Raw genomic sequence first — 72089 nt, 5'->3', positions numbered from 1 at the left:
AGTATATACGGTTCACCATACCATGTTGTACATTCTTCTATCTTCTGGTGGCCGTTAGGCATTCCTGGTCTGGTTGCACTTAACTCTGATCTCTGCATCTTTACATTGTTGTCTTCTGCCTATGAGTTTCTCTACTCTTCTTATAAAGACACTAGCTGTATTGGATTAGGGCCTATCCTAATTGAGTTTGACATATCTTAAAGTACTATGATCTGCAACCATCCCATTACCAATAAGGTCACATTCACAGGTACTGGGGTACGCAATTCAATCCATAATCCAGGTACATATGGACTTTATGTAGAATTTTATAACAGTCTATTGAAATGTATTAAGAGAGATCTTCAAAGCAAAGAAATATACCAGTCATGGGTAACAGACTATAATATTAAAATGATGTAACTCAATCTCATGAAGTAATTGATTCAATGCAATTCCTATCAATCAAGGATTTTGTTTTGTTTTGTTTTTGTTTAGTGAAACTCAATAGACTGTTTCTAAACTGTGTTTGAAAGAATTAACAGCCAAGAATGGTCAACACAGTTCTAAGGAAACAATGAAGAATGGGAATCTGCTCTACCAGATATCAATACTGATTATCTTATTTCATCAAATCTAAAATGATATAGTTGGAAGGGGCACCACTATTTACATGCCATTGAGAAAGAAAAAGCATGGCCACTCTAAGGTAAGAAACGATATCTTAATGATAATCTACATAATGGATTAATTAGTCATATCAGTCACTCATTGAATTTCTTTCATCTAGTTTGAAATTAGACCATTTTTCTTGCCTTCAGATGAATTGCTTTGTTTGTGATTAGAAAACATTTGCATTTATCTCAATACATAAATGAAAAATAGTATCATATGTGACTATCTTAATTTATTAGGCCTTTTTAAACTTTTGGTGTTATGCTTTTTAAAAAATATGAAATTATGGTAATTTCTCCAATCCAACAATATTTCTTCATTAATACCAACTTTATGCCCAACTGCTGTTTTCAGAATGTTATGCATACACAATGAATTTTCCTTTCAATGACAAATAATAGTGAACATTTTTTAAACAAAACACTTCAGTGGCAATTGTATACATGTATTAGTAGTAATGCTCATAACTCAATATAAGTGACTACAATATAAATGTCTATGATAAAATTTGTATCAGCTCAGAAAAAGTAAATTACATCACGACCATCACCTGACCAACTGTGATTATAAGTTATGATTCATCATCATATAAATTAAAATAAAATAAATGTGCCTCTTAGGATTTATTAAATGTAGTATAAAGCTCTAGTAATTAAGATAGCATGAGCTCTTTGGATCCATATTGACACAGTGCACTATTAAAGATGATATATAGGTAAGTACAAAAAAATGCACAAAATAGTAATTTAGCATTTATATAAATGGGGAAGGGGAAATATATGTATTTATTTATGGGTATATAATCTATCTCTGGAAGTGTATTTTTAAAATGACAGCACTGTTGCTCCCAAGAGAGGGGGATTGAGAGGCTAAAGGATAGAAGGGGGAGAAAATCTTTCACTTTGGAGTCACATCTAGCTTGATAAGTTCATGGTAACAACAACAACAAAAAATGTTTATGTCCATAGATAACTAAAGTTTAAAAGTATTTTTGAAGTTTTCAGTGTTTATTATATTATGTACGTGGAGATAACAAGAAATATGTGTCTTGTAGAGATCAAGGTTGGAGATAAAATCATGTGGAGGATAAGAACTGATATTTATTGCAGAGTGGAACAGCCATTCTGGAAAACTGTTTCTTATAAGTTAAATATACATTTACATATGACCCAACAATTCCATTACTGGATATTTACAGAAATGAAAACTTAAAGCCTGTACATGAATAGATATAGCAGTTGGATTCATAATTGCCCCAAACTGAAAACAACCAAGATGACTTTTAAAAAGTGAATAGATAAATTAACTGTGGCCCATCCATACAATGAAATACTACGCAGTAATAAAAAGGAACAAACTACTGATTCGTGCCACAACATAAATAAATCTTAAATTCAGTTTGCAAAGTGAAAGAAGCAAGATACTTTTTTGATGATTTCATGAATTTGATGTTCAGGAAAAAGGCCAAACTATAGCAGTGGAAAACAGACCAGTGGTTGCCAGGGTTTGGGGGAGGGTGAAATATTTGACTACAAAGGACCTTCATCAGAGAATTTTCTCGGTGATGAAACTGCTCTGCATGGTGGAGGACATTTCCCAAATTTGTTAAAGCTCACAAAATAATACAACACAGAGTGAACTTTATTCTATTCACATTTAAGAAAAAAGTCAACCAGGATTTAAAAACAAAAGGAAAACGTCACAGAGGAATTCCGATTTACAGTCTTCTGGGATAACAGGTATCAGACCTACTTTCTTATCATAAGCAAAAGTGGACAAAACTGGACAAAAATGTATGAAGCAACTATTTCCATATATTGGATACAGACAGTGACCCTGTGATCCTGGAGAGAATGGAAATACACAATTTGAGCTCCACGTTTACCCCGGCTTTCTGCTCAAAGGGCATTTTCTCTTTTCTTTTCTTTTCTTTTCTTTTCTTTTCTTTTCTTTTCTTTTCTTTTCTTTTCTTTTTTTCTTTTTTCTTTTCTTTCTTTTCTTTTCTTTTTTCTTTTCTTTTCTTTCTTTTCTTTTCTTTGTTTTCTTTCTTTTCTTTTCTTTTCTTTCTTTTCTTTTCTTTTCTTTTTTCTTTCTTTTCTTTTCTTTTCTTTTCTTTTTTTTCTTCCTTTCCTTTCCTTTCTTTTTTTCTTTCTTTTTTTTCTTTTATTTCTTCTTCTTTTCAGATTTTATGTATTTATTCATAAAAGATGCACAGAGAGAGGCACAGACATAGGCACAGGGAAAAGCAGACTCCAATGCAGGGAGCCCGATGCAGGACTAGATCCCAGGACCCCAGGATCACACCCTGGGCCAAAGGCAGATGCTCAACCGCTGAGCCACCCAAGTGTCCCTCAAAGAGCATTTTCTAAACTGCAGTTGAGAAAAGCAGAATCAAAGCAGAATAGTGATTGTGCTCAGGGAAAGAGAGTGCCAGATGTCTTCAGAGGCTGAAATTTGCAGGTCAGGGTACCCAAGAGGTACTTGAGCAAAGAAGGAGCTCCAAGAATCTGCAAAGGACTCTCCTTGAGTTGTTAGACTTGAAGTTGAGCCTACACAAGGCACGGTGTAGGACTGACAGAGGAGCCAGCGAGGAGCTGTGATCCGTACAGCTGTTGGGATGCTCACACAGTGCTGGGGTTATAGGAGTTCTGAACACCCCCCACATCCCAGCAGAACGTGTGAGATATCTGGTTGAGACCCAGAAGGGTTATGACTGAGGAATATGCCTAATCTAGCTCAGAAGGGCTACAATTTGTCAGGCCCTAACAGAGCTTTAACCTAGCCTGAGCAAAAGAAAGTCTATCTGCCAGCAAATTAGCTGCCTGCCAGTAAAATCTCAATGCTCTTAAAAAGAAGATAACATAACTCAGACTATCAAAAATGCAGCATTCACCATGATAAGTAAACATCGTGGGAAAATAGCTGTAAATTAATGATATGCAGAAAAAAAAGAGGCAATTTATATACAGGAGAACAAAGATAAGATTGACTTCTGGCATCTTATAAGAGGTAATTCAAACCAAAACACAAGGCACAAACCATTTCAATCTCAAGTTCTTTTTCCAGAAAAAATGTCCATCAAAAGTAAAAGCAAAATAAAGACATTTTAAGAGAAAAGCTGACAGACTTACTACTAGCAAATATCCACTAAAAGTAATGCAAATGAAAATTCTTCAGATAACTCATCTAAATAAAGGCATGAAGAGCACCGGAAATGATAAATATATGAGCAAATATAAACGTGAATGGAGGAGAACGCATACCAACCCTAATTATAAGGAAACTGGAGTGGATGTAAAATAAAGCATATTTCAAGACAAAAAAGAATCACTGGAAATAAAGAGGGACATTTTATAATAATAAATGTTCAACTTTTCAAGAAGACATAACAATCCTAAATGTATGTATATCTAATAATAAAGATTCAAATAAGTAAAACAGAAGATACAGAACAAAAAGTAGACAAATAGCATTTGAGGTTTTATGGTTCATCACTGAGTAATTAGAATAAGCAGAAAAAACTGTAAAAGTATGGGAGCTACAGACCCCATCATCAAGCAGCCTAACGCACTTACCACTTGTGGAACAGAAAACCTGAAAGCCATTCTTTTCAAGTGCACAGAGAATATCTACTGGATAAATCATGTGCTGGGCTGAAACAAAATTTTTAATAAATTTCAAATGATTGATAAGTATAAAGTATGTTCACTAACCACAAAGGGATTAATTTAGAAATAGGTAACAATCAGATCTTTAGGAAACCTCTAAACATTTGGAAATCAAGCAATAAACCTCTAAATGAGACCTGGATCAAAGAAGAAAACAGAAGTGAAATTAGAAAATGCTTTGCTCTGAATGTATCAAAATGTGATGCCATGAAAGCACTGCTTAGAAAGAAAGCTATAACTTAAAATATTTATTTAGGAAAAAAAGAAAGATATACTCAATGATCTACCTTTCTACCCTAAACAACTAGAAACAGAAGAACGAATTTAACCTGAAGGAGGAGGAAGGAATAGAATGAAAAGTATAAATCAATGGAATAGAAAACAAACACTCGAGAAAATCAAGGAAACCTAAAGCTAGCTCTTTGAAAAGATTTTTTGAAAAAGGGCACACATCTCACTCTGCAAATCCAGAAAAAGATTAGGGAACCATAGTGATCAATATTGGAAATGAAAGAGAAACCATTAGATACCCATAATACCAAATAAATATTAGAAACAACCTTATGCCAATAAAGTCAAGAACTTATATGAAGTGGGCAAGCCCTTTTAAATCAAAACTTAACTCTTTCAGGAACCTCCACACAGTTTTCCAGAGTGGCTGCACCAGTTCACATTCCCACCAACAGTGCAGGAGGTTTCCCCTTCTCCACATCCTCTCCAACATTTGTGGTTTCCTGCCTTGTTAATTTTCCCCATTCTCACTGGTGTGAGGTGGGATCTCATTGTGGTTTTGATTTGTATTTCCCTGATGGCAAGTGATGCAGAGCATTTTCTCATGTGCGTGTTGGCCATGTCTATGTCTTCCTCTGTGAGATTTCTGTTCATGTCTTTTGCCCATTTCATGATTGGATGGTTTGTTTCATTGGTGTTGAGTTTAATAAGTTCTTTATGGATCTTGGAAACTAGCCCTTTATCTGATACATCATTTGCAAATATCTTCTCCCATTCTGTAGGTTGTCTTTTAGTTTTGATGACTGTATCTTTTGCTGTGCAGAAGCTTCTTATCTTGATGAAGTCCCAATAGTTCATTTTTGCTTTTGTTTCCTTTGCCTTCGTGTATGTACCTTGCAAGAAGTTACTGTGGCCGAGTTCAAAAAGGGTGTTGCCTGTGTTCTCCTCTAGGATTTTGATGGAATCTTGTCTCACATTTAGATCTTTCATCCATTTTGAGTTTATCTTTGTGTATGGTGCAAGAGAGTGGTCTAGTTTCATTCTTCTGCATGTGGGTGTCCAATTTTCCCAGCACCATTTATTGAAGAGGCTCTTTCTTCCAGTGGATAGTCTTTCCTCCTTTGTCGAATATTTGTTGACCATAAAGTTGAGGGTCCACTTCTGGATTCTCTATTCTGTTCCATTGATCTATGTGTCTGTTTTTGTGCCTGCCCTACGACCCAGCAATTGCACTGCTGGGGATTTACCCCAAAGATACAGATGCAATGAAACACCGGGACATTTGCACCCCGATGTTTATAGTAGCAATGTCCACAATAGCCAAACTGTGGAAGGAGCCTCGATGTCCATCGAAAGATGATGAATAAAGAAGATGTGGTTTATGTATACAATGGAATATTACTCAGCCATTAGAAATGACAAATGCCCACCATTTGCTTCGACGTGAATGGAAGTGGAGGGTATTATACTGAGTGAAATAAGTCAATTGGAAAAGGACAAACGTTATATGGTCTCATTCATTTGGGGAATATAAATAATAGTGAAAGGGAATAGAAGGGAAGGGAGAAGAAATGGGTAGGAAATATCAGAAAGGGAGACAGAACATGGAAGTCTCCTAACTCTGGGAAACGAACTAGGGGTGGTGGAAGGGGAGGAGGGCAGGGGGTGGGGGTGACTGGGTGGCGGGCACTGAGGGGGGCACTTGACAGGATGAACACTGGGTGTTATTCTGTATGTTGGCAAATTAAACACCAATAAAAATAAATTTATTATTAAAAAAATATAATAAAAAAGAACTTATGAAACTCATCAGCAAATAAACAATCCAATCATGAGATGGGCAAAAGACATGAACAGAAATCTCACAGAGGAAGACACAGACATGGCCAACAAGCACATGAGAAGATGCTCCATATGACTGGTCATCAAGGAAATACATATCGAAACCATAATGAGGTACCACCTCACACCAGTGAGAATGGGGAAAATTAACAAGGCAGGAAACAAGAAATGTTGGAGAGGATGTGGAGAAAAGGGAACCCTCCTGCACTGTTGGTGGGAATGTGAACTGGTGCAGCCACTCTGGAAAACTGTGTGGAGGTTCCTCAAGAAGTTAAAAATAGATCTGCCTGACGACCCAACAATTGCACTGTTGGGGATTTACCCCAAAGATGCTGATGCAGTGAAACGCCAGGACTCCTCACCCAGGTGTTTATAGCAGCAATGTCCACAATGGCCAAACTGTGGAAGGAGCCTCGGTGTCCACCGAAAGATGAATGAACAAAGAAGATTTTTTCTATGTATACAATGGAATATTCCTCAGCCATTAGAAACCTCAAATACCCACCATTTGCTTCAATATGGATGGACCTGGAGGGTATTATGCTGAGTGAAATAAGTCAATCAGAGAAGGACAAACAGTGTATGGTCTCATTCATTTGGGGAATATAAAGAATGGTGAATGGGAATAGAGGGGTAAGGAGAAAAAAATGAGTGGGAAATATCAGAAAGGGAGACAGAACATGAGAGACTCCTAACTCTGGGAAGCGAACAAGAGGTGTTGGAAAGGGAGGTGGGCAGGGGGTGGGGGTGACTGGGTGACGGGCATTGATAGGGGCGCTGATGGGATGAGCACTGGGTGTTATGCTGTATGTTGGCAAATTTAACTCCAATAAAAAAGAATAAAAATCTTATTTAAAAAATTAAAAATAAATAAAAAATAAATCAAAACTTAATAAAACTGGTATAAGAGAAAATAGAAAAGGTAAAGAACACTCTTTTTCACGGCTCCTCAAAATGGTGGGCTGCTTTGGGATGAAGCTGAGCATCTGTTTCCCAGCCATGGGCTGTCAGGAACTCACTGAAGTGGATGATATTTGCAAACTTCTTATCTTTTATGAGGAGCAAAAGTGGCTCCTGATGCTCTGGGTGAAGAATGGAAGGGTTATGTGGTGTGAATTCCTGGTGGGAATGACAAGCAAGGTTTCCCCATGAAGCAGGGTGTCTCCACCCACGGCTGTGTCCATCTGCTACTGAGTGATGGGCATTCCTGTTACCGACCAAGGAGGACTGGAGAACGAACGCACACATCTGTGGATGCCCATCTGAGGGTTCTCAATTTGGTCCTTGTAAAAACAAGGAGGGGAAGGATATTCCTGGACTCACTGATAGGATTGCACCTCGTAATCTGGGACCCAGAAATGCTCGCAGAATGCACAGACCAGTCTCTCTAAAGAAGATGCTGCCCCCCAGTATGTTGTGAGAAAGCCACAAAGCAAGGAAGATAGGACACCTAGGACCAATCAGCCCAGGTTCTGCATCTTGTTACTCGGCTCTTCCTGCCACACAAACGTGGGTGTATTGCTCCAAACAGTGTACTAAGAAAAATAAAAGGCTAAATAAAAAGATAAAAGGCTAAATAAAAAAATAAAATAAAAGGTTAAATAAAAAAATAAAATAAAAGGATAAATAAAAGAAAAATAAAGGTTATGCTAAACTTTTGACCAAGAGAATGAACGGGGCAAAGAAAAATGCCAGCAACAGATTGCCAAGAGACAGAGCTTGTCCTCTCTGAGGGCTTCCACCTCTGAGTCTGAGGTAAAAAAAAAGGGGGGGTGTTCAAGAGTAACAAATAAATAAGCTCAACCATCAAAACAACAAAAACAAACAAGAAGGAAGGAAAGAAAGAGAAAAAAAGAGAAAAAGGAAAAAGGAAAGAAAAAAGGCAAAGAAAAAAAAGAAAATGTCAATAGCCTTACATATGTCAAAAAAGACTTCAGCCCCAGATGATCTCACTATTATTGAGTTCCATCAACATTTGAGAAGAGATAATACTAATCTCATGAAAACTCATTTAGATGATAAAGGATGATAAAACTTCCACCTGATGTATGAGGCCAGAATAACCCTAATCCCCACACCATATAAGGATATTGTGAAAAAAGAAAATTATAGAATATCCTCATGAAAATGGTTATGAAAATCCTTAATAAAATAGTAGCAATTCAGAAATAGTGACATGTATGTTTTTTCAAAGATTCATTTATTTATTTGAAAGAGAGAGGAAGGGAGCTTGTGGTCAGGAAGGGGCAGAGGGACAGAGAATCCCAAGCGGACTCCCTGCTGAGCGTGGAGCCCACACAGGACTCCATGTTATGACCCTGAGATAGGACCTAAGCCAAAAGCAAGAGTCAATTTCTCAACCAACTGAGCCATCCAGGTGCCCCCCAAATAGTGATATATTAAATGGGTACTACATTTGGACTAGGTGGAGCTTTTGCCAGAAATACAAGATTGGTTGAGGATTTCCAACTTAACATAACTCATGATATTAACAGAATAAAGAAAAACTCACGCTCAACTGCTGAACCACCCAGGTGCCCCGCAATGCAACTTTTTAATTTTCTCCCCCCTCTCACTGTCTCATCATTTAGTAAGACGTGCTAATGGTGATTAACTTGTGTCTCATTATTTAAGTTGTGGGATATTAAAGGGGATACATCAATCAGCTAGGATAGGAATGGATATCACTCAAAGACCAAAAGGAACTTGGTGTCCTCTTCCAGCAAAAGGGTGGCCATTGAGGGATGCTCCTGTAATTTTAGGCAGAAGCATGACTGCGTTATTGTCTGTGTTAGGAGAATAAATATGGTTTAAGGAAATGTGTACGGGGGTCACGCTGACAAGGGGGTGATATGTGGTGGTTTTGCACTGTGCCACCTTGGTCAGGGTGAACTGTGTTTCTCAGAATTCCCTTCTCTGTGTGCTTCTAGTGAGGACAGGCTGCAAGGGAGGTGCGGTGCCAGGTAGATAGAGCGCAGGGGCTCTAGCACTCTTGCTCACCTACACGGCTGTGTATCTGCCGGCTGCTTCCTTTGGCTGAAGCAGCAGCTGAGCTTGCAATTGCTATGCCATCCCCTCATGACAGATGAAATAAAATGGAGTCACTTATGCCAAGGGGTTTTAAAAAGGAGTTGAGAGGCCATTAAGGAGGGATATGTCCTTACCTGATGGAACGATGAACTTTTGAACTGGGCCAACCTGCAACTATTCCAAAGATGCTGCTGGAACAACTGCAGGTTACTACAGTAACCATCTTTTGCTTGATGGGAGGCCTAACGATCAGTTATGTTTAGCCATGATTAGTTTTCTACCACCAATACCAATCAAAATTATTTGTAAACGACATACACAAGCTTTCTCCTTTGTCTTAAAACAAAACAAGACAAAACACAAAAAACTGGCTTTTGTTCCCTAGGGGGCATGATTTGGGTTGCTGCCCAAATCTGTGTTTCCCAAATCATAATTCTGAGACTCTCAAATTAATGCTTTGATTTAAGTTCTCCCTCTCTACTGGGTGGGCCCTGGGTCCTCCCTCTCTCCCTCTTTCTACCTGCTAAGTCAGGTCCTGGCTTCTGCAGGACACCTGCACCCACAGGATCAGAAGCACTGACTTCAGTCTTTCCCTGTGGACTTCTGCTCAAGCACTGTGAGCAGCTTGATTGTGCTCTCCCCCGTCTAACATCCACGTCTATTTCCTGTCAACAATAACCAAACCCCAAACTCTATTCTTTTCTCTTTTTTTAAGATTTTATTTATTTATTTATTCTTTAGAGACATAGGCAGAGGGAGAAGAAGGCTCCTCACAGGGAACCCGATGTGGGACTTGATCGCAGCACCCCAGTATCATATCCTATGCTGAAGGCAGACACTCAACCACTGAGCCACCCAGGCATCCCCCAAAACTCTGTTCTGAACCATATATCTTATCCCATTATAATTAAAAACAAAAAAATCCTAATGGACTCTGTCACCTGAGGTGCTAATTTCAGGAAATGGCTGATATAACCTTATTCCTCAATTACAGGAGCATTTTAATTCCCAATAGGAATTTTTGTATAATAGGATTCCCCATACCCAATGAAGTGCTTTGAATTTCAAGCGCAACTTAGGGAACATTTTTGCCATAAAATTAGCAGAAAAAAAAAATCAGCAGACAGTCACAGAAACCCTGGAGCCAATTGTCTAGGAGTGGCAAGTTGCTGATTATTACCTTTTCAAAGTACATAAAAAGTAGTAAAAAATGTTTTTAAACCTTCCTTTAGGTGTGACCTTGTAGATAGAACTGGGAGGCCTCAGAGTGTTTGGATCAGTTTCCAGTTGGTCTGTACCAGGGAAATCCTTCTCCTCAAGGGCTATTTCTTGACAACCTAGAATTGGGAGCAGTGTGTGGCTGCTGAATGTTTGTGATTAATGAACACAAAATTCAATGTTCTAGAGGGAGGAGATTGCAAATAATGAAATCCTGGAACTCAGCTTGATTTTTGGCATTGACATGACATGACTAAGCTTAAGTCCACTCTGCATCTGGACATGTGGGAGGGTCAGAAAAGGCATCTGAAGAGGTGGTGCTTTGAGGAGGGGACATAGAAGTGTCCACATCTTGGAATCATGACATGTATATCTGTCCTTTTCTTGTGAGACCCCTGAAAATGGGGATAAGTATATCCCCATGCTTTTCCTGCCTCACCAAGTTGCAATGAAAATCAAGTGAGTTTCATCTTTGTCATTCATTCATTCATTCATTCATTCATTCATTCATTTCACAAATGTCTTTTCAGAATACAGTTATCACAGGCACTATCCTGTCCCACATCCTTGGGTTACACAACTAAATAAAACACGGATTGATACTCTAGATGGATACAACACACACTGCAACCCTGGGCAAGTTACTAAGCCTCATTTCTCATTTTCCAAATAAGACTGCTAACAAGTACCTCGTGTTTGTTTCTTGGGTTACTATGAAAATGGATAGAAATTATGTGACAAATGTATAGGATGTAGTACAAATGATTATTGTATTATTCTTATGTCATTATTATTTTAGAGAGCAAGTACAAAGCAAAAGAATCGATCTTACTCTGGAGGGAGTATGGTCAGATTATCTCCATTAATAAGTGACCCTCCAGCTAAGTCATTTTTTAATTAATTGTTTGAAAGAACAAGCAAGGCAAGTGGCAGAGGGGGAAGGAGAAGCAGACTCCCCGCTGAGCAGAGAGCCAGATGAGGTGCTGGTCCCAGGACTCCAGGATCATGACCTGAGCTGAAGACAAATGCTTAAGCCTCTAGCTAAGCCTTAAAGAAAGGCTCACTTGGGTAAGAATGAGACAAGATTCTGCAGATAAGAAGTGGGAGCACTTGGCAGTGAGGAGGATGGGTGTGGGGGTCTGCAGTGCAGCTTCTGCTTGGTGCACTCATTCAGGTAGAAGATAAAGGGTAGAAGTGGTATAAGTACATGATCAGACAAGATTCTGCAGATAAGAAGTGGGAGCACTTGGCAGTGAGGAGGATGGGTGTGGGGGTCTGCAGTGCAGCTTCTGCTTGGTGCACTCATTCAGGTAGAAGATAAAGGGTAGAGTGGTATAAGTACATGATCAGATGTTCCCACTGAGCTGAACCACACAGAGCGGGCTCCTTCACAGACTCCACATTCACAGTCGCTAGCATGCCACTTACCACCTTCTTTTGGAAGCCCGTTTATGTAACATATCCCCCCAACTAGATCGCAAGTCCTTTGGAGAACAGGGACTCGGTTTAATTCACGTTCACATCCCTAACCAGCATAGTCACACACAGAACACAGTGAATATATGTATCTTGAACAGCTGTGACAAGTGCTAGAATCAAGTTCAGAACAAAGTGTTATGGGCAGGGGAGCGGGGACCCCCTGACTTCGCTGGAAGTGCAGCCAAAGACTTCATAAGCAGTAATGTTTGTCCAGATCAAGTTAGGATCTTTGTGTTAATCCCTTTAGACCACCACTTTTTTTTTTTTTAAGATTTTACTTATTAATTCACGAGAGACACACAGAGAGAGAGAGGCAGAGACTCAGGCAGAGGGAGAAGCCTCCATGCGGGAAGCCTGATGCGGGACTCGATCATGGGCCTCCGGGATCACCCTGGGCTGAAGGCAGATGCTTAACCATTGAGCCACCCAGGCAACCCATAGATCACCACTTTCTAAGAGAAAGCGTCTTAGGCGCTATGTGACTTGTTCCAGTGATCCTTCAGGATCTAGAAAAGTCAGCTGTTTGTCCTTTGACCCTTAGGAATGAATGTTTCTACAGCTCCTGATGTATTAACATTATTAGGGCTATACATACCTGGTCTGTCTGGGCTGAATTACAGCTTAGCTGGAGTACATATATTTTCTAAACCCCAAACCAGAACACATGACCTGACAAGTGTAGTTTTGAGGAAAGACGAAATAGGGTATTTGGAATGGCAGCTGTCTTAGAAAATCTCTGTAACCTCTGGTTGCTATTAGTATAGCCCCTTACTTCCTTGTGCTTAAACAAATATGAATTCTTCCAGGACCCCAAGGTGATGGACTGTGGCTGGTAAGAGCCAATTGGGTTTGGGTAGGATTCAGTGAGATTACACAGAGGTCTGGAATATCGGCATAGACTGAATGTGCTGGGGGAAGGGACATGGAAGATACACTCTGCACATGCAATTACATGCCTTCGAAGAAGTAAAAAAAAAAACAAACAAAAAAAACAGGTCTTATTTAGGGTAAAACAACCCAGACTGAAGTTAAAAGCAGAAGAAAGAAAATTAAAGGAGGAAAGGAAAAGGAAAACACATGGTTCAGTATCCATAGCTACCCATATCCTTTCTAGCTGCGTGACCTTCAGCTCATCACTGATTCTCTTTGAATGTTAGTTCTTCATAACAACAAAATGGATTAAAAATTGCTGTATCATAAAATCATGTGTTTATCCACCAAGAACGGAAGCAAATTAAATCTAGGGTAAGAAGGAAGCTGTATTATAAAAATTAGAAAGAAGTAGTAGAAGAGTCAAAGGAGAGAGAAAAGGAAGAATTTCAGAAAAAAATAAGACAGGAAGGAATAAATCCAAGAATGAATGATAAAATTGAATCCCAAAATAGCATAGTGCAACACCAGAGACAGAGTAGCTAAAAAGACTCTGAGGGAAAAGAAACTAGAAGTGAAAAGCTAATGCAATCACATATGTGCAAATGATTTGAAAGTTTAAAGGAAACTTGCAGATGTGAGAAGTCACTAAACACGAAAGCAACAGAACTGTGAGCAGAATGAGCCACTATCAGGCTTTCACAGGGGACATGAAAGTATCACCTCTGATGTCAGTCAAGAATTCTAGGTTTGGGGAAAGGTACCAGATGGCCCAGCTGGCTGTAATCGGAGATCAAACACCGGTTTAAACAAAGGAACCAGGCAGAGGCTTTGTAAATAAGCCAGAAGACTAAAGGAAAATCTTCATGTATGCACTCCTGCATCCTTCTCTTTTTCTTACCCACTTAGGTAAACTGTGACTTTATTAATATTCATAAAGAAAAGGATTTAAAAGGAAAGATCACATTTTTCTGCATATACCTACACATTCATCCATGAATCGTCAATAAAGAGCACACTAGACATTATGCAAGGTCACTCACTCTTTTACCCAACCCTAAAAAGATGCTTCAGTGCTGAGTTAGCAGTATACTGGTATTAAAAAAAAAAAAAAAAAAAAAAAAGGAGTTCCAGAACCAGAACCAGAACCAGAGCCAGAAGACCTATGGTCTAGGTTCAGCTCTGCTGGAGTTAACTGTGTGACCTTGCCATGTCCTTTAGATTCCACGAGGCTCAGACTAAATCATATGTGAAATGAACATTTTAATCCTACCTGCTTTAACCACCTCATGGAGTTATGATGACAATCAGGTGAAATAAGGTAAGAAAAAGCTAAGCAAACATTAGTTATTATTAGGTCATCGAGAAGATGGTGGTACTGAAAGAACCAAAATAGCTCAAGTAGATAACTGGTAGACCAGCTAACCAATCCTCATTCTGACAGTTGGTTAAATTACATTCTGGACTCTCAGGACATAAGGACATCAAGGAACAAAAAAATGGTCCCAGTTTTTTTCCATATCACAGTTAGGAATTGGCTGGGGGAAGGGGCAATGGGGTAGAATAAAGGGCATATTGCTGTCTCTCTTGGTCATACTTCAAGAAGTGCCTACTTTCTCTGATCAAGCTTCTGATGACTCACATCAGCAAGGTATAACAGGAAGCAAATTGCCCCAAATGGGGATCTGAGACTTTATTTTACAGGTTACCAGCTTATTTCATGCATATGATTTCATTCACTCCTCATCACATTTCCGTGATGGAAAATCTAGGCAGCCCCATTTTTGCAGATGAGCAAACAGAGGCTCAGGGAATTACTTATATGCTCAAGATGGAATAGAGGAAGAATCTAGCCGACAGCTCAAATTTTATGACTCTAAGCCACATATGCTGAGCCAACTAGAGAGAAATGATGATTATAACTAGAAAAGCCATTTTTTTCCAGCTCTAAAGCCTAATATTATCTACACATGATTTTCTGAAGTCTGCACTTACAGTTCAAAGAGGCATTGATTTAGTTTTTACCAAAATATGCCATCTGTATCTTTGAAATCTCTTATAACCCTGTTGCCTATTGAGGAGCTAAGATCTGAATAAATGCTTTCATTTGGATTTCAAATGCCTTTATCTTCATGATGCAGACACTATATAGACAGCTGATAAATAAAATAGAAGGTCCCTCACACAAGCTAAAAATATACCCTCTTTTTCTTCTTTTATCTGTTCTTAGTAATTTTGGAAGGAGTTGGTTGGGAAGAATTTGTCAAGATGAGAGACATACAATCCCCAAATGTCATTAAACCTTTTTACAGGAATAAAGTGCAGCTTCAAAGGGATAAGATTAGACCCCAATACCTGCCTACCTCCTAGAGCGAAGCAGAAATGATATTAAAATTAAATGATAGTATGATGAAAAGTCACAAGAGCTACCTGTCATAAAATAAGAATAGCTCACTTCTTTTCACTATTTTTAATGTTTAGCAAGCTGGGGGTGTGCAGGGATTAAAGAACATGAGAGTTCTGACCTACCTGTACAGAAAAGGAGCAAAGCCACAGAGCCAAGAAGTTCAATGAATATTATTTCCTGAGGACGCAGTTATAAGCCACAAGAATTTAAACCTCCTTAAACCTGGGACTATTCTAGGAGCTTGGGAGGAGAGGGGTGTCTGGAAGTTTTCATGTCAAGACTTTTTCAGAAATGAAAATACAAGGTCTTTTTTGCTTTTCTAACACTGTTTAAAGAAAAGAATTCCCTAGCAATGCCACACAATTACCCTATCCAATTGGTAGGCACATGTCTTTAGTGAAGCATGCCAGACTAGAGGAATGTGGAATCTGATGGGAATGAAGTCTCCCTGGGGAAGATGGTATCTGTGCTCTAATTCTTTAAAAATGCATTGGTGTTAGCTTGGTGAGAGAGGGAAGATAGTAAAAGGAACTATCTCACTGAGGCCTAGAGCATGAGACAGCAGGGTGCATTTGGAGTTCTGCAACATGTCATGGAAGGCTGACTGGCTTAAGACCTTTCTGTATTGGGCTGAGGATCTAAGATGCTATTCTTTAGGATCATGGCAATCAGAATCTTAGAGTTAAAACAAACTTCTAAGATTAAGAGTAATTTTTTTAGGGCATCCATATAAGAGTAGCGGTATCATAATCTTCTAATTTAAAATATTTGAAATGACAAGCTAATAGAAATTCAGGAATTTTCTTAAGTATAGTTTGCATTTTGCTTTTTAAAACTGGAACATTTGAATAATACCTGGAAATGCGAGGTGTTAACCAATGGATAGCAAAGGATACTCATAATCTTTACAAACTCTGCTCCTGGGTCTGGAGCCTCTAGGACGCTCAAGAGCATGAAGAGCCATTGAAAGGTTTTAAACAGAGGAATAGCGTGATGAGATAAATCATAGGAGGAGTGACATGATCAGAGAAGCTCTGTTCTCCCTTGTCATTAAAGATTTTCTGTGTGATTCCCCTCAGGAGAATTTGCATTTAAATGGGAGGGACTTAAAATTAAAAGGGAGAACGCTTAAATGATGGGCAATGCTTAACAAAATGGAATACACTGAAAATGGTAGTTGAAAAATTTATCACGACTGCTTTGCTGGTTCTTGAAATCCCACTAAACAGTAAAACAATGCACAGTAGTTGCAAGAATCTTATATAGGATGAAAGACTGTTCTGTGTCTGTAAATCTTTACTTGTTACCTGATGCATCAGGAATAGGGCCATGTTGACCATAGAGGGATGACCAGATTTCAGAAAATAAGATTGTAATACTTATTGAATGGAAACCCTCAGAAACTCATCCCAGATAGATAGATATATAGACATAGATATATAGATTTTTTTTTGAGCAGTCTTCAGGCTCAACATATAGCCCAATGTGGGGTTTGAACTCTCAACTCTGAGATCAAGACCTTAGCTGAGATCAGGAGTTGGATGCTCAACCAACTAAGCCACCCAGGCACTCCTCATCCAAGATAATTAAAGAGGAGAGTAAGTGGCATTGAAATGATTTTGGGCCATTTCATCTACGTTAAATATAGTTAGGCTCCACAGGGACTTGGAATGAGATCTAAGAAACTGTCGCAGACCTGGACAGATATTCTCTTCAAATTTCTCTGCTGATCCTTCTCTCCCTCCCCCACCCCCAACATTTTTCATTATTATTCCTCCCTGCAAATCTGCTTCCATTTATGTTTCTTTCTATACCCAAACTTTCCCCTATCTCCTAGTCCCAACCCCACTAGTTGGATAATTTCAGCCCGTTACCTAAACTATCTGAGCACCAAATCTAAGGTCATAGAATTGAGCTGCTTACGATGGCACCAGGATTTCAGCTCTTTCACCACTGCAAGGGGCAAAGGAATGACTATACTCACTGACTATTGCAGGATCCAAATGATATAATGTGTTTAGTTCTAACAGTGAACAGCCACATCAATAAGTTGCCGTTCCAATCAAAGGAAAGTAGTCAACAGAGCGTAGGAGTCTAGGGTACCTTGCTGCTCCCTTTATGAGTTTTGCTGTCAGGCTATATTGATGCTTATTAGGATAAGGATCATCCTAATTGATCAAGAGCTCACCTAGTGAACAAAAAAGCCTATCTTTTTTTTAAGAGTTTATTTATTTATTCATGAGAGACACACAGATAGAGGAAGAGACACAGGCAGAGGGAGAAGCAGGCTCCCTGCGGGGAGCCCAATGCAGGACTCGATCCCAGGACCCTGGGGTCACACCCTGAGCCGAAGGCAGATGCTCAATCACTGAACCACCCAGGTGCCCCTCCCCCCGAAAGCCTGTCTTAAGGAATAGTTTCATATCAAGCATGTTCGGGAGTCAAGAAGGATTCACAGAGGTTGTTATACAGATATATATTTAATACAATATAGGTGATCGTGGTTACATGATACATGTTTGGTGCATTATTTATCAAGAAGTATAAGTCACATAGTACACAACATACTGACTACAAAATCAGAAGATAAACAATTGTTTCTAAATGAAAAACTTATGGGATAAATGCTGACAGATGGATTTTCAGCCTTTCATTTCTTCTCCTGTCTCTGGGACGTGTCTCCCAAAGATGCGAGTTCTGGCATTTATAAAAATTTTTTGGTCTTCCCAAAACCTGCTACTGTATGACATATAAGGAACTTTTAGAAGAAATGATCTGGATTATTTCCCTCCATTGGAAAACTTCTCAGCATTTCCCCCTGTTTTGCCTACAACTTAGCTTACACATTTTCTTAGGAAGTTAAATGCTCTTAATGTATCCATTGTTACATAATTGTGATTAGACTCAGTTATCTTAAATGTTTCCTCTTGCAGGGGGGAAGAAAGAAAGGGGGGTATAGATGTGAGGTTGGGAGGGAAAGTACCTCAGGTGAGAAAACAAGTAACTTGCAAGAGGCTTCTTAAACTGGATTTGAATAAGTTTGATGTGTAGCTTCTCTACTAGAAAAATAAGAAGATTATTATTATTAAACTGTGAGGTGAGGATAACATTCCCAAGACTTTTTCCCCTTTCACTCTCTTCTCTGAGTTTCCATTCAAAGCTGCAAATATCTCCTCAGTTGGAAGAGTTGATCTTTTCAGTTCCATGAGGGTTCACTGATACTGGGGAAAGCCTTTCCTTGACTATCCATTGCTCTGGTCGCCACATGCCCTATTTGGGTGAAAATATGTTTAACACAGGTGGCAGTTGCTAAATTGTTAACGGAAGAGCCTCCTCCCAAACAAGTGTTACCTACATACTCGTCCAGTAGAATGGAGACCAGAAAACCTTAGAGGCCTAATGACAAGTCAGTCAGGATAGACCGAGATGCGTGAAGACCTCACGTCCAGAACCTACATAGAGTTCCCTGGCTCTTGGGTTTAGACGTTTGGGTGTTAGAAACTCAGTTCTCCATTCTCTTCTCTCCAGCACAAGTGAGCCAAGTGGGGAAAGCAGATCTCTACATCTGTTCTTTCTTCTAATCAAGACTCTCTAGGATTTGAAGATGAAGTTTCTCATCTAGCTGCATTGTGATCAAGGCATGTCTTGTTTGCAAACCGTAGTGATGACAGTGAGAAGTGGTTTGATTTTCAGCTAAAGGGAGCTGTTCTTAAATGTTTCCTAGTAAATGGATTAACTTCATAGGTCTGGGCACTCCCTCTTCACCACTACCCTTCCCTCCTCTCTTCCCTTTTAACTCCTGAGCCTTTATCTCCCAAACTTGCTGAAGTCCCAGGAAATAGGGAGAATCGGCTGCTATGACACAGATAGCCTTTTAAATAATGTTCATGATCAAATCTGTGATTGAGATAGATAATTTGACAAAGTCCTGGCAGGGGATGCTTATGAGTGTATCCACTGATTTGCTGATAGTCAGTTTTTACTGAAACTTCTGAACAGCTCTTATTCTTTGGGAGGCAATTAATAACCCCATCCCACTAGAATAGAAGTCTGGATAGAGAACCCACCAATCAAGCAAATCCATGGATTTGTAGAGGGTAGAAATAAAAGCAATTTCTTTCACCAAGTTTTTCTCATTATGCACTAAAAACTGAAATCTACTGATAGTATAATTTATACAATAGAGAATTGGAGTTCACAGGGCATGGGGAGCAAAATGTTTCTATACATTGGATGCTACTGATGTGAAATCAAAGGGACTGAAATGCCTCAGTTTTCCATCTCAGAAGGTCTGTCTGGGAGAAGGAGAGAGAGAGAGAGAGAGAGAGGGAGTTGTTCATGTGAGCAAGCACTGCTTTAGTAGATAAACAGAGCTCCTTAATTTCCTCTAGAATCAACAGTCTACCTCTTCACTGGTCCAATTTGGATCCTAATCTGACGCCAACCCCAAACTGTATCAAACCCAGGCAGAAAATTTTAGGTCGTGGGCCATTCCCTGGCCTAATCTAGGTTTCTTTCAAGAGTGAGAAGCCTTTACTTCTCTTTCCATTGACCACAGTCTGGCTCTGCTACCTCTCTACATCCCAGATCACTTGCGACTGTAGTTCGTCGTCCTCCACAAGGGAGGAAAATGAAAGCACCACAGGACTCTTGCATTAAGTTTCTTGCTTTCCCAGGGATTTACTCTAGAGAAAGTGGGGAGGGAGGTGGGAAGGGAAAGGGAGTGGTAAAGAGATGTTACACATTTCTTTGTTTCTGGAAAGATCATCCCCATTTTTCTAATTTCCCAGAATTAAAAGAATGTTACTTTCTTTTTGTTACCATGGAAACTTCTAGTAACACTGTTGTGTGTGTGTGTGTGTGTGTGTGTGTGTTTCCTTTTCCTAAGTTTAAGAACACTTTAAAAAGATTTGAAAGAACTTTTTAAGGGCAGTTTTCATATGTTTGCTTTCTCATTTTGGGTTGTGATACTTGTATTCCTTTTATTTTATCAATTCATGCGTTAGAATAGTTTCTGATGTGTGTGTATATTACTTTAAATTTAAAATCACATATACAGATACATAAATATATATTACACGCCATCGTTTGGCTGGAAAGCATTCATTCTTTTTTTTTTTTCCTTCACTGCACTGCCCTTGTGGTGGTGCTTTTCTGCCCTTTGCTTCCTGAGTTCAGCCTCTGAAAAGGGGAAGGCCCTCCTTAGCCTCCACTGACAAGTCCTACCCACTGCCATAGGGTGTGCAATCAGTTCATGAATACAGTTGATCTGGGTCTGTGTGACGTCAACCATCTGGGTGAGCTCTGTAACATCTAGCAAATTCTCTGAGCATTTTCAAACATTTGGCTCTTTCAGACAACGTGAATGAAAGATTTTGAATTTTCAATTAAATTAACATTTTGCTTGAAAATGTTTTCATGTTCAAGAACAATAACTCACCTAGATGCTTGGGTTCTTAATATTTCTAGCTGCATGAGAAAGTATAGGGCTGGAGATTTTATACTGATTTAGGCCCTGGAAACAGATGCTGGGCAAGGTGGTGTCAGGAAGTTTTGCTCTGAGTTGCGTGTCACTCCTACACAAGTGCACGTGGTAAGGACTTCTCAATGCTCTCAGTGTTGACCTGGCCTAGCTGTCAACTGCTTAATGACAAGTTTCTCCGAAGTGAGCAATATTTACAACTATGAATGGACTCTTACCACACTGGCAACTGTTGCAGTGGACTCACTCACTCCAACCCACTCTCCAAATGTGAAATAGTGAGTATTCAGAAGGGCAGCCTATCTTTCAAAATAGCAAACCTGGAGATGAGCCAACCAACACAACCAGTGTTTGCCTAAAGAATACAGTAGCATGGTTGCTTCACTTTCAATATTGTTAGGAAACCACTGAATACATGAGCCACGAACATGGAAAACGAGGAGTGTGTGGAGGAAAAAGGAATATACAAGGAGGAAATACAAGACTAAACAATGCAATCTTCTCCTTAAATGTTTCAGAATTTTATTAATCCTTTCATAAATTCTTTCCAAATTAACTCAATAGCCTCATCTTGTTTAGCCTCATCTTGTTATGCGTTTAGCTTGATCGCCTTACAACTAAATTGTGTAAATCACTACATAATCAAGTCTCCTAAAGATAAGAAAAAAAAATCTAGCAAGACTTATGATAATGAAAGATAGAATTAAAAGTTCAAAACTACTAAAAAAAAAATACCACGGCTTATCAGTCAGCTGCGTGCGAGTCACATTAGGATATAAATGTGCACCTTGAGGGTAAATATAATCCACTAATACAGGGAGCAAAATAGGGAGGCAAGATGGGGTTGCTAAAAAAAAAATCACATCATTTTGCAAAATGCAGGGTCCTTTGAAACTCTGTCTCACTTAGGAAACCTCTACATGTAGTCAAATTAACTTTTCTAAAGATAATTTGGTATTTTAAAGGTAATCATCATTTCCTAAACAAACAGATGGCATCATAGGGTAATTAACCATTTTAGGCTTGACAAAAATTTTCCATTTTAGTGTATAGCTCTCCTGATATTGAGGTAAGAGACACTGTGCTGGACAGCATCTGTTTTATTTTACATGATTGGAGTTGAAAATTCTGGAATTTTATACTCACATGGACTTAAAATAATTTGGAAATGGAAACATTGGGACTACATGCTAGAGGCATATATACATTTATTAAATACTCCACTGTCGGGTCATTGATTTAATACAGAATTTGGTAAACTGGGTAGGGGGGTATGAGAGAGGTAAAAGGAAAGAATCAATACGGATTGTGTTCAGATTGATTTTGTATAAACACAACGTATTCATGGTTATATCTCTTGTTAGTGATCTCCAGCCAACACAAAGATGCTCTAAATGGAAGACTGATGTTTTAAATAATGTATGTGCTTTAAACAAATCAAATAGTGGCTGCCTCATAAAATTCATTTCACCTTTTACTAACCAAGGTCAGAAATGGAGGGGTCATTGCCTCTGGGTCAGAATTACAACAGCAAATGAGATCAGTTAATCTCACGTGAAATTGGTCTTTTTACATCTACATTCTTTTCAGATCAGTTTAGGTGGAGATTCATTACCTAAACCATATGGACCCACATTCAATGATACCATATTCTTGTCTTATACTTCCTTGCCTTCAGCAGAGTTTTTCTGTGATTCTGATTAGCTTTGAAAAGAACACACTGAGGAGAACTTAATTAAGGATCAGACAGGAAGAAGAAACTGGGAAAAGAAGACATTCAGACAATAAACATCCAAAACAAAGTGCACAAAAAGAGTAAGCAACACTCCCTGGGATTTTCCTTGTTTGGGGATCTTTGAAAGAAGCTGTTATGGGAAGATACGCAGGTTGCTAGAAAATGCAGGGTTATTAAGGAGGAAAAACTCACAGGGTGATTCTCATAGCTCGACTGAATTACTACTTGATTAATTCCTGATAAAACTCAGAGCGCACAAAGCGAGGCAGTGAATCTTTTTCCATCAGGGCATAGATTCTCTTCTGGGCCACATCAAAGCTGCTCAGGGAAGGTTCCACCAGGCTCTTCATGGTGATGTCCTTTGTGAAGTGATCGATATTCACCTGTGGGCCAGGAAATAGGGTCTTGAGTCAGCTCAGGTTGCAGGATTTGATGAGGGGTGGGGAGGGGGAATGGAATTTGTCACCAATAAAACACTTGAGGGGCAGAGGGTCATAAAAAGTAAGAAACATCACTTCTGTTTCATGGGCAATGGGGTAAGGCAAGTGAAGCTCCAATACATGCATGAGTCACATTAGGATCCAATCAGTGTTAGACACCTGCCAGGTGTCAGACCCTCCACTGGCAGCTAATACGTGCATATGGCACCTAATCCTCACGATGGCCCTATGAATATATATATCAAGCTGCAGTGGCTTTCTCAAGGCCACAGACCTAAGATGTGTATTTGCATCAAAGGCTCAGAATTTGGATCCTGGTGTCCTAATGCCTAGTCCCTCATCCTTCCTTCCCCAGCATTTGGTTTCCTGCCTGATGGAGAGAGTGAAGAGGGAAAAGGAGTCCTGCCTGGGACTCAAGACCTTGTGCATGGTTCTAGAAGAGGTAGGAAACTTGGTCTTTCCTGAAACAAACCATGAAACAGTGCTTTTGACAGAAGACCAATAAGAATAGCAGCTCATGTTTATTGGTGCTTCGTCTGTGCAGGCTCCTTGCTGGGGATGTTACTTTTACAGGCTCTGTGCTGGTGAACCCATCTAACCTCACAGCTCTGAGGCAGATACTGACCTCTACATCTTGCAATCAAGGAGCAGAATGTTAAGTGATTTGCTCAAGGTCATAAGTGGTAGAGAGAAGATTCAGAAACCTGGCAATGTAGCTTTTAACCAGCAGGCCGCAGTGTTGGAAGGCACTGTGACTTTTATGCCCTGAGTGCAGTGCTGACACATTGCACGCGTCTCGGAAACGTCATTCATATTAGAGTCCATGTGAATGGTCCCCCCTGGAATTGTGCAGTCTACAGCCTGCACAGGCGTGCCTGAGTTTGATTTGAGAGAAATCACCCATTTTATCATCTCATATATGCTTTAAGGACTCTTAAGTTCTCTGTCTGTAAAAGAGAAGGGAACAGAATCCAAATCAGCCTGTGGTTCTGAATTGGAACCCTGGAAAATGTCTCCGGTCTCTCCGGAGCTGCTAGACGTCCTTGGTATGGAGAAAAGCTATCTGAGCTCAGAGGACGTTGGTGTGGCTGGAGGCAGAATCAAGGACTAAAGCTTGACTGGGGAGTGCCAGGCCAGAATGGTCTGGACAGGGGGCGTGAGCTGTGCTCCAAGGTCCAGGATGGAGGAGTTGAGACCATGGTGAGAAGGGCTGGAGTGCTTTCTGCAGGTGTGGTGGAAGAGGATACAGAGCAGCCTCAGAGCTAATGTCCAGGGCCGGCCTCTGCATGTGGAGACTCTGAGCCCAGTGAGGTCAACTTACATGCCCACTAACACTCCGGAGGGACAGGCCATACTGTGTATTTCTCTGTTTCCAATCTGCTACTCTTGCTGCTACACTAAAGCAATGCTTCGTCCTCTTACACTGAGTATATACTGAGCTAGGAAGGCAATTCTACTCAGAACGGTTGAGTATCAAAGAAGTATGAGGCTCTTTCCTAACCTTCATGTTTAAAATAAGGGATGTCTTGGGGGCACCTGAGTGGCTCAGTTGGTTGAGTGTCCGACTCTTGGTTTTGGCTCAGGTCGTGATCTCAGGGTCATGAGGGGTCCTGCGTCGGGCCCCACGCTCGGTGGGGAGCCTGGTTGCTGTTCTCTCTCCCTCTCCCTCTGCCCCTCCCCTTGCTCTCTCTTTCTCTCTCTCTCAAACAAGTCTTTAAAAAAAATAAAAGAAGGGATGTCTTTACCACTCTCTAACACATTGTATCCAGCAACTAATAACTGCTATTTGTCTATTACTTTTATATGCATAGGCCTCCTCTAATGAATCATTCTGATAAATATTCATCTGTTGACTTAGCCAGGAAAGCATTATTGATGAATTTTAGATATGGTTAAATGACAATTTGCAGTATACACATTATCTGCACATTTGAACAATGCGTGGCCATTTCTCTTTTCAAGATTTTAGCTCCAATTCTTACCACTGTATTTTCTCCACCAGTTCCTGCTGAGAAAAGGCTGAGGTGACTATTCGGAGAAAGAAACTTTAGATTGCTACTTGCCTGCACAAGTGTGTTATATGGCTCAATCCTCTGCGCATCAACGTAAACTGGTAAATTTTAGGTCAACATACAAGACTTGGAGAATTTTTAGAGTCATAACAGCTGTAGTTTTAAACACGCTCTAGGTATACACACATATATGCACGTGAGATGTTTACGGCGAAGGGGACTGAGGATGGGAGAACTTTAATCTGGGACCCAACTGAGGTCACACATGGAGGAAGGCCCAGGATTAGGATGTCCACATCCATTCACCTCACAGAAATTTGCTGACTGCTTACGATGCGCCAGGAGCAAGGTTCCCATCCTCTCCGATGCCCAGCTCAGAGAACAGTGGCCAAACTTAACCCACCTTCCCATCAAGACCTACCTCTTTGGGAGCCTCTGTTTGGATGAATTCTTCATAAATTTTCTTTGCCTTCTCAGCCATCTTGGCAGGGGACTTGATCTTCTTGTAGTCCTCACAGGCAAGCCAGAACTCAAGGTTTTCCTCACTGAACTCAGACTTCAGGAAACTTTTGAAGCTGGCAAGTCCATCTAGTTAGGGAGAAGGTCGGTTGGATGGATAAATACATATGCACTACCTGTATACATACATGCATTATAAATTCATCAAAAATATATTACATATTTATTATAAATGTGCTTGCTAGTTTACTAACACTATATCCTACTTTATAGCCTAGGTTCATTTACTGGGTATTTCTGTCACATAAGAACCTTACAAGCGTTAACTCATTTACTCACATTACGGACCTGAGGTGGGTGCTATTAATGTCCTCTTTTACGAAGAGTTAGAAGTCAGTAACTTGCTCTTAATGAACCAGCTGCTGAGTGGCAGAGCTGGGATTCAAATCCAGGCAGCCTGTATTTGGTGATAAGGGTTATCTGTATACAGCATCAGGGAATACTACAAACACTTATAGCATTTTAGATACTTATCAATTACCAAAAAGAAAAAAAAATTTGCAACTTGGTTTGGTCGTGTAATACCAATGTTGATCATCATGTGCAAACTACTTATGATCCTTTTTTTTTTTTTTTTAATTTTCCTACAGATGATTTGTGAGCAGATGTTCTGTTCCAGGCATTATGATAAGTCCCTATGGTAAGTAAAGTCATCATGGTTCCTGCCCTAATGGAGTTTGTAGATTCTGGGTGAAGTAGAAAGAAAATGAAGAGACACAAATACCATTGACACGACAAAGGAAAAACCATATGAAAGATGGCCACAGGGTAACAGAAGGGTCTTAACTTCGTTTGAAGTATAGAGGAGGCTCCATGTGAAAGGGACATTCAGTTTGAGACCTGAGGATGGGTGAGAAGGGATCCAATGAAGTTACCACATGCTGAGTCATCCCTATGCCCATCAATCATAAATTGGTTTTTAAAACATATTCAATTTAATATAATTACAATTATGGTGATTGTGTTTTCAGTGTGCTGTTGCTCATGTAGAATAGACTTTAGATTATTTTAAAATATGTTTACATGGGGTGCCTGGGTGGCTCAATTGGTTAAGCATCTGCCTTCAGCTCAGGTCATGATCCTGGGGTCCTGGGGTCAAGCCCCATGTTGGGCTCCCTGCTCAGCGAGGAGTCTGCTTCTGCCTCTTCCTCTGCCTCTCCCCCGGCTTGTTTTCCCTCTATCCCTGCTCATATATATATATTTTTCTTTTTTCTATATTTCTAGCACCATTTGTTATAATTTAGTGACACAGGAGTCAGCATATATGCTGAAAGAAGGTCTAGATCTCTCTGTCACGGTTCAAGTTTTCATTGTTTCTTAAACAAGAGGTGTCAGATAGTCTCTGTTGAAATGGAAAGATTCCCAGGCATTTTCTAGCTGCTGGGAAATGATAGCAGACATGAAGTCTTATGAGCGCCCACGCAAGACTGTAGAGGAAGCTATAACTTCACAGAATAAGCCTGTGGCCAATTTACTCTCATCTGGCCCATCTCCCCACAACCTATCAGGCACTCTGAATCACCCATTCCACATCTAAAGGTAGAGATAAAACCCCAGTCCTCCCAAGCATTGTTTTTTATGACCTGAGGACACACGCTTGGACTCCAGAACAGTGTTAACATTTACCAGGCATCTTGACGGTGAGATTGGAAAATAACTTTCCAGTGAAGTAAGTCCATTTCCTGGGTACTGGCTTTATCATTCTCATTGAATTCTACAGTATGATTTCAAGGCTTTTTAAAAATGCATACACTTTGGAGACTCATAAAATGGCTTTATACTCTATTAGTCTAGGAGATGCTTCAAGCATCTCTTCTTTCTCTCAACTGGCTTTTGAGAATTCTCTGGATGGTCCCTTAGTAGGATCCTCAAGACAGTCTCCAGATACCTTCTCTCTTTAGCCTCTGAGTGTCTATTGGTCCATTCCTCAACACTCTCTGTTCAATTCCCATAACCCCTGAGGAAGTCCTCTTGGGTTAGAGCCAAATAGACTCCAGGAGGAATGTCTCTATTCTGCAAAGAATACACATGTCTTCTATGGCCCACACCACTGCCAGCCCACTCTACACCCCAGTGGAGCTCCCAGTGTGCATCCCTGTAAATCGCCACAGTCTTCCCAGCTGAGCCTGCACAGAGCCTCAGAATACTTCTCAATATACCTCTTCAGGTGTCCACTACCTAGGAAGCAGAGGAAGCCCACCTGATCTCTGGTCTTGTGGCAGCAGTCTGGCTTGTGAGCCACATTATAGTCCCAGAGCTGGCCCTAATGAATGGTGTCACTTTTGACATCCGAGCAAAATGGCGTAGCAGCCCTCCCAAAGAAGAAAATGAAGCCACTTATATTTTCCCTTGAAAATAAAAAGAGTGTCAGATAAAGCCAAGTCAGTTTGGTGTAATAAAAATTTTGAAAACAAGATTAGAATAAATTTCTTGTCCTAGATGAAAAATAGTGAAATTTAATGAACAGATACCTGATAGGTGCCACTGTATTAGCTTACTGGTTCAGAGCATGGGCTCTGGAGTCCAGGCTGCGTGGGTGGATGCTAGCAAGCCACATTACTACGGTGGCTGGGGCAAGTTATCCACCCTCTGTGAGCCTCTGCTGCCTCATCTACTGAATGGATATAATCATAAAACCCACTCGATAAGGTTGTTGTAAGGATTCAGTAATCCGTGGAAAGCTCCTACCTGGTGTTGAACAGGATAGCACACTCAGTAAGTATTGGCTTTTATCATTATTATTCATGCCCAATTTAAAATTGATCTTTATCACTATCTAAAACCCAACTCAAGTGTTGCCTCACATGGGAGGTATACCACTTGCTCTTGAAAATTTTTATTATGATGAGGGAAGAGCTCTCTTTGTTCTTTTGTTGTGACTGTCGCTTACATAATGGTCTTCTCCAGGAGGCTGTCAATTCATTGAGTTCAAGGTTTGAGTTTCATTGGTTTTTGCCTCTCTTTCACATCCACTTCCTATCTAAATCTGTGCCCAACACTTTTTTTTTTTTTTTTTTTTTTAGAAAGAGAGAGCGAGTGAGAGTGGGAGGATGGGGGTAAAGGGCAGGGGAGAGAGAATCTCAACCAGGCTCTGCACTGAGCACAGAGCCCAACACAGGACTCAATCATATGACCCTGAGATCGTGACCTGAGCTGAAAGCAAGAGTCGGCCACTTAACCATCTGAGCCACGCAGATGCCCCTGTGCTTAACATTTCATAGATTTGTGCTGAACTATATAAGACCCATTAAGGGAAGCATTTGCTCCCAAGTCACAGAACTGAAGAACACAAACTTAGAAGAAAAATAAATTTTCTGCTACTACTCTAATGTTTTATTTCATAATCAAGTTACCTAACCTCAGTTTGCTTTTCTGAAAAATAGAGAATGTTATGGTACCCAAGTCCTCAATGTATTACACACATTAAATAAACCAATATATACAAAGTGCTTTGGACAGTGCTTAGTATGTGGTGAATAATACATGGAAGCTCTTGTTTATTATTCTTGATATCATTATCACTATTGCTTTAAAGAAATTTGTGGCTGCCAGTGAGTAAGATGAAGACATAGAACAGCCAGAAAAGAGGGGATAATATTGGAAACCAAAGAGTGAGAAACAGAAGGTGAATACAAAGACAGGAGAGAGAGAGAGAGAGAGAGAGCGCTAGATCCAGGCTACTCTATTCCCCATGGAAGAGTCCAAATCTCAAGGGTGTCTCAGGAAATGTTCTGACCTTCTGGAGATCCTGGGGAAAAAAAGAATTCACATAAAAACTTTGCTGCTATTAGATTGTGTTTCATTCCTCCTCTGCTCTTAAAGACAGTCACGGGGAGAAATTTCATATTTAAGCTCCCATATGCGATCTATTTTTGTGTTTAATGAACAACACACTGGTTATTTGTCCCATGGACCTGATGAATACAGATGGCGTCACCTACAGAGTTGAACATAAAATGTGTAAGAAATCGACATACTTTCAAAACACAATCAAATACATTGGAGGATTAAAAATTATTTTTTAAATGAGGAAAGGTAAGAGAAACCTTGTTAGCTGGAAAAGATTGAATAGCGCCTTAATGGTCTTATTTTTAAGAGGTTAAGTACCAATTGATTTAATTTCCACTCAAGAAAAATGTGGTTAAATTCAGGAATGCTTGGGAACTATATCAATTGTGAGTCAGTACCCTACATTAGTGGAACAGAATGACAAATACTCTTTGTAAGTCAACAAAGGTGCTATACTCCTCAAGGTTAAATGGTTTAGTTTATCCGATCAGTCATGCAAGAGGAGATTGTGGAGTTTCAAATGCATAGATTTCTCAAATGTACCTTTCTTCCTTCGTTACCTATTTTGCATCAATCACAGGTAATGCGAGATATTTCTGGTCTTGGATCATTAGTTTTAACAGATTCAAATAAAAACATCTCATGAGAACTGAGTTGCTCAAGTTTGGCTTAAATTTATTCATGAGGCATAATAGTTGGCATCTGGAAGAATGGGTCAAATATTGTTTCTTCAGGTCAGTGGTGCCAGGGTAGAATTATTGAGTGTGCCAGTCATTCCATTAGTCCTTCTCCGGGGATAGCTAGCCAGAGAGGGAAGCAGAGAGCGAAGACAACGTGACCAGAGAGAGGCACAGAGCACGAAGGGGAGTCAAGAGTGAAGCAGGGGCAGAGGGGGAGATGGGAAATAAAGAGGAAGAGAGAGACAGAAGGATACTAAGAGTTGAGGACTAGACTTAGAGAGAGTCTGTCTTATTTACTAATGGCAGGCCCTGCCCTAGGACGTGGCTCTCCTTTGTTTCAGGAGGTCTCTCTTTTCATACCAGAACCCCTCTTTTTCACTTAAGCTAGTTTGAGTATAGAGAGATACCCTTTCAAAGGAAGAATTTTGACCTGAGTGATTATCAAATGCTTTCCCACATATCATTTGGAGATATCAATCACCCAAGTCTTAAAAATGTTAGTTACCTAGGAGGATAATTATGTAGAATTGAAGATTATATGGACACACACACACACACTCTCTCTCTCTCTAAAATAAATAAATAAATCTTTAAAAATTAGTATATGGACACACACATGTGTACACAGATACACACTATGTAACACATATATATGCATATGTAATTTTAAATATATATAATTAAGAGAAATGTGAATATTATATGTAGATATATATGTACACACACACATGAATTTATATTTTCTGAACTGAGAAGTAGAAAACATTACTGTGAGAATCTCAGGCATCAAGCTCACAACATGGTAATCATCTGTTTGCAACCTGGAAGACTCCAGTTCCTCAACAAATGCTAAAGTGGTAATAACTGCCTCTGGCTTAACTTCTACCCTTATCTTTCTTATGCCAATAGCTCCCTGTCCCCTAAACACCTGAAACTTATAAATGTGTGGCCCAAAGGATTAGCATGACTGAAAAGGATTGCATATGGGCACATAAATATATATCCTTCTCCTTAATGGTTTTGCAAACATGAAAATAGTTCTGCTAATTCTCAGGGTTCTTGACCACAGCAATAAATACCTGCACCCAGGATACTTAGCACTCACAATGTATCAATATATCATCTGTCAGGTTGCAACTGGCCCCAAAACTATTGTGTAAGGTAAGAAATAAAGTCAATTGATAAACATAGAAACATAAAAAATTTTCTCTTGGTTGACTTCATGCGATTTCTGGGTCCAGGAAGCAAATTGAGTTAATTCATTCACCCATTAAGTCAACACTTTATATGTGTCAGGGCAGGGTATTCTGTTTATCACAAGAAATAAAAAGAGAATCAAAATTGGATATGATTAAGAAAGTTACAGAGTTGAGGTTTGACTGTCCAAATACAAGATAATGATTCTATCTCGTAAACAGAAGCTTCCCTACCAAAAACAAGACATAAAAAAATTTCATATACAATTCAACGTATATTCTTTGTTATTTACTCTGTGCCTATTGATCATGATGCTCCTGTGAGAAATATTTTTTAAATCCTCATTTTTGCAAAGCATCTAACATTTCATATGCCATTCTTGCAGTAAAGGTGGAGAAATATGGGTAGGGTGTCTGAAATGAAATCATATTTTTAAGATGAACTATTCAACTATTTATCCTCCCCATAATTGTATACTTCTTATTGGGAAATTATTCAGATCCTGACTGTCACTGAGTTTATAATCTATCACAGGAGGGAGCCGCCAATGAAAAAGTACATGGAATAAGTATTAAGCAGGAGAAAAGAATTTCAGACAAGTTGCTGTGAAAGCTCAGAGGGAGATCATTCTGGATGGCCAAGGAAGACTAAGCATTTAGTATTTGGATTCAATTTTAGAAGAGAGGAAGAATTTCAACAGGTAGAGACATGAATACAAAGTATTCCAGCCAAAGGGATTGCATGTAGAAGTTGCATCGGGAGGGGAGAGCACTTCAGTTGGACTGCAGACCACCCATCTGCTTATTGTGGAGACTGGTAAACCTTGGAACCTTGAACTCGATATCGCAGACCTTGGGAATCAGCAAGGATTTGCATTAGGGGAAAAGCAAGGAGTCCCCAGGTGGGCTGGAATTAGCTTGGAAACGGTTCTTGCTGGCATTTTGGTGGTGTCTTGAATGAAGACATAAAAAGCAAACACCAGAGGAGGAAACAAGGCTGATGGAGAGAACACCCCACATTGGGCCACAAAAGCAGTTACCAGCAGCTTGAACGGGGACATAGTGCCCAACCTGTGATTCTTCACCCAGTGACCCGCATGCCGCTCTAGCCAATCCTTGCCACACCACCGTGAGGCTAAGCTGGAAAAGGGAGTATCTCTCTCTCTCACTGATGAAAACCTGAAGAAGCACACAGGTCAGGCTGCTTGCTCTGCTCACACGAGGAAGCAGGGCAGATGGGAAATTAACCTGCAGTCACCAGTCCTCAGGACATTTTATTTCCACAGTTTCTTAATGCGCAGTAGACCTCCTTCTTGTGAGCTGGATAACCACACTCCTTTGTCATCCTTCCTTTTTTTTTTTTTTTTTTTTTTAGGTTATATTTATTTATTCATGAGAGACCCAGAGAGAGAGGCAGAGACACAGGCAGCGGGAGAAGCAGGCTCCCTGCAGGGAACCTGATACAGGACTCGATCCCAGGACCCCAGGATCACAACCTGAGGGGAAGGCAGGCACTCAACCGCTGAGCCACCCAGGCATCCTGCATCCTTCCCTTGTTAAGGCCACTTTGAAAAATTGAAGCCATGTCAAAATTGGAGAAGGACAAAGGCAATACAAGGGCGAGTTTTGGCCTCTGTCCCTTCCCTGACCAGAAGACAATTCCAACTTACAGTTGTTCTGCAGGAGCTTGTCCAGGGAGTCACGCCACTGCAGGGCCTCATCCAGCGAGGGTCTACATCAAGAATTAAGAAAAAAAAAAAAAAGGCAACAGCCATGAGAAGGGAATTAGCCACATGCACTGACAATGTCTCAGACCTGCTTTTCTTAGAAACGCTACAACCAATGACCCATCCTCACGATGAGGGGGTTTGAGTTATTTTCTTTCCTGCAATCAGATTCGGTGGGCTGGGTTTGCTTTCACACATCAATACTATGCATTTTCCTCTCCTTTTGAACAAACTTTTTAGGTCTATCGCTGTTTAAAAATATAATCTATTTGTCATGAAGCTGTGTCTTGACATTTTTGTATATCCCGTGACAGTATTGCCAACTGTGGTCTTTTTTCCCCTGAATGTGACTGAATGAAATCCAGTTGCCCCATTGTAGGGATTGAACTCAAATTCTCTGCCTCACCGGGGCTCCATGTTAGCCACCCAATTCAATCAGCAAAAGGCATTCGATTCTGCATCCACATCCCACTGCCATCATTAAGGCTGGTGGATGATGGAAGGTGGGATGCTGCCTCACGGTGGGAATGTGATCATGCTATGTCTACATTTTAAAAAATCTGGTTGCATTTTTTCCTCCCCCAGTTAGGATAGGATAATGATTTTTAAAACATGTTCTCTTTATGAGAAGAAAAGTGGTTATACTTCGTGAATAAGAAGGTTGCACATAAATTCTCTAGATGCTGACTCAGAGGGAGAAGGTAATAGCCAACACAAAAGCCCCCCTTAGGCTGTTTTTATTTTAACATTTATATATGCAGAAACCCTGCAGTTATAGCAGCCAGTTCTTCTCTCACAGAAGGATTGTGTCAAGGCAGGCGGCTGTTGTCTGGGAAAAATGGCTGACTGTGCTCTCCTGGGGCTCACCTGCTCTCACTCTTGGCATTGTGATGTGAGTTCCTCCTGTCAAGTGAAAAGAAGCTAACAAGGTGTGTATTAGAATATTAAGGCCAATGAAGGTGTTTTCCTTAAATTGGAATTTCCTTAGCGCTTCACTTCTTTTTTTATTCTACTGTTCAGACAGTCCAGAAACATTCCTACTTCTATCTTTTTTAAAAAAATATATATCTTGGAGTTTTAAGCTTTCAGATTAGCAGCTGAGGTTGATAAGACAATTACTAATTCCACTTTTCATTGTGCTGTCCAGGCTTGGATACAGCTTCACTTTATTTACATAAATAAAAAATTATTTACATAATTTTAATAAACTTTATTTACATAACTAAAAGAGTCCAAGGTGGCAGTAGATTTTTTGGCTAAAGTGCTGTGAATGTTGCCTTCACTTCTATGTTCTTCAGTGCAGAACATGTACAGATTTTCAGCCTTAATTATTTGATTTTCCATAAGGCTTTATGTTTTTACTATTTGAAGACTAAACATGCCAAAAGTGAGGGTAACAAACTCGGTGAAATAATCTCACGTGGTTTCTATTTCCCTAGCTAGAAACACTGGTGCCGTTGATCAAGAGCTCCACACTAATTCCTTGGAAATTTATTTTTATTTTTATTTTTATTTTTTTAATTTTTTCAGAAATTTGTTTTTAATAAGTGGATTAACTACCTTCCCTCCCCCTGTGTTCTTCTGGTTAGAGAGATGACATGAAGAAGGGATCACAAGTACATCCCTATATTTTTTGCCTCATTTTATGTCTAACCAGAAAGAGACCTGTTTTCTAGAGGTCATTAAGTCCTTTTTGGCTCTCCTTTATTACCTCATACGGACAATTCTTCCTATGTATACATTATTTTATACCTACATTCTTAGTAGTAAGGCTTACACATCTTAATTTCTTCACTACACCGGTTTCAATGTTCTGCATATAATAGACACCCACCAAGGCTCTATTGATTGTTGACAGAAATAGCAGGACATTAGATAATTGTACAAAAGAAACAGAAAGGGGAAGGCCTGGCTCACTCACTGAATCTCTTTCTGATTTTCTAAAGACTCTCATAAAATGAAATCACCTTCCTTCCCCCTCTTTTCCTCTGGTTGGTGGAGAGGACCACAGGAAGAAGAAATGGCATAAGCAGGTGCACCAAGCTTAAGCACGCTACCAGATCCAATTTGTCCCAAATGCTCTTGTTAGAACCAGACTAATGATTAATAGCAGCAGTACATCACAGCCAATATTAAATTCCTGAAAAGGACGTATGCAGAGCCCGCCTGGGGGTTAAATTAGTCCAAATTGATTCAAGGACACAGATGAGCGGGACGCATGGCCCACAGCATAGAGCCCAGTGTTCTGATTACCAGCCTAGGAGGTAACAGAGGTTCATCCTGTCCTGATTCTCAGAATTTGCCAGCCCTCATTAAGTTTGACTTCTTTGGAAACAAGATAGATGCAGATCTAAATGGCCAGTAAGTGCCCTGGTTTGCAAGGTCATCGCTGACCACAGAGAGTGGGCACTGAGTCTCCATGTGTGGGTGGGTGTAGGGGGAGGGGGAGGAAGTCAGTTCATATGAAAGGAAAATAAACATTTGTAGAGATGATTAACTGTGTGTTTTATAATGCCCAGGGTAAATGCCAACTGGTCCAGGAAGTGACCATCTCGATTGTAAGTGTTCTCTCTCTTTACTCTACTCTTACCTATTTACTTGTTGAATGTCTTCCGTGGCAACAATGCACCCACTGCCTAAAGGTAGAGTTTGTCAATCGTGGAGAATTTTTCCCATTGCACCTGTCCGATGGCGCACCCCCTGCAGCACTAATTTGCCACAAGCATGCGCCCAATGCAAACGTTAATGATGGTTCAGTGTGCCCATAGTTAGTCTGCTTGATGAAAGCCATAAATAACTTGAAACTTAGAATTCGAAAGTGTTATCCCCACGAACCATTACGACAACTGGTGGCAACACTGTCACTTCCTAGCTGTAACCATGGGGAAGTATTTTAACCTCTCTAAACACCAGTGGTTTCCTTTCCTTGTTTTTTGTTTTGTTGTGTTTTTAATCTACACGTTCCCTGGCACATGTTTAAACCCTTCTGGTAATGTTCTCACATGCTTTTCTTCTTGACAAGGAAAATGAAATCTCAGTTATTTATTGGCTCTTGTGTGCCTGCTCTGACGCCCCTTCTCTCCCCGCAGGGCAATATGGTCATGATTCGTCTCCAGTCCATTCATGGACATTTGTTAAGCCCTTGCTCCATGGCCAACAGTGACCTGGGCGCCCAGGAGGGGATGCAGATGAAAACATATGTCACTTTTTGTGGTCTGTCTGTGGGCCAAACATGGTACATAGAGCTGTAATCCTGGCAGTGAGGCTCACTCAGCAGTTTACCTGGGGAGAGTATGGAGAGGGGAACCCTTGGTAACTGTTCTCGTCGGTGCACAGCTAGGTCCTGCTTCTATGTGGATGTCATTTTAGGCTTATAAAAGTGGCAAAACACCACAAAATGTAGCTAAAGATTAGTAGCATAGGCAGGGGGAAAAGGAACATATGCAATATAAAATAAACTATAGGAATATCTAGATCAGCTCCAGAGCATTTCACAATTGATTATATGACAAGCCATGATGACAGTTATTGTAAACTAAATTTATGCGGTGTACTAATATGCTTATGATTCCTTATGAGGACCCAGCGCACGGCCTGGGGGGGGGGGGGATGGTCACATATGCAGAGGCTGGGCGAAAGTGAGAGTCCTTAAAGAGAGAAGAGAAGACTGGGTTAGAAGTGAAGGGAGTTTTCAGGAGGCCAAGCGTTGAGCAGAGTCAAACGCTGGCAAAGGGTCAAAGGCGAGGCTTTAGAGAGGGTTCCTGTGAGTAGTTAGGTTTAGTCTGGATAAAGAAGAGTGAAGAGAAGATACCAGAAGCAGTGGCTTTTGTGAAAGAAGTTTCGAAACCAAGCAAGCATTGCGAAGAGTCACTCAGAATAGAGTAGAGAGGACGTGAGCAAGGGGAGCACATCTCTGAGCTGACTCTTGTCATTTGCTTCTGGACCTCCTTCTAGAACACACCCTTCCACTTTGGACTGAGATAGAGATAGTGTAACACCTGTTGGCTGAACAGCCAGTTGTGCAGTAGGTAGTTAAAAATTGGCCAGGGTTGATCATGATTCTTTCAAAATGAGTTATGTAAACTTGATCTGGCCTTTATAAGCCTGTACTTCACGCTGGCAATTGGGAGCACATTTTTTATTTCTGTCGACCCCGTGTCTCCTAGATTGCCATCCCCACAACCCCAAGTAAATGCTTTGGTTGTTTCATAGTCTTGTCTTGATTGACACGTTCCATTTCTAGAATTACCTGATGAAAGCAAGAGGAAGGGAGAAGAGTAGGAGTGAGGGGCTGAGAGAGATTTTTTCAGAGTGGAACATGGGCCCATAGGGAGAAGAGCAATTAAGAATACTAAAATGGTAACAGACACTGCCTGTGGCTGGTAGAGATCTAGGCTACTCTTTTCAATTTTTTTTTTACTTCTTTTTTTCTAATAAGAAAAATAAAAACACTTAAAAATAGAAAATGCTTTTTTTGAGAGGGAGAGGGGAGGCTGGAAGGGCAGAGGGAGAGGGAGGGAGAGACTCTTAAGCAGGCTCCACACCCAGCACAGAGCCTGACATGGAGCCTGACACGGGGCTCGATCTCACGACCTGAGCCAAAAATAAGAGTTGGACACTTAACCAACTGAGCCACCCAGGCGCCCCAGAAAATACTGTCTTTTAAAAAAAGGGATAGCTTTTTTTAAAAGCTGAGGGGGTTAAAAATACCTTCAGTCTGGAGAAGGTTTATTTTCTTTTCTGAGAGAAGAACATGGGTACAAAAATACAAAGAAATCTTATGTGGGGAGAAGAGAAATTGATGGAGCTCATGCAGAACATAGTCTTTTCCTGTTAGTTAAAAGGCATGGAAAATTTGCCAAACCTGAGGAGGTGGAACTGGTTTAAGGGCTCAGAAGATGGTGGGAAAGGCTTGTCATGGTCACTGTGAGAAATGCAGCAGAGACACACAAATAGTCTCTAGGGATAGGAAGGATTTTTTTTTTTCCAAAACAATTCAAACTTCTGGAAGAAGAAAGGAGATAGAAGACAGGAGAAGAAAATCATCCAATAAATACCAACCCCAGGTTTCCTTCCAAAACTACTCTCCGAGTCCCTATGAAGCTACATAGCTCCAGTGTCTGTGCGGAACATTAAAGCAGAGAATCAGAAAATGCATTTCTATATATTTTTTAAAGTGAATTCCTACAGATCCATAACCACCGCACTGTTTTCTTCAAAATAGTTTTTTTGATCTCTTGCTGCTGTGAAATGTGGTTCTTATTCTCCACTGGTGCCTAGCACCTGCCACTCCACACTGAATTAGCTTCCCCTTTCTAAATGCAAAAACTCAATTACGCCTCGCTTCCGGTTTGAGATCCCTTTGAAGTAATAAGAGGAAAATGGAAACATCCACTTAGGTTAATGGAAAAAGATTTAAAAAGAAGAACTCGTCTTTTTATCTCCCAGCCACTCCAGCTCTATTAAGTTGAAGGTCATTCGGATGAAGAAAAGATGGGCCAGTTTATACATATGTCAAATTTGAAAAGAAATGGAGGTTAAAAGGGTTCCTGTGTTTCTGCGATCTCCTGGATGCTTTAGGATAGCAGAGTGAAGGAATTCGAATACATCTGGCTTTTCTCCTGCTCACTTTCCTTTCTTGATTTTTCATGCCCATGAGAATGGTTGAAGGGACAGATGGAGGGTGTGTGTCTAGGCAAGGATTGGCTTCATGGCTGGTGGAACAATGGGAAACAGTGCGCGTGCTTGGAATAGTGTTACCAAGTCAGCAGAGTCCATGCAAATGGTGAGCCACACTCCCTGCCACACTAGCTTCAATCTACAGAATTATTATTTCGCTGTATGCCTGCATCAGTGGAAGTGTGTAGGGGGAGGTGGGTGGAAAGGGAGAGAGAACTGAGGAAGTCCAGCCAGGAATACTAATTTATGGATTGGGGTTAAAATGATTAATATACATTTTAAATAGAATAGACTGGACAAGAAATCATTCCTCAGTCAAGGAACCATCTTCTGTTCCTCTATCAGACACTGAAGGAATCCTATTTTGGTGAAGAAGCTATTAGGCTTAAATTATCTGCCTTGGTCTTAGCATCTTCCTGAGGGAAATGTTTCCATTTCTAACTTCCTGCTGAGGAAGCAGCTTTGGCTCATTCCTTAGCAGGGGAGCATCCAGTGATCTTAAGTAATTGGGTCAGGAGCAGTTACCTGAGTCCAAAGGTGAATAGGTATTTTTTTTGTCCTACTTCTGGGTGGTAAATAATTGATGAGGAGGCTGGTGCCATTTTGTAAGGGACCATCTGTCTCTCCAACAAGGTCCCCAGCAGGGCCTTATTGTTATTTTTTAAGTAACCTGATTGTAGCCTATATTAAGCTCCAGACATAGGAGAGTAAAAAATGCTTATTTATAAACCAACTCTCTGAGGGATCTTATGATCTTCAATGAGTAATAGTGTAGAGGGCTCTACAGATGAGGGATGGTGTTATCCACTTGAGAAATAGCCATTCTCTGGAGGGAAAGGAGTGGAATCCATGCTCATGACTCACTTCTGGGTCTTGGCTGGTTTCTCTGGCTTCTCATTGTATGGAATGACAAGGTCAACAGCTGAATCTGGCTTCTGAAGGAGAATTCCCAACTTGATCTTGATCTCCTTGGCCCTGAAAGAGAAGATGTAAGGGGAACACCAACACCACATGAGCATATGGATCTGAGACACAGATTTCTTCCTGTGTCATAGAAACAAAAAACAAACAAAATCCCATTTTCACTGTTGTGGCAGAAAGACTACTAATGTACAAATCGGGACACACACACACACACCAAAAAAAAAAAAAAAAAAAAAGGAAAGAAAGAAATCGGGACACATGAGTTCTAATAATTAACATTTATCAAGCTATTATTATGTCCCTGGTTAATATGCATTATCTCATTCTTTTTTTTAAGATTTTGTTTATTTATTTGACAGAGAGAGAGCACCAGCAGGGTGAGAGCAGCTGGCAGAGGGAGAGGGAGAAGCAGGCTGCCCACTGAGCAGGAGCCCAATGTGGGGCTCAATCCCAGAACCCTGGGATCATGACCTGAACTGAAGGCAGATGCTTAACTGACTGAGCCACTCAGGCACCCCTGCCTCACCACATTCTTAATTAATGTTTTGCATGGATTCTTTCATTTTATGTATGACAGAGACTATAGTATTATTCTCATTTTGCAGATGCAGACACTGAAAGTCAGAGTGTTTAAATAACTTACTTAAGATAACTCAGCCAGTCTGTGGTGGAGATGGGACCAGAGCCCACACCGTCTGACTCTAGGATTCACAGGTGAGCTACCCACTGCATTGCCTACTAGTCTTCTGAGGGCTCTGGTCCCAGATCTGCCATTAATTAGACATGGAATATTTGAAAAAAAATTAATCATTTTTTTATCACTAGACCTCATCCATAAAGTGACAGAGTTAATCTAGATGTTTTCTTCAGCTCTCTCCAGCTATAAAATTAAATTATTCTTCCTGAAGATGTATTCCCTTTAAAGCATTTTTTATTTAGAGGGATCTCATTTTTTTCCCCAACCACTTGCCCATTGCTCCATAATGGCTATTGGTATCTCACACGCAGTAAGCCTTCAGGAAATGAGTATGAATTGCCAATGGACCGACTAAAGCCACATTACATCACTGCTTTCCACCCTCAACATTTTAGTGAGCAGATGTAGTCAGAATTCTGTGCATTCCTCTACCAAAGGATGCAACTATTTTCATGGTTTGTTTCAAGACTAACCTTATCCATTATTTCATGGTGAGTCTGAACCCAAAAGAACACCAAGCAAATCATAAGCATTAATTCATGAGCCAAGCTGTTGTAGATTGAGAGACCCACAAAGCTCTTTCACTATTGCCTCAGCACTTTACACACACTCTTAAGATAGGATTTATTGTACTGCATCATGGTGGTTGATTCATGTCTGTTTTTCAAGCCCTGTGAAGACGGGCATCGAGTTCTGAATACCTTTAACTCCAGTGATGGCACAATGCATGGTGATGTAGTCAATACTCAAAAACATTCACCAGAGGGCAACCTGGGTGGCTCAGTGGTTTAGCTCCTGGCTTCAGCCCAGGGCATGATCCTGGAGACCCGGGATCGAGTCCCACGTTGGGCTCCCTGTGTGGAGCCTGCTTCTCCCTCTGCCTGTGTCTCTGCCTCTCTCTCTGTGTGTCTCTCATGAATAAACAAATAAAAATCTTAAAAACAAAACAAAACATTCACCAGAGTCAACTAGAAATATCTAGAATGTGTTCCTCACGAATCTGCTAACATTTATCTCTCAGCCACAGCTGATCCTAACCCAAATCTTCAAGAGTTATGATGGGATTCATCTTGTGGCCAGATAGGGTTTTGCTGCTCTAAGTAGATTTTCCCCATCCATTCACTGGAGACAGTGATGAGACAATTTAAGTAAACAAAACATGTGAGATAAACAATCATGAATATCAGAGAGGAAAAGTTAAGGACATGTATTGTATACCTTACAAGAAGATCTATAAATATTGAATCATATCATAGTTTCCTTTAGTGTCATAAATATAATTTTGAAACTATGATCTAGTCCCTTCTACAATGTCTTTTCCTTTCCATTTCTTTCTGCTTCCATTTGTTCCCTAGGACTCTCTCTCTGGCTGAAGCCAAGTTGGATCCCAACCCAGCAGATCAAGCTTACCCAAGCATGGCACTTTGGTTAAAACCGGGCAAGTTCCGCGGGGGAGCTTGTATAACACTTGAGAATAAGAATAAGTGTCATTTTGATTCCAAGCTCTGCAGGTTGCTTAAATTAACTAATGTTTTGGATTTTTTTTTTTTTTTTTTTTGCCTAGAAAACGGGACTGATAAAATAGTACATCCTCTTTTACGTGATGATTAAATATGTTAATGCTTGTGAATCACTTGGCAGAGCAGTTGGCATATAATACTGCTTCTTCAAAGTTAGCTCTAACTGCATAATCATTTTTCCAACTAAGCCCAACCCATGTTCCCTAGCTTTAAGTACCAAATTAAAGCATCTAAAAAGATTCCCACAAGTTACTAAGAATTACTACACCCACCGCCTGCCATATTCTAGCTCTGGTCTGGAGACAAGAATCACCAATCTAATATTTATCTGGAATAGAAAGAAAATATTACGAGTGTAGAGAAAGGAGGTGGGGATGCATGCATGCTGGCGAGTGTGCCCTGGGACAGCCAGAAACACCCAATCCGTGTTTTTACTCCTTGATCACACTGTGTCAGCAGTACGCAGGAAATGTACGAACACCCATGGGGTAAGGTCCTGGCGGTCAAGGTGCTCACAGCCCATTGGGGCCTCAGGCTTTCAAGTGATCACAAGGAGGGGTTCAAGGAGAGGACGTCCAGAGGGCAGCAGAGCTCTGCCCCACAAGGGCAAGCCAGGGGGGCTTCTCAGGGGAGGCAAAGTGGGAGCAGCGGTTTGCCAGGCAGACAAGAAAAGGACGGTCCTTCCAGGCAAGAAGAGGGGAATGTGCCTATTGCTTGAAGGGATGCTTCCTTGTTGCTGGAGCATAAAGTGTGTGACAGGGAGAGCAGAAACCATGTTGGGTGAAGCCGGCTCGCTCTGCCTACCCTTCCTGGGGGACAGAAGGATGACACAGGAGCCTCTGTACAACACTCAGCCTAGGGCAGTTTTGGAAGAAAACCCCAAAAAGGGTAAAATGCCTGGAAGGTGCCCTCAAAGACTGTCTCTCCCAAAACAGGTGGCGGCCGGTCTTGCCAACTCAATCTGTTTCGAGTTTTTCTTCTGTTAACTCTTTCAGGATGTATGTTCCCATAAAAACACTGTCTATAAATGGTGGTTAAATGTTTAAGGCATCCCACAGAAGCCTTCTAAAACCAGAATAAGGGATGCCTGGGTGGCTCAGGGGGTGAACGACTGTCTGCCTTTGGCTCAGGTCGTGATCCCAGGGTCCCGGGATCGAGTTCCACATTGGGCTTCCTATGGGGAGCCTGCTTCTCCCTCTGCCTGTGTCTCTGCCTCTCTCATGAATAAATAAATAAAATCCTTTAAAAAAAATAAAGTGAATCCAGAATGAATCAAAACCCTAGTATGATTTCATCTGTATCACTGCTTAAATAAATTTTCTGTGGGATGATCTAGAAATCAATGGCCATTTAGAACATTGCTTATAGAAAATTATATTCCATTCTTCAGGGTAGCAAACCTACCAGTACATCACATTATTCTCTTCCTCATACTTGCCTTGGGGATGAAACAGGGAAAGGAGATGCAGGGCTCTGTTAAAACTTCTCTTGATGGCTTCCAACTCCTGACTTAGTACGTGTTCAAATATCTGACATTAAAGAGAATATATACAATGGGAAGTCCATTTGATTTAATTAGGAGTTTGCAGGAATACGGAGAATGAATAATATGATTGCATCTCCTCTTCTAAAACACTAAAAGTTGACAGGGTAAGGAGTTGACAGATGCTGGAGTTGAAACCACTTGAAATCTTTTATTCTTTTGCAAGGATAAATAATGTTACTACATTTGTTTTTCTCCTCAGAAATTCCCGGAACAAGGGGGAGACATCCCCCCACTTGCCTTCTCCTCCCCGCCCCTCCCTATACACACATATGGGAACAAAATAAACCAAGTGGAAAATCAAACAAAACAAAAGCTCAAACCTATCATTTTATTTTCCCCCCTTAAAAAAATCAACTTGAATGAATCTGACATTAATTTAATGTCAACAACAACCTCGCCCAAAGAAGAAAACTTTCTGACACTTTGGTGATTTCAACTGGAGTCTTGGGCTCCGTTCGACCCGACACTAGGCATTCTTCCTGGGTACTAGGCATTTTTCCTGGGTACACATAACATTAATGCTGGTGAACAAGAAACAATTTTTACTTCCTCCCATCTCATCCCCGTCTTGGTATCCTTTTGTTTTGCAAAGAAAACCTTGTTTTGAAATAAAATCGATGGAAATGCCTGGGTGAAATTTTAATTAAAGGCTCAGAGGAAGATAATTCTTTCTGTAGATGACTCACATTAGTGATTTCAAACTGGAAAGGGTTTGAGTAATTGCAGGGTTTGCGGTTTTAAATCTGTGCCTTCTGTGGGTACGCTGGCCAGGAAATCAAATTTCAAAAGGACCCTAGGCCACCTGGGCCCTTCCTTCTAACGGGTGAATTGAGTCAAAGATATTACCTTACTGCATACAAGTATGAAAAATAGTACAAGCAATCAATCAAAACAAATCCAGCTGAATTTTTAAAAACACAAGTAGAATATAGAATAGCCCACTATATGTAAAGTCCTGTGCTAGGGGCTTCAAGGGTAACAGAGACAGTTCCTTGCCTCAGAGACAATTGGAACTGCTGAATGTAGGACACATACATGCAAACTAAATGCTATATTTTTTTCTAGTCATTGACCACCGTGGGTGGGATATGCCAATTAAAGGATATAGACCCCAACGTCAAGGAGTTCCAGTGTGTGCTAACGTGATGACACAAAAGCAGTGCAAAGGGAAACATGGCTTCAACAGCTGCCCCTACAGACCCTTCTGTATTTTTCCTTTATGGTCCTTATCAATTTGCACATATATCTCTGTATTTTTATTTGGGTCCTGTCTCTCTCTCTCCCATTAGCATGGCAGGTCTCCAACAATATCTGCTTGGTTCACGGTTCCAATCTCAGCACACAGCTCAGGGCCTGGCACTTAATAGGTGCTCAGAAAAGATTTGCTCTATAAATCGATGAATCAAAAAGTGAATGAATGAATTCAATTTCTAGCTGAGAGCAAAACTACATTTTGGGTTGAATGAAAAACAGGGGTGACTGTAATACTGGGGTGTGGCACAGAATAAGGCCTCCAGAACTAGGCTGTTTTTAATTTGGTTAACTGGGTGAGGGGATGTAAAACGTCACCAAATGACCACAAGGACTCTAAGGTAACTGGATTCAATTGCCATCTATTAAAGAGGTTGAAAGTTAAGTAAGGCTCAAACTGAGCGTGCTCATTTAGTTCCTCACTCCAGACCAGGTCTACTCTGAGGAGAAGGGGCAGGGAAGGCAATTACAACCTCTAGCAGCCTGATCAGAATCTATTGTGAGACCAAAATTTATCAGGACTTAAAAGAATTAGAAGTAGCCCAGAGGCACAGACCCGTCCTGTGGTTGGAAGACTTGGGGTCATCACGAGCAGGTTTCATTCTAGACTCCAGACATCTTTTGGGAACAGTCAAGAGGAAAGACAAGATGGAGAACATTTGGGAAATATAGAACAGGGATTTTACATTTCCAAAAGAAGTGTCCCAACAGGTCAGGTATCAAGGACAATCCAGTTTAAAGTGAATTCAGCTTAAATCTGTGTGGCAGATGCCCCCTGCTGGTCGTGGGGAAGTGTGTATGTCAGTGAGGAATTACCTAGAGAGCAGACCTGTGTGTTCCAGGCGGCCACCTTCTGAAAAGACACCCCAGGAGTAAAAACGACATGCCCTTTCTTGGCTCCTGAAAGTGCAATAAATACCCAGAAAAGATAAACAACAATCTCTAAAACACTTGTTAGCAACCAGTCTCCACTGGTCGCTGGAGAGTACTGCACCCACCAGAGTCAGCTGCTCTGAGACGCAAAGGAAAAAATTAGCTCCTCTGAGTTCCTGCAGTCGAGGTGTGAATCCCTTAGACAGAACCCAAGCTGAGGCTGACAGAAAAAAGGGAGCCCAGAGGGTGTGTGTTCACGAGGCAGGACCCATCTGGAAAGATTCATTTGGTTGAAGACTGGAAAAGCCTTCTTGTTGGCGGTTCTTTTAAAGCTCGAGATGAATGGAGTTTGTTACTCATCAATGGCTCATGAGAGGCAGGGGTTAGTAAAAGGCCTTGAAAACCCTTAGTAGAACATAAAGAAATAGAAGTGAATGATCAGGTCTGTTCAGAAACTGAAATTCTCAACCCTCCAGGGTTGTCGGAATGTGGTCTCTTAAAATCAAGATCAACTCTCACGTGTAGGGAGAAAGTAGTGCCAGGTCATTATGGTAGAGAGAGAATGCATCAAGTTTGGCATCTGCCATTTTCCTGAATTAACCTACTTCCATATGAACTATAAATAATCCGCTCCTTGTTTATGTTCAGTCTTCAACCTTGACCACCCCAGATTAACTTGTTATCTTCAGGTCCCTCGACCAGGGCACTTATTTAAATAAACTGACTTTATTTCATAGGATTATAGTAGAGATAGAAAAGACTGGCCTCAGTAGAGTTCTCCTTTTGCTCACTTGTTTATTCAACAAATTATTAAATGCTTGTCATGTGCCATACGCTATGATAGGTTTTGAAATCCGCACTGGAATGAAGAGAAAAGGTCCTCTCATGGAGTTTATATTTTAGTTGAATAAGACAAACACAAAACAAGGAATCAAAACAATGCAATGAAAAATGTTAGCTGGTTGTAATCACTACAGTATGACCTTACGTATGTAGGAGTTAGCTTCAGCTACATGGCCTAATAAGGAATTCACGTTGCACTGGTGATCAAGAAGCATCTTATTTTATTTTTTTAAAAGATTTTATTTATTTATTCATGAGAGACAGACAGAGAGAGAGAGAGTGAGAGAGAGAGGCAGAGACACAGGCAGAGGGAGAAGCGGGCTCCACATAGAGAGCCCGATGTGGGACTCAACCCCGGGACTGTAGGATCACACCCTGGGCCGAAGGCAGGCATTAAAACTACTGAGCCACCCAAGGATCCCCTATCAATAAGCATTTTAGAAAGATCATGCTCCAGAGGGGATTGTTGTAGGGGTCTCAGCTGTCCTTATTGATTGGGACCAACATCAGATGTTTGGCAGTTAGCCGAATATGTTAGAAATGAACTTTTACAAATAGGTTTGTTCATTAGATAATGGTCTCTCTCCTGTCATGATAATGGCCTAAGTCATGTGGACTGGTGACTTGTTGTGGAAACCCCAACCTGTTTCATAGAAAGGTTATACAAAGGTAATTACCCCTTCACCCATATAGACGGCACCTGTAGCTTGATCCCTAAAATAGTCCAACATTTACGCCTTGATTCTGAGATCCCCGTTGCCTGATACCACCTACAAGGGTATCAGAATCCTATCTCAGAATATTATTGTCTGACTCAATTTTTCCTACAAGTTGTGGTCAGAACACAAAGAATGAGGATTTTACTGATTAGAGGATGAGTAGTATAAACATTTTGACCAGCTTATTGATACAAATTTGCCTAAATAAGTTGGCCCAATTGGGTTTCACTATATGTAAGGTGGTCTTGCTTTCTTAAACCAGTAGCAAAGTTGTGGAGAAAGAAGTAACCAGGGCAGCCTCTGTGGTGCAGCGGTTTAGCGCCGCCTGCAGCCCGGGGTTTGATCCTGGGGACCCTGGATCGAGTCCCACATCAGGCTCCCTGCATGGAGCCTGCTTCTCCCTCTGCCTGTGCCTCTGCCTCTCTCTCTCTCTCTCTCTGTGTGTGTCTCTATGAATAAATAAATAAAATCATTAAAAAAAAAAAGAAAGAAGTAACCATCATCTATGACTAAACATTAATAGCTACATTTATCTACCAAAAAGAATCTGATAGTTGGATATGAATGAATTGACTTAGGTTTGTTTTCAACAGCCACTTCCTATCTGTGTGACTTTATACAAGTGATATAATATCTCTTGGTCTTGGTTCCATCATCTGTTAAAAAGGGATAGCATTAGTGCCTTCAGTAAAAACTTTCCGTGAGGAATTTGTGAGATAAAGTATATAAAAATTAGCACAGTACCTGAACATAAATGGCATGCAATATACAGTGATGGTCATCATCATCACCACCACCACCACCATCATCACTACCATCTCCACATCATCTCCATAATCACCATCACCATCATGATCACCACCACCAACACCATCCTCATGACCACCACCATCTCCATCATCACCATCATCATTATCATCATCATCATCATCATCATCATCACCATCATCATCACAGTCTTCATTACATACTTACAAAATTTCATCTTATACCACCTAGTATTACAGTTTATAGCAGTTTCCTTTAACTTTGGGGATATTGGCATTTGATTGCATTAAGCTCATTTTCTCTGGGTAGAATAAATGAACTCAATGCTGTGAAAGGTGAAATGAAGCAGAGTTACTTATGTCCAGGGATTTTAAAATGAAGCCAGGAGGCCATTAAAGAATTGGGCCTTATGCATGTTCTCATAGTATGAAATCATGAACCTTCAACTGGGCCAAACTGCAAATATTGCGAGGGCTCAGCCTGAACACCTGCAACTTGCTCTAGTAAGAGCTTTTGCTTAGTGATAGCCTTAGCAACCAATTATGTTCAGCTAAGATTTGCTTCCCACCACCAACACCAATAGAAATTCTTTGTAAACAACATATATAAGCATTCCCTTTTGTCTTTAAAAACCCCTGACTTTTGTTCACAGAGGGGAGGAGGTGGGGTGGAAACAATGCATTTGAGGTGCTACCTGGATCTGTATTCTCTGCATTGCAATTCTGAGACCCTCAAAATGCTTTTGTTTTATTTTAGCTTTGCCCCTTTGCTTGGTTGACATTGCCTTCAACATTACTTTCTTGGTGAAATGACAACGATACCAAAGTGAGAGAATGAGGAAATGTCAGAAGCAATTCCTCGTGACCCTACCCTGGGGAAGACAGGAGGAAAGCTAGGTGGGAAAAGCCAGGATGGTCTCAGCAGTGACCAAAAACAAAAGTGAGGGCCTGGTTCACCTATAGGTGGTGTGGAAAGGTCTATCTTTGTGGCACCCTCTTTACTCCCAATTGATCAAAAACAGACTCGACGTGGGTAGGTGAGTAAAGCCCAGTCCTATTTGATGATGCATTTTCTTCCTCAGTCATCTGGGGAAGAAACCCTCTGTCTCTCCAGATCCCTGGTATATCTAAGTGTAGAGGACCACGTGAGGTCACTGGACTTTCATTTCAATCACACAGTTCCTGCGTCTAGGTGCAAGCTCTCCATCTGGTCAAGAGGTCATGATGTGGGAAACGAAGGCAGGAGAAAAATTATTAAATTTCCTTACTACCTGCAGCCCCTTGGCAAGTCCTTGAAACAGGCAAGGGGACACTTCTCTAAGAACTCAGCTGCCTTGATATTAATACTTTGTTAAGGGCAAAAGGCAACCTTAAGTCTGACCCCCAAGACCCTGTAAGCCTACTTCAACATATAAAAATTCCTTTGGAAACTTCCTTCTCTAAACCCACCAAAATACATGTTGGCAATCATACCCCAAGCATATGACCCACGGGTATATATCTGAAGAGCACCATAACTGAGTTTTTACTAAACAGTAATACATGACCTTTTCCTAACAATAGCTAGAACCCCAACATCCTGGAAACCTTGTTCCAAAATTCCTGAGAGACTTACTGTGCTCCCTAACTCCCTCCCAACTTGAAAGTATATAAGGGCCACTCCTCATGACCTGAGGGCAGCCCTTTCTGCCCACAGATCCTGTCTCTGTGCTCCAATAAAACCACCTTTCTGCATTAAAGACGTCTCAAGAATTTCTTGGCCATTGGCTTTGAACCCTAATGCCTTTCCTACATCAGTCACTCCTCCTCACAGCAAATAGGTAGAAAGCCTGTGATTGGCAGCAATTCTTAAAGATAATAATAGGTTTATGTAAACAACAGTTTACATACAGTATTAGTTTATCGAGGCATTAATTCATGTAATCCGGGATCCCTGGGTGGTGCAGCAGTTTAGCGCCTGCCTTTGGTCCAGGGCGCGATCCTGGAGACCCGGGATCGAATCCCACGTCCGGCTCCCGGTGCATGGAGCCTGCTTCTCCCTCTGCCTGTGTCTCTGCCTCTCTCTCTCTCTCTCTCTGTGACTATCATAAATAAATAAAAATTTTTTTAAAAATTCATGTAATCCTCTCGATAGAGTTTTGCCTCTGACTTTCAAGAATCTATATTCCCCGAATTGCTGTTCTGAGACAATGCTTGAGATAACTAGGCCATTGTGCTTTCTAACCTCTGAGGGAGCTGTGTGGAGAAGCCAAAAGCAGATGTTAACAGAAGGTAATATTCCATTTCTGGCCTTCGTTTTCCAAGACCCTAACTCATTGGGAAGATAGGCTGACCTGTTCCCAAAGAGGAAGACTGCTTTTAATGAATGGTAAAAGAAGAAGCAGAAAAGTAGAGAGGGACAAGAGAGCATTCCTGAGACAAGGTCAGAGGTCAGAGGACTATGGTTCAGTGTTCTACAACTCTTCAAACCAGCACCCTCATCCACTCCACATACTCCTTTGCAGGACTCCAGGGAGGTGGTAGGAGCACAGAGGGGGAAAGATAGAAGGTGCCCATGAGACCTGACCTTTAGCACCAGAGCTCCTGGCTTCACCCAAAATGATATCCAGACCCAAGCAAAGGTCTAAGGAGTGGCCTCAAGGCATTGTGAAGCTTCAAATGAGAAATATAAATAATGATCATCCATTTTAAATTATTCAAAACCAGACACTTGTAAGTGTGGAAAAGCGTGCCCCACACAAACACAAGATTGCTTAAATTAAAACAGTAAGTGTTCAGGAGAACTCAGTAACCATATGGTGATGAAACCATGGGAATAGTGAACTATACATGGCAAAGTTTCCATCGCTGAAAAAAAAGTCATCAAGAAAAGACAAGCAACCAGCTGTTTTGGATAATGTAAGTCATGTATAACCAACCACCTGGATCTATTCAGATGATCTCATGTGACACTTTCCAGATCTCAACTCCATTATTACAGCGACATATAACATGTTCAATTGTGTTCAATCTCTTCCCTGCACTTGGCAAAGAAAATGTCCACCTCCCAACTGTGGCAAAATCCTGTCCCAGGTTATATAACTGGAAGAGTTTGTAAAGCAACGAGGCTGTTCCTAGAGGGACAATAAAGTGGAGTATTGGGCTTTTACCCATAAAATCAAATACCAAAACTAAAGGACAAGAGATGGAATAGTATGGTGGGTAAGGGCATGGATGTTGGAGCCAAACCATCCAGATTTATCTTATGACTTTTGGCAAGTTTTTAAACCTTACCTTTCCTCAGTTTTCTTATGTATAAAATGGAGGCATTAATGGCACCTACCTCATAAGGTTCTTATGCTGATAAAAGGAGTTACTACATATGAAGGACTTCTATTAATGCCTGACATATTTACCATGCCTCCATACTCAGCAGTGATGATGATGATGATGATGATGATGATGATGATGATGATGATTTACTAAAAATCTTGTGCTAATGAAGGAAAATGTCTCTTATTCCTTCTGGTCTCCCCATTATCTCTCAAGCACATGGTCACCCTCTCTTGGTGTCTGTTTGGCAATTTAAAGCTGTTCTAATACTCTAGGCCTTGAATAGATCTTGCTCCGTTTCTGAAACCTGCATAACTACTACAGCCTAGAGTGCTCTCTCTCTTCTCCAGTATAAAATCACCAAGTAAAGTCATGTTCAAGGGATCTTAGAGGGTTTTTAATTTGCCATCTCCTTATTTTAAAAGTGGAAAAACTGAGGTTTATAGAAATTAAAACGTTTTTACAAGATCTCACAAGATCTTATTTTAAGATTTCTAAGAAGTTACAGTGCAAGGGGTAGAACACATTTTTTTCTGCAAAGTTGTGGACAGCATATTTTCAAGAAATAATGCTAGTCCTTCATGAGTGTACATCTAGGAGATCCTGATGTATGCACTTCCAAATGAGATAGCAATATTCTTGGGGGCTAATAGCATATCTTACTTCCTTGGTCTCCCATAGCATCTTGAAATTAAGTACATTAAAGCTGCCATAAGTCCTAAGATCACAGGTCCACACTGCTTGGGCTTATATTCCAACTCTTACCAGCTGGCTGACTTTGGGTAAGTAACTTAGATTCTGAGCCTCTAGTTTCTGTGCCATATATATGTTATGAGGCTAAATAAATCAATGCATTGAAATGTTTAGAATGGTACTTAGAGCATAGTAAATAATCTATAAAGGTTATATATTCTTATTATTGTTTAATTATATTTGCCCCACTATTTCTAGCACAATGTCTTGGACATGGGTGTTTACTACTAAATGTTTATTGGATGAATGGAATGGAAGGAATGGAATGGAACGGAACAGAACGGAACGGAACGGAACGGAATGGAATGGAATGGAATGGAACGGAACAGAACGGAATGGAACGGAATAGAATGGAATGAAACAGAACGGAATGGAATGGAGTACGTTCAACAAGGATCTGGCTGACTAACATGCAAGATAAGCCCCTTTCAGAAGGCCTCCACCTTGGAATAATGCAACTAATTCTGAAGGCATAGAAAAAAATACATTGCTGGAGAACATCCCTATGGGGTGTCACAAAAAGCCAATCTGGAGATGTCTATTGCTGCCTGGAGTGGCTCAGAGCTACACTGTAATATTACCCCCTTTGTGCCGCTATTAAAAAAATGGGGAGGAAAAAAAGAGTATTGTTTTTCCCAGGCGTTGGCTACTCCCTACCCAAGGATTCCTGTGGAAATGGAGATATTTCCCATGCTTTCATGGCCTGTCTCCGACACATTCATCACTCAGAGTAGGTTAGTGGGGGTAATGAAAGAGGCCATGGGGGGACAAGACAGGATAGAAACAGATTATTTCCCTCTGACCTTCAATTCCCTGTTTTATTCAAAATATTGTTGGCAAGATTTCTGGACTTTTGATAGTTCAGCTTGGAAGGCAGATAATAAATAGTGGGAACATCGTCCTCAAGTTGAGGAAGACAGAAATTTATGGTTTATTTTGAGTTCCCAAAGTGGAGGGGTCAGAGTCATTCCCACGAGAGCTTCTCTGAACACTGGTGTGACCCATAGCCTTTGAACATCTCCATGTTATTCTGCTTTAAATTATGAAGAGGGACTTCGCAGACTGGAGGTTTCTAGTTCTACATGGCCCCTATCTTACTTAACTTGTTTCATATATTACAAAAGAAGGACGTAAAGTGGATAATAAAGAGTGTTGAAGAAGGCAGAAAGGAAAGAGCATCAAAATAAAATTCACTGGGACCTTACTCAACAGTAACATGTGCTACATCACTTAATAAAACCATGGTTCCCAGAATTTAATGTGTCCTCTCACTGTGAATTCATGTAACAGATCCAAATTCATTACCTCGAATAATCACAAACAGTTGGTTAACATTTATCTTTGCCAAATTATTAAAAGGTTTTGCCGGGCAAAATAATGACATAAGTGTGCGGAAGAAGAGAACTATTTCTTGTCTGAAGCATGGAATTTGATTTCATACCACTTCTTCTCTCCCTCTGCCAAAATATGGTAACAACCCCTTATTATTCTCAAGATTTCTATTTTCAAGAACTATCTAGTTCTTGATTCACACACTCATTTCCATTCACTTATCCAACACAAATGCAATAGACTTAAAGACCCCCATCTTTCAGGCACCGTGCTAGAGCATAGGGGAGAGTTTTACAAAATAAGAAGAGATTGTTCCTTACCTCAAGTAGCTTTCATTTTACAAAGAAGATACATCTACATAATTTTATTGAAATGCAGCTGTGATATGGTGGACTAAGCCTTAGATTTGAAACCAGCTCCTTGGAACTCATGCACATCAAGTGTACTGTCTGACCTTGGGCCCGACATTTAAATTATCTGTGCTGTGGGGGCACCTGGATGGCTCAGTCAGAGAAGCATCCCACTCTTGATTTCAGCTCAAGTCATGATCTCAGTGTCCTGGGATAGAGCCTTGGTGTCGGGCTCCACACTCAGCACGGAGTCTGTTTAGGATTCCCTCTTTCCCTCTCCGTCTGCCCCGCCCCTCGCTTGTGCTCTCTCTCTCTCCCTATCTCTCTCTAAAATAAATAAATGAAATCTTTAAATAATTATCTGTGCTTTTTCATTGGTAAAACAATGATGCTGATGATATCTACCTTGCAGGGTTAGAGTAAGAATTAAACCAGGTGCTTTCAAATATCCAACCAAAGCTGAATCTGAGGGAAGTAGGGGAAGAAGAGGTATGAGCTAGAAGAAAGATGAAAAAGTTCTGTGAGGGTGAAGAAGATAGAGGGCTAGCTTCTCCCCAAGGGAGAAACAGAGAAAGTCTCCCTGAAGGGTTGAAGTTTGGGGATGTATGATCTGGCTGGATCCTGTCCTGATCTGGGAGGACGGGGAATCAGTGTGCATCCCCACACAGGTGCTCGCTTCCTGTGTTTCTTCCGTCTTCCCCTGGATCCTTCCCAAAGTTTGATATAGAAATCCACATCTACCTAAGACATTTTCTAAAAATTCCAAAGAAGTTTTCAAAGTTCGGGAGTGTGTTGCTGGGTCATAAACCTGGACACTTGTCTCATAAGCATTCCCTCACATTCATCCCCAGGGGCAAGGCCATCTGCATTGTGGCACTCCCACATCGGGACCTGAAGAATGGGGATGCCCTACCCTGTGTGGTTACTGGGATAGGATGGTAGTTGCTAAGTTAGAGAACTGGGCTCGGGATAGAAACAATGTCCAGGAACCATGCAGATGGTCACCCAGTTGCCACCAGAAAGATGCAAAGCAGGAGTCTCTGAGCTGAGGGCCCTCCCCTAGACTGAAGGCACAAAGGATCTTAGACAAATGCATGTGTAATTTCATGTCTTGCAAATGCAAGTCATAGCTGATAGGAGACCATCAGATATAAAACACAAAGGAGAAAGGGCCCGAGGAAGCAGGCCCTGAGAGGTGCTAGGGATACGCCACAGAACACAGACGGGAAGAACAAAGTCTTCTAAATGGTATAAAGGATCTAGTTAAATCCTTGAGATATGGCCTGCTCTGGCGAAATGTTCACTCAAGATGGCAGAGGAACAATCTACAAGGCATTGAAACAGGCACACGAAGAAGGGGAGTTGGGAGGGGTTCTTGTCTCATTTAATTTTGGATGCTATGCAGTTCCCTGTTCTGGCCCCATTCTGAGACGTGGCTGCAAAGTTTCCCCAACTGAAAATGACTAAGAAAAATCATACACTAAGAAAAATCGCACATGTCCAGGTAATGAAATAGTTTACTCAAAACACCTAGTGCATAACCTTATTTAGTGCATGTAACGATCCTATGAGGGAAGTATAAATATTACCCCCATCTTGCAGGTGAGAAAACTGAATTACCAAGAAGTGTGTGGATTTGCCCCAAATCATCTTTTTTTTTTCAGTTTTTTTTAATATATTTTATTTATTTATTCATGAGAGACAGAGAGAGAGAGAGAGAGGGAGAGGCAGAGACACAGGCAGAGGGAGAAGCAAGCTCCATGCAGGGATCCCGATGCAAGACTCAATCCCAGGACTCCAGGATCACACCCTGGATCAAAGGCAGGCGCTAAACTGCTGAACCACCCAGGGACCCCCCTGCCCCAAATCTTCTGATAAATGACAGTGGTAGGAGTCAAACTCAATCTCATTTCAGTCCCTGGGCTCTGACTTACTGTAATAAGCCTGTCTCATGCTGTTCAGTTATTCTAACTGGAAGCTCTATGCATCTGGTAAGCAGAAATGGGGGACATTTTTTTTTCTTAGAGACTACAGTTTATTTGGTAGCCCAAACCTTCTGAAAGATAGTGTCTATGGAAGAATAAGTATTTTACAAGTGAAGACACACAAAATTCATAAATTAAAGTCCATCAGACAAAATAAAATAAAGGTGAAAGCTCAGTCTGCAGACCTTGATTTAGCTTCAACTTTCACCAGGTAGGAGATCTTGGACAAGTCACCAAACTAGGTCTGGGCCTATTTTCTTATCTATGAAAGAAGGCATTTGTCTGTGACCCTAATACTATTCACAGACTATGATTCTGAGTTGGTGGTATGAGAGAGGAGAGAAAAAAAAAAATCATACCCCCTCTCAAGAAGCAGAATCCATCAATTCCAGGCATTTGACTTTACTGCGTGCATCTGGGTGACCAAGGTTGTGCAAGGAACTCATTTCTAGACTATCATGATCAACAGTTGTCTTAGCTATTCTTGCCCTTTTCTTGTTCGGAAGCCAGGGTCCATTTAATAAAATGTTCCATGAGTGGACAATGAAAGTCCCATATTCCTCCCCTTGCTGCAGTCCAGACTCTGCCACTCCTCTTGGCTTAATTACCGACCTTGGGGCTCTGTGTGGATCAGGAAGGGAGACAAAATTTAAGCTATTCTTACTGAATCCGGAAGATAAAAGTTAGAGGGCAGTTAAAAAAATAAAAAATAAAAAATAAAAAATAAACTAAAGGCTTTTGATACCTCAGCTGAGAATTTTGGAAAAAAAAAAAAAAAACAACTTACAGAGGGGGTTTCCCCTAATGTTGCCAACTCACAGAGAAAGTGTAAATGCTACCCCATGAGCACGGGAGACATATTTGTCCAAGAAGGAAAAAAATCCCTGTCGATCTACATTCATCTCTGTGAACAGCTTTGCTTTCAGTTTGCCTTCACAGATATCTGATTTCAGCAATTGATCTTTTGTCCCGCCAAGTTATAAAAATATCAGGGGTGTCCATGTTCAAGTGACATAAGTGTTTTTAGATTTGGGGGATTCAGAAACAGAGTCTAAGATTCTGGAAGCTTATCATTCAGAAGGCACCAGCACCAGACCTCAGACAGTGGGCTTCTCTGAGAGAGTCTTTAGTGTGACCTGCTCTGTTGACCTTGTCCCAAAGAGCACACGTCATTTGGTCCATGGTCTGGAACTCAGGTATCTCTTGTAAGCTATCACCTAAAATACGCTGCCAAACACAACAAACGACTCTGTCAATGGAACGTCTTGACTCCTTCAAAGCTTCCTGAATCCCCACAGACAAGTGCCTCATCCAGAAAGAGATGTTCTACAAGAAAAAGTCAAAAAGTAGTAGCTTGACCCAAAACAGCTCCACATGCTTCACTACCTTACAGAGTAGACCACTTCACGTTCTTCAAGTGTCTTACCTCACACTGTATGCCCTTCTCTGATGTTGATAGGATAGTTCTAACATCTTTCTGGAATGTAGAGTTGTGAGGATCTGAGTGAGAGTCTGTACAGAAGAGCTAGGTATTGCTGGACAAGTGCCTGGGGAAGCAGTCAGATAGCAGAAAGAAGAACATGTAGAACAGAGACGAGTGACCTTAGCCTTGTTTACTACTCATGGAGCCCTTGTGATGATCACCTACCTACTGCCCAAAGCATTCAAAGACTGTTTGGTTGAGTCCTTTCAACCCTACCAAATTTCCTTTTTAAAGGAGAAACAATGTCAAGCCAAGTTATTTTATCTTGACATGGCAACTAAATGGAATGCTCTGCAAAGAAATGCCCTGTATGAACTTTCCAGGAACATGCTGGTCAGAGAGAATAAAACCAGTCATATGTGTATTACTTGTGTTAATGACACATGCATCCTATGATTAGATTGGCTGCATCTTCAGATTTTCCAGGAAAGATCCAATTTCTTTTTTGTTATTTTAATATTTTATTTATTTGTTCATGAGAGACACAGAGAGAGAGGCAGAGACACAGACAGAGGGAGAAGCAGGCTCCATGCAGGGAGCCCAACGTGGGACTCCATCCTGGGTCTCCAGGATCACGCACTGGGCTGAAAACCGCTGGTTGGGGGGGGGTGCCCCAAGATCCAATTTCTAATGCCAGGGGTAAAGGCAAGCTCTATGAGTGGAAATTGCAGTCACTGTGTACTACATGCCTGGCGTGGATTCATGTAGTCCAAAGCAGTCCCCACATCATTTCAAGAATTGCTGGGACTCCAGGATCTATGCAGCTGGTAGATGAAGACTGTTTAAATATAAAAAAAGGCCTAGAAATCCTGATTCAACTTTCTCATTCCAGCCTCAGAGATGGAAACTCTTTTGCTGTTAATGCAAAGTGTGAGTCTCCTCGGCAGCACTAGGAAGGGCATGGGTGGGCCACTCCCACTCTTTCCATTGACTGGAGAAAAACATGACCTGGTATGAGAGCAGTCAATGGAACCACACCCCCAAGGCCAGGCATGTCTGTGTCCTTATATCGCATTTCCTTCCCTGCCCTCCAGGAGCTTATACTCTTGAGATTAACTGTCAACAAAGTACACAAATCATAGACTGTTAGAATCCATGATCTTTGAACCTAAATTATCCTCGAATTTTACAAGAAACTGAAACCATCTTTTCCTTTCCTGGAATTCACCAAAATAAAAGAGTCACATTCCACTGCACATAAATATATATTTTTCACAAACTCAAAGTTTATTCTGAATGTGTCACAAGTATTTTCAAGAAATATGGGGTTCTTAATTTAGTCCTTTGAGATCCAAAGTGGCTGGAAGAAAATTGCACATTTTTAAGTGATTGCTGCTTTCAAGCTACATCCAGAAGTTAGCTCCCTGGCCTTCCTGTGGGATTGGGATGAGATGTAAAATTAGAATAAAAGTACAATCTTTCCTCAAAATATATAATGTCCAAATTAAGGACAATAAAGCATTGAAGCTGGAAGGAGGGTAGAGGATCACATAGTTGACTCATCACCATTACAAGTATGGTGATGAGACTGGGAGAGGCCCTGACTCAGGGCTCATCCTGCTGCTGCTTAGCAGAGGCCAAGGTTACAGCTCAGGACACCTGTATTCCCCACCCACTACCCTTTCCATGTGTTATATAACCTTTTACACTTGCATCTAAATATTCTGTGATCTACGGGGGCACCAGGATGGCTCAGTAGGTTAAGCATCTGACTCTTGATTTCAGCTCAAGTCATGATCGCAGGGTGGTAAGATTAAGCCCTGTATCGACTTCCTAAGATTCTCTCTCTCCCTCTGCCCTTCCCTGCTCCTATCCTCCCCACCCCCCTCATGCATGCACGCATGCTGGGGGGGGGGGTGTAAATAAATAAATGAATAAAAATTCTGTGTTCTACGAATAATTTCAAGAAAAAGAAATAAAAAACAGGAAGCCTATTGACTAAAGAGAGATTTAAAGGTCCCTCAAGCAATCCTGGGGTTTATGTGTTATCTGCTCCTTGGGGGAGATTTGGGGATATCCTTCAGTCCTGGTTGGAAGGGAGACTGGCTGCATGTGAGCTAGTTCAGCAGTAAGTTAGGGAAGGGGACTAGTTCCCACACCAAGAGAAGTAAGAACAGAAAAAGGATCTGCACCCCAAGAGACTTCCAGCTCCTGGCAAGGTGTGTTGTAAGCAGTTGGAGACTAAGATAATGTGATTTGATGTAGAGAAGCCAGGCAGGCTCTGTGAGAGGATTTTTGCACTCAGTGAAGGGACAGGAAGAGGGGGAGAAAGGGCACTGGAGACAAACCTCTCAGGTCAGTGTTGTTTATGAACAGTGCTCCCTGCCTCACCACACCTGCTCTGTCGAATTGCTTCTAATAAGATTGCTAATGTCTCCCCACTAGATAAAAGCACTGGCCTCTCAGTTTCAAGGTGTCCTTAAGTGCATTTGTAAGAAGTACTTCTACATAATCGATGGTAGATCAATCGCTGGTGCTTATCTATCTAATAATAATAAAAATCAGGAATAACAATAAAAAAAAAGTGTGACCTTTGTTTGATCCTGGTTCAAACAATCCAGCTGCAAGAAAGTCATTGAGGATATTTGGATGCTTACAGAATATTTTCTAATATTAAAGAATTGTTCAATTTTAAGTATGATCATGGCTTTTGATGGCTTTTAATGTTTTGTGAGAAGTTGCTATATTTTTAAAGGAGATATCCGCTGAAAGAATTATGGATGAAATGGTAAAAATTCTGTACTATCCGACACACTCATCTTTATTATTTAAAAAGATGAAGTTATGATGAGGAAAGATGGAAATAAATAAGCTCTATCAAAGACCTTGGCACATAATTGAGGTTTAAATGATTTCCTGACTACCCGCAAAGAGGGAAAGAAGGATGGAAGGAAATTAATTCTTTGATAGGGGTTATAGCATTTCTCCCCAATAAGAAAAATATCCTCATTTACAGTTGAGGAAATGAAGCTTAGAGAGGTTTAGTGACTTCTCCAGTTGGCACAACTAGGAAGTAATAGAAGTAGAGTTACGAGCACCATGTTCTTTCCGCTGCACCTCCTTGCTGATGTTAAGGCAGAGGGTAGACTGTGAACTTGCCTCCTTCCTTACTCTGGGCTTTCTTCACTATTCCTAAAATGTATAATCTTAGGAGTTACCTCCTCAGGCCATCAAAAACAGGCGTTCACTGCCTTATCCTCTGGATGACTCAGCTTTGGAAATACAGTGCAGGCTCAGTGTTATCTGAGAACTGATTGGGACTTTAGAGGAAGAAAGAGATAGGAACCTGCTATCTTCTGGTCTCCAGCCAGAGCCTGGTTCCTGTTACTAAGGATTGATCCTGTCTGAACTAATTAAAGTTCAGTTCCTTTGCTTTCTGGCCAGGAGGACAGACAAAAGCCATGACCATGAAGCATTAACCCCATCCCTAGATATCAGCTGTCCCATAACAGTGGAGAGTCTTTGCTCAAGAAGGAAAAATTAGATAACCTTTCAAGGATCATCCCAAACTTCAGGTTCTGGGACCCAAATGTGTTTTGAATTGAGATCTGCTGTTTCAACATAGCCCAGACTGAGTGAAAGACTAGGAAGAGGCGCCCCTTTAGAATCGGGGATGTGATCCATCGGGAAAGCTCAGGCAGCAGCTGCAGGAGACAGAGCCAGGGTGATAGGCTCAGAAGCTTCCCCAAGCAGCCCCAGGCCTACCCTCACCAGAGACAGAAAGACCTGCCTCTTTTCCTAAGGAAGTTGCAGGAATGCTGCAGGCTCCTCTCCACCTTCCTCCCTCTCCTAACCCTTCCCCGCCCCCCAGCTCCTCTTTATTTTATCGTGGTCTCTAACACCACTGCTACTCTACTGTTCTTCCCATCCCTTTCTTTGCAAGCAGATGAAGCACCAGGCCAAACTGGGAGCAGCCCTGTCTCCACTTATAAATGTATTTGTGCATTCTCTTGACAAAATATTTATTGAGTGCTTACCATGTACCTGCTTGTCTGATTGTTTAGTAAATAAACTCCTTAGGCAAAGGGGAAGGGGTGAATATCTTTCCCCTGAACAAATCTCTTCGATCGATCTTCACAGACAGGAGTGGAAGGGAATTCGACAAATTCCAAGGCAACAGTACACAGGATGTGCTGCATGGGAGGTTAACTGATTAGAAATTCAAATTCCCTTCTTGCTTGCCTCAGAGAGATAATACAGGGATAGTACAAAGTCCAAAGATACCCTAACAGCAGCCAAGCTCCTTGGGCCCTCTCTCTTCCTTGACTCTGCCCAGGCAGACCAGAGATTTGGCCTTGAGATGCCTTCTTTCTCTTGACTCTTCTCAGCTAGACCTGACCAACCCTTTCTTCCCAAGGCTTCATTCATGAGCCTGGGTTAAGTATCATTTCTTATAACTTCTTGCAAAGTTTCCCTGACCCAAAAGCTCTCTGAGCTCCCCACCACCTCCTCCCAGTCTTGTACTTCTTTGCACTCCATCATTTATTCCTTCATAGAGGATCTCAACACCATAGACTCATTTCTTATTATTTGTCTCCCTAACTGGACTGCAGTTTCCTTGAGAGCAGGGTCTGTGTCATTCATCCTCATGCTTAAGGCAAGTATGGAGTTTGAAAAGCAATCCAGAGAAATAATCAATATTGTGTCAGCAATAAAAACCAAAACAAAAGTGACTCACCACATCTCATCTTTATTAAACAGTTCCTTTACTTTCTTAACATTATAAAGTTTCACTGAAATACTGGGTGATTATATCTCAAGACTTTCTACGAGCTACAGCAAGCTTCAGATTCATACTTATTCCCAGAAAGCCTGATCCTAAAGTCAACTAGAGGCACTCTCACTATCTCTGTAGGCTTCTTTGATGGTGTTTTATCTACTCTGACTGAGCTATGACTTGTTCAAGTTCGTTGGCAAATTATCCTCCATAGTTGGCCCAAGGATGTGTTCATATCCTTGAAAAAGCAGTATTTATTTAATCCTCAGACCCAGGAGACTTAGACTACTCAGCAAGGTGCTTCCATGTGGCTTACTGCCCTTAAAGAATTAGTTGACTAGTGGCCTTGCTTTTTAGGCGACTTTCTACTCTAAATTTCCCACACTTAGACCCATCTATAAATCAGGAGAGGAGAAAAAAAATGGAATCTATTCAGTAAAAATAATAATAAACTTAAAGAACCAGAAAGTCACTTTCCTCATTAACTTTCTACAGGTCCTGAAATTCCCAACATTGTCACGAACTTGAGATGACCAGAAGCTCCCGTGTGAACTGTGGATTGAAAACATTTCACCACCAGCAGCCTTTATAATCATAAACAGAAGTCAGAGCTACGGCAGATGCTGACAGAGGTATAAGGTTTGTGAGACTTTATAAATATCCCAGGGAAAACTCTCTGTCAGAAGCTAAGCTTTCATTACTTCCCTACTCTCCTTTTCAGGTTAGTAGAGACTGAACTTGGTGACAGGACTGGTCAGTACTGAAGGAGAACAATCTTAATAATCACGCTGGCTTCCTTATATTATGCTAACAACTTTTTTGGAAATCATCACAAAAACACTTTAATTTTAGAGTATTTTTGTCGTTTTCCAAAGAGCAGTGTTTACTTTAAAACTTAAACTCTTTCAGAGAAATTCAAGAGACTCTAGAAATAAAATGGATTTTCAAAAGGAGCCTAAAACCCAAGTTGAAAATCATGGGTGAAAAAATAAGAACTTGAACTGACTCAACTTTTTTTTTTTTTAAATTGACTCAACTTTTTCATTTTTCCACCAACTGTCATATTGCTACCCACACGGCACTGGTTTCAATATGCCACAAGGCAGAAGTTTGGGGTGGTCACCATTTGTTGCTCATATATTTGGATTACTGGTCTCTCTAAATATATAAAAATATGTGAGGTCAACTTTGGGTTTTAATAAGCAATAGTCTTAAAGATCTAAAGAAAGAAAAATAGTTTCTATGAATATATCATAGATGACTCTGGCATAATGCTTCCCTACACATTAAACAAGGAATACTTTCTAGGATTAAATCTCCTGGAACATGGAGTAAATCTTACTTTCTTGTAAATCAGAATTAGAATCTCTGAGTAGGTGCTTCTGCCGCTGCCATGATTTCAGCACAGCGTTAGGTTCTGGATGATTTTTCATTAATTGACTCTTTTCTGCTCCCAAACTTTTAGAGAGAAATTAATTAGGATAAATTTCCCTTTAATTACATCTCTGGTTGGCCACAGACATAAATTGTGGTTTAAAAATATTTAAACTATGTCAGCATGGAAAAAGATGTTAGAGGACAGTAACTCCAACTCTAACTGGTTAAATGAGAATATAGAATCCTGGGGGAGTGAAAGAACTTGCTCATGGGTGCAAATTTAGATAATGACAAAACTGAGTCTGCTTTTCACTCTTTTGCAAGTCCTCTTTCCACTGTGATCAATCACATGTTAATCTGGTTTCTGTAAACTGAATTTTATTCCTATGCAACCAGAAGGTGCAATGTAACTCTTCAGTAGGGCTTTCCATTATAACCAGATTCATTTTGTAAGGATCTATGTTGTCCTGATTTATTTTATAGGAGTCTTCAAACATCTTATCTAAGCATTCAGGCCCATCCACGTTCCTCTTGCAGCGTGGAGAGAAGTGGAAAGGGGGGGGGGGGGGGGCTTCTGAGGACGAGGGAAATGAAACAAACAGAAGAGCCGGGATGGTGGTTTTGGATGCATTCATTCATCCAAATTCATCCTATGCTTCAGGATACTCTCAGATTTTTCCATGAATGTGTGCTAACAGTTCGACAGTTCCACAATTCCATTTCTCCAAAACACCCCTGTCAGGCAGCATTGTCATTGGAAATAGGATTCTATTTGCAATGGAAATAGAATGTGAAAAAAATGAATAGGAAACAGAAATTGCAAGAGTCTACCACACGCCAGTAAATTAAAAGGTTTAGGCAATCTAGGAAAAAATGCTTGCTCCTTGGCCACCCTAAAATATCCCACATGAACATTAGTTATATCATGGAGCATAAGATTTTACTGTGCACTCAACAACACAAAAAGTGATTCAATATTAATATTCATGTTCACATGTCAGATATAAAGCAGTAATAGGAGTCAGACCTGAGCTTGTAAGAGATGAGATAAATCATAAATAACCCATTGAACAAAATCGTCTTAGGCAAACACTGCTGGTGCCTTTATGGATAGAGTTGGGTTGCAAGAAATTCATCTTCATTACTTTTAAACACTGAAAACTCGACCCAAATGTAATCAAATCTATTCTTAAAAAATAAGAGGAGGATAAACATCTTTACTACTTCCCGTGTCAAGTAGTGTTGTTGGGTTGTCAGCCTAGATGCTTAGGATTCCCTCCAGAATTCAGGCCAGTTTAAGGATTACCAGAGAATCTCAATGGTGTTTTCCTATTTATCTAAAAAAAGAATCCTAGCTAATAAATAACTTCTGTGTCCCACTGTCTTTCTTCCCTCAAGCAATCCAGATACTTCCATCTAATGGGATCAAGATACAAAGAACAATGAGAAATCCCCTCCTCCTCGTCACAAACCTGCTCCCCTCTCTCAGTCCACACACATCAATTAACAAAGGTTAACATTTAGACAGTTTTAATATGTGCCAGACAGTGTGCTGAGTGTTTAATATGCAGTAGTTCATTCAGTCCTAATAACCAGTCTGTGAGGTAGATGCTCTTGGCACCTCCGTTTCACAGAGAAGGAAATCAAAAAACAGAAAGAGTAAATAAATTGCCCAAGCCCACAAAAGAGTCAGTAGGAGTCACGGTTCAAAGGCAAGCAGGGCAGTGTGATGTTGGAATCCATTCTCCTAACCATGCACTTTTGACTCTGAGCAAGCACCTGTACAATAGGCATCTCCTTGGAGGAAATGAAGCTCTGGATATGAAATGGTGCATAAGCTACCCCATGGTGGATCTGTGTCCTACAGCTCAGGCCACACAAGCCTCTGTACCATTGACAGAGAGGAGGCAAGCCCCAGTCTACAATCCTACACCTGTTGCAGCACAAACAACAACGGCTTTCTGTTGCCCCTGGATATCCTCCCCCTGAGCAGAGATTTTGCGTATCTCCATCTCTTAAACCCAAATAATTTGGTTCTCACCTTTCCAGGCATGAATGGGGCAAAGCTGCAAGTCCTTTGCACATTTTGGCAAGTGGCTTAGCTCCTCAGTTTTGAGCACAAATTCTGAACGGCAGAGCGAGACTTTGAAAACTTCACAACTGTCTGAGTCTGCCTCTCCCTCTGAGGAATATATAGAGGCTCTCTGCCAGCCCTCTGTCGCTCCTGGACCAATCCAGACCTTAGAGGAAATCGCTGGCTGGGGAGCAGCAGCAACTGTAGGAGCTGGAGGCTGGGATCCTGTCTCTGCAGCTCTAGGCTTCCCACTGCTCCAGTGAGGACACTATTCTGCTGGGGCAGGTCAGAGCCCTCAAACCCAGCACAGGCCATTCATGTTTTAATGGGTAAGTGTGAGCCAGCCACAGAGCAGCCCTGGACTACCCCAGATCCATCACAATCCTAGCCTGTTAGGACTGCAAGAGTCCCAGGGATCAGTTAGCCTAACTGTGCCACAGTGGAGGAGGGGAGATTTGGAAAAGCTGAGATGTGGACTGAGTATCTACTTGTGCCAGGCTGCCAGGCAGTTAGCTGGGTGCTAGGAATTTAAAGAAAGGCACTGCCTGCTCTCAAGACCCCAGAACATCCTATCAATACAATGTAAGTGAGCAATGGAGGCAGGCCCAAGATGTGTGAGCTTTCAAGGGCCACCAGGGAAGATCTGGGGGGAGGAAATAAGCCCTGAACTTAGTGATATAAGAGACAAAATATGCTACACCATTCTATCTACTAGATATTGCCCCCAAGTTCCCCTAATTCTATAATTGGCCTTCTGATTATTCTTTACTTTGATAACAACATCAGGTAATTCCTTGGACCCTGCCCCCACCTCCTTTGGTCAGTTTTGCCTGGCCTTTGCCTGACCTTTGCCTGTCTTCAATCACTCCAAGATTATTCCCATCCAAAAGCTACCTTATTTGTGTTTCATCCTATCAGGACCCAAGAGCTTGATAAATTAATATGTAAATACAGATGCCTGAAGGGTAGGCATGAGTCTAAGCTAAAAATAAACAGCAATTACATCATCTGTAAGAAAAGCTCTAAATATAGAATTACAGATGGTTCTCATAATGTTCCCCATTGTCTAAAATTATTTGTTTTACACTGTTGGTTAGGGCTCGTTACTGGCTTGTAAAGTCTGTGTACTGTATTATGATCTAATGTTTTAAATTAAATGAATAGGTTATAATAGACACATAAGCACATTGCATGAAGAAAGCTAAATACTTTTCTGAGATTTTTTGCTTTAATTATCCATATGGGTGTGTGAACAACATCATTAAATAAACTATATTAACTATATTTCTTACTATAATTTATAATCAAAAAAGTTCGAAGACCACAGCTCTCTACCATATATTTTATTAACAAAGAAACCCGTCATAATCACCTCTGCAACCCCAGCACTTAACACAACATTAGCACATTGACATTTACAAATAATGCTTGAGCTAAATGCAACTGTCCAAGTTCTGCTGATTGCCGACTGCATAAACACCAGCTGATCAACTAATCTGAGTGATGCAACACTTAATGTTCATAGAGATATGAACACTATTATTGACCACTGAGTCTTAGACTGGAGATATAAAACTAGCAGAGGAGACTCCATGGGGCAAGAGCCTAAATTACAGTTTGATATTTAAAGATCCTCAAGTAGAGAATAAAGTAAAAAAAAAAAAAAAAAAATTAATGTAGAGCAAAGCAGGGTGATGTCTTGGCCAGGGCTGGAGGTCAAAGCATCAAAGCGGGTTTCTGACTGATTCAGAAGAGTTTGTGTGACGAATGGGTGGACTACTCAAGAATCAAAACTATCTCAATCATACTAAAAGGCAGACTAGAGCCCAACAGGCAAAGGATGTAAGATGCAATAGAAATAAAAACGAATCTGGCATCTATTTGTTTTCAAAACCTTCATAAGGTTGGAGTAGCAGAACCTACAGTGTAAGTTCCAAGCTGAGTCCAAGTCTGAAGGCAGGAGAAGACCCATGGTCCAGTGAAGATAAGCAGAAAGAGAATGAATTCTCCCTTCTGTAGCTTTTTGTCCTATTCGGGCTTTAAGTGGATTGGATGAGACCCACCCACTTTGGGGAGGCCAAGGGGTTGATTCTGTCTACTGGTTCAAATGTTAATCTCATCCAAAACCACCCTCACAGACACACCCAGAATCATGTTTCGCCAAATACCTGGGCATCCTGTGGTCAGTCAAGTTGACATATAAAATTAACCAATACACTCACATAAAATAAATTTGAAGTTTTTTTAAAATGAATTGAACTAATCTTTTTTCCTTGCCTTCCCAAACATCCCTCAAAATGATAGAAAATGCATGAAAAATGTAGAAAGCTATAACATAGAGGAAGGGAAGTAGGCCATCACATTCTGAGTGGTTTCAATCTCTTTACAAAAGATAGAAAGGGGTAGTTAGGAGCAGTCACTAAAAAAGCAGTGAATAGAATTCAGAAAACAAGCCAAAGAGGTATCCATCCGTTTTGCAGGATGCCACAGGGCTGCAGGCTCCAAGTGCTAGATACTACAGAGGCAGGAATTAGCAATGGAGCTGACAATAGTGGGGATAATTGAGCTTTTTGTCTGATAGAAAGGTCTCGTGCCTACCCCACAGAATTGCTGTGATTTATTTCTAATTCATTTTCTTATTTTTAAAAATATGTTATATGTTTATTTGAGAGACAGTGCAGAGTGAGAGCAAGAGCAAGAGACAGAGAGAGAGAAAAAAAGAGGAAGAGGGAGGAGGGGGGAAAAGACCATGAGCAGGAGGAGGGAGCAGCAGAGGGCAAGGGAGAAGCAGACTCCCCACTGAGCAGAGAGCCCAGAGTGGAGATCTATTCCAGGACCCCGGGATCATGACCTGAGCCAGAGGCAGAGGCTTAACATCTTAAACTGAGCCACCCAGGCAGCCCTCTAATTCATTTTCTTAACTAAATCATGTGTCTATTTAACTATCATTAACAACACATTTGTTGAGATGCCTTTCATAACCAATGATGGCACATTGTGGGGTGAACCTCTGATCTGGGGACACCTAGGACCATGTGGTCAGTGGTGAATAGGCATCCATCCACTCACTGCTTAATCTCTCTTAATGCTGCCAAGTTCCACCCTAAGGCCAGCCAAGAGCACACAGGATAAATAAGGTAAAGTATTCACCTTACATGGTGCTGGATTTCTTTCTTTCTGATTCTTTAAAAAAATTATGTATTAGTTCAATTTATATTCTGCCTCCCGGAGTATACATTGCCAGCAAGTTGTTATATCTGCTTCCACACTTTTTTCCTTTAAATTAAGAGGCATTAGATAGAACTTAAAATCCTTTTAAATGCCCATTCCTATTTCCATTCTCCTCCCATCCTCAGTATACACAATCCCTATTCAGATTTTGGTATGTAGTTTTCTTCTTTTAAATTTTTATTTTAAAAATCTATTCACTTACACTGGATTCATAAATACTATAATTTATGTACATTTCATTTATATATAAATATAATGTATTTATAATTATATTTATGATTTATGTAAATAATATATGTATAATATATTTATAATATAAAATATAAAATATAATATATAATATAAATATATATAGTAACATCCCTACCTTGCTCTTTTATTCAGAATTACAAATTTTTTGTTTCTAGATTACACCAGCACAGAACATTTTCCATGTGCCAGGGATTTTAAAATCACTTTCCACACATTCCCATATTTATTTCTCACAATGAAACCATGAGATAAGTGCTCTAATTAATGTCATTTTTAAAAAGATTTTATTTATTTATTCATTTGTTCATTCATTTATTCAGAGAGCATGGGGGGGAGCAGAGGGAGAGGGAGAGAGAATCTCAAACAGACTCTGCCAGGAGGCTGACTCGGAGCTCCATCTCACAACCCTGAGATCATGACCTGAGTTGAAACAAGAGTTAGACCCTTAACCAACTGAACTACCCAGGTGCCCCTAATGTCATTTTTTAAAGAAAGGAACACTGTGATCTTTTTAAGTGAAGATGAAGTTGTTGAGGCTTAAAAAGCATTAATACTAACACAGCAAGTGTGCAGCTTACACTCTACCTCCAGTTTATACCTTTTAATTGATGGTGATAATTTATCATGAGCATATATAATTGCATTTCTCTGTAGACTTTCTATTGAAGACTTAGATCATTTCCAATTTTTTGCTTCTGGCAAAAGGACTTCAAATAATATCCCTATGTGTGTCTCCTGGAGGAGTTGCTCCACAAATGTATCCTACAAAGTAGAATTGGTGAATATAAGACTACAAGATTAAAAAGTGGTCAGACCAATGTAGACTCCCAACAGAAATGTATAGAAACATCATTTCCCTCTCATTTCCTTCAATATACAACATATGCAAGGCTTTAATGTTTTGCCACTGCCAGGCAAAAGAATCATGCCATTTTAACATATACCTTTCTGATGACAAGTGGATTTGAGCTTCTGTAGTTTTTGTGTTGGGCCATATAGCAGTTGTTTTCTCCTGTAGTTGTCTATTCTCATTTTTAAAACAACTTACTCCTTTGCTGATTGGCTTTTCAATATTGATAGGTAAGAATTCTTTATATAAATAATGGAACTGAACATGGGAGAAGGGAAAAGAAAGAGAAGAGTAGAATTAGGTCATTGGTTGTTGGATGGGCATTGGGTTGGTGTTCAAGATCTTCATAAAATCTGGGAAATAAGTCAATCGGAGAAGGACAAACATTATATGGTCTCATTCATTTGGGGAATATAAGTAATAGTGAAAGGGAATAGAGGGGAAGGGAGAAGAAATGGGTAGGAAATACCAGAAAGGGAGACAGAACATGGAAGACTCCTAACTCTGGGAAACGAACTAGGGGTGGTGGAAGGGGAAGTGGGGGGGGGGGGTGACTGGGTGACAGGCACTGAGGGGGGCACTTGACGGGATGAGCACTGGGTGTTATTCTATATGTTGGCAAATTGAACACCAATAAAAAATAAATTTATATATATATATATATATATATATATATATATATATATATATATAAAAGAAGAAGAAGTCACCCTGAATGAAGATTGCCCTCTATTAATAAAGGATTAGATGGGATTAGCACTGGGTGTTATGCTATATGTTGGCAAACTGAACTCCAATAAAAAGAAACTTTAAAAAATTTTTTTTAAAAATCTCGGAAACCAGAGAGGAACAGGTTAAATAAAGAAACAGGGAAATGAAAGCACCACCAACAGTATATGTACAAAGGTAATCATTGGTACAAAAATACCTAAGTACCAAAATTTTTTAAAAATGATAGATGAAAGAGCAGAGAATACACATTTCACAGAGAACAAAAACTAGAAAATGTTACAAAACACACGTTACTGTACAATATTATGACAGAGTTAAGACCAATGATGTAAGTTGTATCTGTGAACGGGAGTGGGTGTAAATCTCCTATTAAAAGGAAAGTTATCAGACATACAAGGTAACACCCAACTATGTTCTGTAGATAAAGACTTTCTAAAATAAAGTTATTTAGAAAAATTAAACACAAAGAAACGGACCAGGGCATAAGGGACATACAAAAACAAGAAAGTCCAAGAAGTAATTCTGATCTAACACAAGAAATTCAAGCCCAAAAGTGTTAAATATGACAAAGGAAAATATTTTTTAAGGCTTAAAAGCCATAATTCACAATGGAAATACTAATATTCTGAAATATTTTATGCTAAATAACACAGCAGCCATTCTTCCATTTGATAGAAATACCCGAATCGTCAGCAACTCTTAGAACAAGAAAAGGGGCAAAAAATAAATATAAGCAGAAGTCCACATCTGTTCTGTAGAAATGTAGTAAATAAAACTTGAAGAACTATTTGGGCCTGGGGTTTCTGTTGAAATTTGTTGTCTGTTAGCCAATTTTTGGTAAATAATCTTCATACACTTGGAAAACTGTATGTTGTGTTCTTTTTGTTGGGTATATACAAGGTTCTACACATCTTCATCTATTGTAATTATTCATTTTATTCAAACCTTCTCTATGCTTACTCATTATGTTTGTTTATCAGTTCCTGATGGAGATCTTTTAATACTTCTAAATTTAATGTGGATTTTTCCATTTCTTTAGTAACCAAGACAGTATTTGCTTTGTATATTATGGAACTGTATTCTTAAATGTCGACAAGGTCATGATCACTATACCTTTTTATTTAAAAAAAATCTGTTTATAATATCTGTCATTGTCTCTTTCATTTAATTTTGCTCTAAAATCTATATTGATATTAACATTTCCACCTCACCGTTTTTTGGTTAGTACTTGCCTATGTTCACCATTTCTGAGTCTTTATTACTTTTTAAAACATTAAATAGCATAGCTCTATATGTTTCAAACCTGATAATCTATGCCCCTTAATAATTGGTGAATATAGTTTTTTTTTCCATTTGCTGCAATCAATAATATATTTGGATGTGTTTTTATAACCCTATTTTGTGTTAACACTTTCCTTTTTTCCAACCTTATTTTTGAGACAGAGTTTATTTAATCCTTTCTATTATGCTTTGCTCATTTGGTGGTTACATGTTTTATTATTTTAATGGCCATCCATAGATTTTTAATATATATATAGTAAATTAATTTTAACAGTCTAAACATTATGTAGTATCTCTCTCCTCTCACCAAATGAAAACCCTACCTTGTAGGATGCCTGGGTAGCTCAGTGGGTTAAGCGTCTGTCTTCTGCTCAGGCATGATCCTAGGGTCCCAGGGTCAAGCCCCGCATTGGGCTCCCTGCTCAGTGGGGAACCTGCTTCTCCCTCTTCCTCTGCCTGCCATCCCCCCTGCTTGTGCTACCTTGCTCTCTCAAGTGAATAAATAAAAAATCTTAAAAAAAAACCATTTAGCTTGAGTATAATAACTCCTTCTCTCCTGTAA

General features: G+C 40.5%; 1 protein-coding gene across 2 annotated transcripts; it reads right to left on the bottom strand.

Moving 5' to 3' along the window:
* Nucleotides 1-17860: 17860 nt before the first annotated feature.
* RGS5 (regulator of G protein signaling 5) lies at nt 17861-65518 on the bottom strand. 2 transcript variants are annotated; one of them, XM_025991271.2, is made up of 6 exons: nt 65149-65289; nt 39523-39633; nt 32923-32984; nt 25490-25656; nt 22809-22999; nt 17861-19694 (listed from the first exon to the last, which is right to left on the bottom strand). In XM_025991271.2, exons 1-5 carry the CDS (start codon nt 65190-65192, stop codon nt 22838-22840), a joined length of 546 nt encoding a protein of 181 aa, XP_025847056.1. In that variant the 5' UTR covers nt 65193-65289; the 3' UTR covers nt 17861-19694; nt 22809-22837. The 2 variants fall into 2 exon arrangements, with proteins under 2 accessions (XP_025847056.1, XP_025847055.1); XM_025991270.2 differs by having other exon boundaries at nt 17861-22999; nt 65149-65518.
* Nucleotides 65519-72089: the final 6571 nt, after the last annotated feature.

Source organism: Vulpes vulpes, chromosome 5 (assembly GCF_048418805.1).
Source record: "Vulpes vulpes isolate BD-2025 chromosome 5, VulVul3, whole genome shotgun sequence".
In the NCBI taxonomy this organism is placed as follows: domain Eukaryota; kingdom Metazoa; phylum Chordata; class Mammalia; order Carnivora; family Canidae; genus Vulpes; species Vulpes vulpes.
Note: the sequence above shows the minus strand (reverse complement) of the source record. Positions and strands in the feature narration are given on the sequence as shown.

What these genes read in the sequence shown, in the direction of transcription:
- RGS5 (XM_025991270.2), bottom strand. Translation starts at nt 65,192, where the DNA reads ATGTGCAAAGGACTTGCAGCTTTGCCCCATTCATGCCTGGAAAG. An exon ending in CAAGCTCCTGCAGAACAACT is followed by an intron (nt 25,657 to 32,922) that starts GTAAGTTGGAAT and finishes CTCCCTAACTAG; the next exon opens with ATGGACTTGCCAGCTTCAAA. An exon ending in AAACAGAGGCTCCCAAAGAG is followed by an intron (nt 23,000 to 25,489) that starts GTAGGTCTTGAT and finishes CCTGGCCCACAG; the next exon opens with GTGAATATCGATCACTTCAC.